This window comes from Phascolarctos cinereus, unplaced genomic scaffold (assembly GCF_003287225.1).
Source record: "Phascolarctos cinereus isolate Bilbo 61053 unplaced genomic scaffold, phaCin_HiC Scaffold_8;HRSCAF=390, whole genome shotgun sequence".
Classification (NCBI taxonomy): Eukaryota; Metazoa; Chordata; class Mammalia; order Diprotodontia; family Phascolarctidae; genus Phascolarctos; species Phascolarctos cinereus.
Window position 1 is genome coordinate 44,718,600 of NW_027556291.1, and position 72,089 is coordinate 44,790,688.

At 40.4% G+C, this 72,089-nt stretch overlaps 1 long non-coding RNA gene across 1 annotated transcript; it reads left to right on the forward strand.

Moving 5' to 3' along the window:
- The first annotated feature begins 9,310 nt into the window (after window positions 1-9,310).
- On the forward strand, window positions 9,311-26,814 carry LOC110196515 (uncharacterized). The gene is made up of 4 exons (XR_002321243.2): window positions 9,311-9,475; window positions 14,966-15,102; window positions 16,608-16,712; window positions 26,770-26,814. It is a non-coding gene; the product is annotated as an uncharacterized LOC110196515 (long non-coding RNA).
- The last annotated feature ends 45,275 nt before the right edge of the window (window positions 26,815-72,089 follow it).

A 72,089-nucleotide genomic window follows, 5' to 3' on the forward strand; every position in this document is an offset into this window, starting at 1 on the left:
AATCATTAATCCTCCATTATCTGGCTCAGGTGGCCAGTTCAGCGTCCTCTCCAGCTAACTGCTACCTTTCTTTTGCTGCACTGAATCAGGAAGTGAGGGAATCCTTACCATTCAGCAGGCCTAAAGAATGGGAAAGAGATGGGGAGGGGAGAGATTTTGACCCTGGGTCTTTGAGGATCACTTCTAGAGAAACTCTGGGCTGCCCTCTGTTACTCGTTCGTCAACTTCTCTGCAGCCAGTCCAGGCATTTCCTTCAAATCGGCCTGGAGAATTCTGCCCAGAGTGCCCTAAGTAATCACCTGGGGGTAATTGGCCCAGCCAAGCAGGGGTGAATTGCTGTAAATCTGGGGCTGCTGCAATTGTGTATTGTGAAATCCGTAGCCAGGTCTTTTGGCCCCGGGCATATTCCCAGTATTCTAAGCAAATCACACAATTGAACAGTTAAAAATCATTGGCGCAAACTGTACCACCGGTGGGAGTATAATTTCCAAATTAATCGGCGAACATGGAAGCAGGGATGTTGATGCCTGGCAAAAGGAAGTATGTCTTGTTGGGGGAAGTTATTTCGCCCACTGACTGCAGTGACTGCAATGCTAAAAAGCCTTCCCAGGACAACGTGCGAACCTGATCAATTGCAAGCAAGAGGGGGTCTGGGCTTTTTATTATTTATTTTTAAATGCCGCATTAAGGGAAAAAAAAAATCCGGGTGACCTCCAAAATGCAACGGGGAAATTACTAGGCAAAGAAAGTCTAACGAGTGAACAGCCGCATCTGTTAGAGGGGGCTGCGGACTTGGAGGAGGGGTTGGCCGGGGGGGGGGGGTGGCGCCTGCGGCGCCGCCGCAGAGCTTCCCCCCAAGCCTGGCGCTTTGCTGACATCTAGTGATTCCTCGGCCTGCACTACGTCGGAAAATGTCGGAAAGAGGCTGCCGCAATTTCCAGCCTCGTGTGCAGAAAGAGGGGGCGCACAGGGATGAGTATTTCTCTTTTTTGGGGGGAGGGGGCGGCCGAAACGTACCTGACGAGCCTCTCCCTATTCCGTAGGGATTTGTTATCTAAGGCAACAGCGGCAGTGCTGCCCAATGGGGAGGGGGGCCCTCTGAAGACCAGGCTCGGTGGGGGGAGTAGTCTCAGATACTTCCTTATTCTATCATCTACCAAGGTGGTCCTGAAAGCCCCTCCCCCGGGGCAACGAGGGAGAACTCACACTGATAACCAATTTACAGCTTAGGCAAGGGGAAGGCCTGGAAGGGGAGGCAGATTTAGGAACCCCTCCCATCCCTTCTCCGCCCCCCCATCCCTCCTCCTCCCTCCCCAAAGTGCCCAGGATGAAGCACCAGTTCAAAATAGGACTGTTGGCATACATAAAAAACAACCAACCACCACAACGAATTTTTTCAAAAACCACTTTCTGGTTCTGCCCATGATATTTCTCTTCTTTCCACACAAAACCTGGCATTATTAGAAACCGCTCTGTATTAACTAGGAAAACTGAGAACTCCTGACAGGCAGGAGTAGGTGGCTAGAAAGCCCTGCCCCAGAGTGTGGGAGACCTGGCTTCAGGGTGGTGCAGTGGAAAGAACAGTGGTTTTGGAGTCCAAGAATCTGAGTTCCAAACCGATTCGAACATGTAATGTTTGTGTAACCTTTGGCAAGTCATTTAACTGATCTGGGCCTCTCAGTTTCTTCATCTACAAAATGATGGGGGTAAACACTTATTGGCTGTGTGACCTGGGGCAAGTCATTTCCCTTCTTTGTGCCTCAGTTTCTTCATCTGTAAAATGAGAAAGGTGGACACTGGCTGTGTGATCCCAGGGTGGATTCAGTGACTTCTAAGATCCCTTTCAGTTCTAAATCTATGCTGCTATGACTAGATGACCTCTGAGGTCCCTGTGACTCTGATACATCCTGGCTATGTTACGCTGGTCAAGTCACTCAGCCTCTCAGTGTTGCCAGCAACACTCCTGAGAGGGGCCTGAACCAGATTTAAGTATAATTGAAAACTATTTAACAAAATAAATGGAAATACAATAAAATATAGATAACATTATATTTTAAAACTGAGTCAATATGTGGCCTTCAGGGATCCTTATGGATAGATTAGTGGCCCCTGCCTCTATTTGAGTTTGATACCAATGATCTAGGCCAGTGATTCTTAAACTGTGGGTTGAGACCCCATGTAGGGGTCTGAAGGGTGTCTTGAGTGGAAAAAGTTTAAGAAGCCCTGATCTAGGCAGCTCTCTGTGGCTGTAAGTTGGAGAGAAGGTGCCAACCTGCATTAGTGGAGGCAGTTCATTACCAGGAGCTCCCTGGGCCAATGAAATCACAGAATTGTAACCCTCCTTCCACCCTCCCCCCACCCCTACCAAGAGCCTTGAAGTTGGTTGGAACCATAGAAATCATTCAATCTCTTTATGGGGGTAGGAGTGGGAGTGGGGGCAGAAGAGGGTCCAGACCCAGGACTCCACCAGCATGAGGAACTCTTAGTATGAAAGTTCCTTGGTGGGGGGGGGGGGTGAATTCCCTTAGCAACTCCTCTGTAACTTAGTGGTAAAGAAAGTTGGGGAAGAGAGGGAAGGCACTGAGAGGTTAATCAAACAAAAAGCTTTTATTAAGTGCCTATTTCATGCCAGGCACTATGCTAAGCACTGGGGGTACAAAGAAAGGCAAGTGATAGCCCCTGCCCTCAAGGAGCTCACATTGGAATGGAGGAAACAACATGTAATTAGCTAGGCGCATCCAAGTTACATACAGAGTAAATGAAACGTAATCTCAGGGAGGAAGGCACTGACTGCTGGGAGGACCCAGCAGCAGGTGGGTTTTGAGCTGAGATTTTAAGAAAGCCAGGGAAACTAAGATCAGGGAGGTGAGGAGAGACAGCATTCCAAGCATCAGGCACAGCCAGGGCAAAGACACAGAGGTGGGAAATGGAGTGTCATATGCAAGGAGCGACAAGTGGGCCAGTGTCATTGGATTATAGAGTGTGTAGAAGGAACAAAGGGTTCTGGTTAGGAAGAACTTTAAGGGCTGGGGGACTTTCTATTTTTTTTCCTGGAGGTAATGGGGAGCCACTGAGGTTAACTGAGCAGGGAGTTGCCATGGTCAGACCTCTACTTTAGGAAAATCACTTTGGCGACTGAATGGAGAGGATGGATTGGAGTAGGGAGAAACTTGAGATAGGGACACCAGTTAGGAAGCTATTTTGATAGCCTAGGCAAGGGGCAATGAGGGCCCAAACTGGGTTGATGGCTGTGTGAGTAGGGAGAAGGGGAGATTCATAGACCGTAAGTAGGGGTCAGGTGTAAGACTTGATCTCAAGGCTTCCCAACTCTGATGTCAGTCTCCTATCTCCTACTCCTGTCATTTTAAAGAAGGGGAAACTGAGGCTCTGAGGGGACTTTTCCAAAGTCATATGGCTCATTTGCTCATTCTTCAGTTGCACCACAACTACCTTCATGTGAAAAGAATGAATGGTTATTTCTGGTTTCTAAGTCTCTTCCATAAGCTCATGATTCAGTTATATACACGGCTGGGGGAAAAAGTATTTAGAGGGGCTATTAGAGTAGATCCAGAGTCATCAAATTCCTTTGGGCAATGGGATGCTTTTGAGAGGCCCACCACCTGGATTTGCATACATTCTAATTGCCAGGACCGAGCAAGATTGTTCAAATGTTGAGGCTGTGTGTCCAAGGCAATATGTCCAGTCAGCTTACTGGATGTACTGTTTCCCCATCAAACTATTTTGATTGATATTTGGATAGGCATATCATGTTGTCATATCACATCAGTCCTGCCTTCCCCCAACACACACACCTTTAGGCCTCTCCCCTTCCCTGGGGGGAAAGGAGATACAAAAAGTGAAAGAGGCAGAAAAAACAGACCTTCATAGAGCTGTGCCAATTATGTGGTCATTGGGCAGATATTGAAACTACCTCAGAGGTTCTCCATAGCAAGCTGACTGTTGTCATTGTCCTTCACTACTGTCCTAGGCACCTAATTACTGGCCAAGGTATAGATGAAATTCTTTCATTGGTGAACAGTTGATTGATCCAGACCATTCCCTGTGGAGGGTGAGGGGTGGGGAGCTGGGTGTTGTGGCATTGCCGGCATGGTTGCTGCCCATTTAGCAGGCATGAAAGTTGTTCAGAACTGCAGCCCTAGGGAAATGGACCAGGAAGTCCATTGGTATGAGTTCTGTGTGTCTTCTTGATGGCTCATGATACTTGGTTAGGATCTTAGAATTCTAACGGAACGAATGTCTATATCCTGGCAGGGGTCACGATGCCTCTGGCCAAGGGTCTATTGGTCTGTGTGCATTTGTGAGCTAGGAAAGAGCTGGGAACCTGCTGGCCTCAATCCTGATGGTAAGAGGCAATGATGAACCTGGTATATGAGTCTGCTAATGGAACGCATGCCTAATAACTTGTGTCTGGGGCTACCCTGGGCCTATTGTCAAGCTCCAAACCCAGGGAAGTGAGCATTCCCTCACAGGCTATCTTCCATGGCTTTATCCAATTTATTCCTAAGAATGTCAGAATAAGACGGGCCAAGTTCAGAGCCCTGGATCACGCTATTAGCACCTCCCTCCAGGCTGCCATTGGCCTATTAATCAGAGCTCTTTCAGTGTTTGGTTGTTCAATTGGATATAAATAGACCTACCTGTGCTGTCATGCAACCTACATTTCTCCATCTGGACCACCAGAATGTGTAAATATTCAACTGAATACATGGTCTCATCAATTTGGATGTGCCCTTTAATGACAGAGAGCACAAACAGAGATCCAAGCCTGTGAGACCCTTCACCAAGACCTCTCACAGAGGGCCCATCCCACTGTTCTAGAGACACTTGAACTGTACCAGAACAGTAGCCAGCATTTATATCTGCAGCCTTATTTAAGGTTTGTAAAGCACTTGACTTACATTTTATCATTTGATCCTCATAACAACCGGGGTGGGGGTGGGGGAGGGTCAGGGAGGGGGGGAGTGTGCTATTATCATCCTCATTTTATAGGTGAGAAGACTGAGACACACTAGGTGGCACAGTGGATAGAATGCTGGGCCTAGACTCAGAGAGACCTGAGTTCAAATTTAACCTCTGGCATGTGCTAGCTGTGTGAGGTCACTTGGTCAAGTCACTTAACTTTTGTTGGCCTCAGTTTCTTTAACTATAAAATTGGGATAATAATAGCACCTACCTTTCAGGGTTGTTTTGAGGATTAAATGAGATAATGTTTGTAAAGCCCTTTATATAAGGCCTGGCACATAGCAAGTACTATGAAAATGCTACCTGTTATTATTGGTTAAATGACTTGTCCAGGGGGAAAGGGGGAATAAGCATTTATTAGGTGCCTTTATTTATTTTATTTATTAGGTGACTTGCCCGAGATCACACAGCTAGGAAATGCCTGAGGCTAAATTTGAGTTCAGGTCTTTCTGACCCCAAGTCTAGCACTCAGTGCATGAAGCTACCTGGCAGCCTCATCATAATCCTATATCCTCTAACATATATGCTTATGCTTATAGAGAAGGGAGACATGATACTGAAGAGAACAAAGATTTTTAAAAAAGGAAAAAAAACCAAGTATACATAGAGGAGATCGGTGCTAGAGGCAAAACAATTGTGAGGGGGTCTACATGAGAATATTATGAAAAATTTGTCAAATGATTTGCTATCATTAAGTTATACAACACATACTTTTTTCATTTTTTATTTTTGTTTTTGTAAATAGTATTTTTCTCCAATTACATGTAAAGATAATTTTCAATGTTTGGGTTTTTTTAAGATTTTGAGTTCCAATTTTTTCTCCTCCCTCTCTCCCATCCCCTCTCCCCAAGACAGCAAGCAGTCTGATATAGATCATGTAAATATGTTTACACATTAGTCGTGTTGTGAAAGAAGAAACAGAAAAGGGAAAAGCCACAAAACCCCAAAAAAGTGATAGTATGCTTCCATCTGCATTCAGACTCCATAGTTCTTTCTCTGGATGTGGATAGCATTTGTCCTCATGAGTCTTTTGAAATTGTCTTAGATCATTGTGTTGCCGAGAAGAGCTAAGTCAGTCACAGCTGATCATCACACAGTGTTGCTATTACTATATACAATGTTCTCCTGGTTCTGCTCGCTTCACTCAGCATCAGTTCATGTAAGTTTTTCCAGGTTTTTCTGAAAATCTGCTTGTTCATCATTTCTTATAGCACAATAATATTCCATTAGTCATAGACCACAACTTGTTCAGCCATTCCCCAATTGATGGGCATTCCCTCAATTTCCAACTCTTTGCCACCACAGAAAGAGCTGCTAGAAATATCTTTGTACATGTGGGTCCTTTTCCCTTTTTTATGATCTCTTTGGGATATAGACCTAGTAGTGGTATTGATAGATCAAAGGGTATGCACAGTTTGATTGTCCCTTGGCCATAGTTCCAAATTGTTCTCCAGAATGGTTGGATCAGTTCACAATTCCACCAACAATTGCATTAGTATCCTAATTTTCCCACACCTTTTCCAACATTTATCTTTATCATTTTACTTTTCTGTCATATTAGCCAATCTGATAGGTTATGAGGTGGTACTCAGAGTTGTTTTAATTCGCATTTCTCTAATCGATAGTGATTTAGAGCATTTTTTCATATGACTTATAGATAGCTTTAATTTCTTCATTTGAAAACTGCCTGTTCGGCTGACTTCAGAAAAACCTGGGAAGACTTATGTAGTCTGATGCTGAGTGAAGTAAGCAGAACCAAGAGGACTCTGTACACAATAACAGCCATGTTATGTGATGACTAATATTGTTAAACTGAACCCTTCTCAGCATCACAAGGATCTAAGACATCTCCAGAGGCCTCGGAATGGAAAATGCTGTCCACATCCAAAGAAAGAACTATGGAAGTTGAATCACTATCACTTATTTTTACCTTCTGTTGAGTTTTGTTTCATCTTTCTGATGGTTCCTCCTATTGGTTTTTAATTTTTCTTTACAACTTCACTAATGTGAAAATATGTTTAATAGGAATGTAAATGTAAAGCCTATATCAGATTGTGTGCCATCTTGGGGAGGGTGGGGGGGAGGAAGGGGGAGAAAAATTTTCAACTCAAAAGAATATGGAAGTGATTGTTGATAAATCAAAATAAATTAATAAAATTTAAAAAAAAAAGAAAACTGCCTGTTCATGTCCCTTTGACCATTTATCAATTGGGGACTGACTTGTATTCTCATAAATTTGAATCAGTTCTCTATATATTTGAGAAATGAGGCCTTCATCAGAGACACTGGATGTAAAGATTGTTTCCCAGCTTTCTATGCAGCATATACTTATGAGAGGCAGTGTGAAGTAGTGAATAGAGAGCTGACTTTCAAGTCAGGAAGCCCTAGGTTCAAGTCCCGTCCCTGACCTATACTGGCTGGGAGACCCTGAGCAAATCACATAACCTCTTGGTGCTCTAAGTAATTCTCTAAGACTGTGAGTTGCAGAGAAGGTACCAGCTTGCATTGGTAGAGGAGGTTTTTTACCCTGGAGTTCCCTATGCCAATTAAGTCACAGGCTATATGTCTAGCTACCATCTTTATAGTGCTTTAAAGTTTGCAAAAGCACTATACTGCCATATTATTTCATTTGATCCTCACAACAGCCCTGTGAAGAAAGTGCTCTTATTATGCTCATTTTCCAGGTGAGAAAACCAAGGCTGAGAGGGATTGTGAGCTAATTGTGTCTGAGGTAGGATTCAAATTCTAGTCTTCCTGGTTACAAGTCCAGCACTATGCCACCTAGCTGCCTTATTCCCTATCCCTATATTTAGGCTATTTCCTTGATCATCCATTTTAGTAAACCAATCAAAAAAGCAAGTGAAGTTAATACTTAATGTATGCACTTAATTACACATTGTCCCGTATCATTCTCTCACTCTTTTGTGTAGGTACATCTTGTCTACCCTGCTGGATAATAAGCTGCTGATATTCTTTTACATGCCTAGCACAAAGCGCTAGGCACATAATACCCACTTAAAAATCATCCATTGTCCTCTACTACCACCGTCATCATTATTTTCATCATCTTCTTCTTCATCATCCTCTAGTAGACTGTAATCTGCTGGAAAGAAGGGACTGTTTCATTTTTGTCTATGCTTTCCTAATTCCTAGTGTGGTACATGAGGTTTAATAACTTTTTGATTTGATTATCATCATGAAGAAAAAAATCATTGCCGTGTTGCCATTCTCTAGGCACTTACTTATAGCCTAGTTAGAAAGACAAGACATCTATCTGTTAATAGATAAGTAGCAATGCTTTTTTATTGGTGGAGGAGGGTCTGGACGTGGGGTTTCATTAGTGTATAGAGTTCTCCTTGTGGAGACTCCCTCAGTCCGTCTACTAACATTTATTGAGGACCTACTACATGCCAGACACTGTGCTAAGCACTGGGGATACAAAGAAGAGCAAAAGACAGTCCCTGCCCTAGTGGGGCTTGCAGTATAATATGGGAGACAACGTGTAAACACCCATTTGCAAACAAGATACGTACGAGATGAAGTGAGGGTAGTCCCAGGAGGAAGGTAATAACATTAAGGGGATCAGTAAAGGCTTCTTGCAGAAGGTGAGACTTTAGCTGAGACTTGAAGGAATCCAGGAAAGGCAGGAAGTGGAGATGAGGAGGAAGAGCATTCTGGGCTTGAGGGACAGCCAGTGAAAATGCTGGCTGGAGGAAGAGTGTCATGTGCAAGGAACAGTAAGGAAGCCATTGTCACTGCATCACAGAGTACATGGAGGGGAGGAAGGTGTAAGAAGACTAGAAAGGTAACAGGAAGGGGTCAGGCTATGAAGGACTTTAAAACCCACAGGATTTTCAATTTGATCCTGGGAGTGATAGGGAGCTACTAGCATTTATTTAATAGGGGAATGACATAGATCTGTGCTTTGGAAAGATCAATCTGATAGCTGAATGGAGGGTGGGCTGGAGTGGGGACAGATATGGGGCAGGCAGAGCCACCTGTAGGCTATTACAATAGTACAGGTGGGAGGTAATGAGGACCTGCATCAGGGCGGTAGCAATGTCGTCACTTGGTGTATCCTGTCAGAGGAGAGAAGGGGGCATATTTGAGAGATGTTATAAAGGTAGAATCACCAAGCTTTGGCAAAAGATTGTATATGGCAGGTGAGAGTGAGGAGTTGAAGATGACACGTAAGTTTCAAGCCTGGGTGACTGGAAGGATGGTGGTGCTCTCAATATTAATAGAGAAGTTAAGAAGAGGGGAGGATTTGGTGGGAGGTGGGGGTGGGAGAGAAGAGAATGAGCACAGTTTTAGATTGTGTTACATCTGACATGGCTATAGGATATGTTTGTGGATGAAGATTGCCAACTCATTTGTAATTTATATTCTCAGAAAGTCTCCTGGAGTACCAAGAAGCTTAATCAGCTTGCAGCGTGGTCACACAGCTGGAATATGTGAGAGGCAAACCTTGAACCCAGGTCCTGCCTGCAAAGTAAGCCCACTGTGCAATTCTGAACAATACAAGGTAAACTAATGGGTCCAAATGAGTGGCCCAGCTGCTATATATTACAAAGGATTCGAAGGAGAGACCATTATGAGCTAGGAAAGTCTTCAAAAGCTTCATGAAGGAGATGGTCTTTAAGGAGCTTGGTTTTTAAGGACAGGTAAGACTTCGACAATCCAAAAAGATGGGTCTCCTGCCTCCAGTCTGTCCCCTAAATAATCCATCCTGCACACTGGGTAATCTAGTCACTCAGTGGACAGCTCACGTGCAAAGTCAGGTTGAATTGAGGTGAACCTGCAATAGATTGGGTGGGTCCCTTGTGGCAATCTTTTGGGAGGACATGGATAGGGAAACCTTCCCTGCCTCCCCCAGCTGAAAGTGCTCTCTCCCTCCTCAAATTCGCCCTAGCGTTTTGCTTGGCCCACTCCTTTTCACTTCGTTGCCCTTCATTGGACCACGGTGTATCTAGTACCCAGGATTCACTTTCCCAGAGCAAAGCTTGCTCTGTCTTCCCCACAAGATTCTAGGGGCATCTCTCTAATGCTATCATCTCTAGACTCCAATATAATATGTTCCTCCCAAAGTTAGCCACCAGTGACCAATTTATTTAACCAATTAACAGCAATTGTTTTTGCAAAAGGATGTCTATTTCAAAGATTTAGCAAAACAAAAGTTGAAACATTTCTCACTTGTATGCTGGGAGTCTTCTCTCCTATACCATTTCCGTTTCTTGAGAAAGTGAACTCATGTTAATGAACTTTCTACATAGCATTGATCCCCACCACATTCACATTCACATTCACATTCATATTCACATCCATGTGGTCATCACTGCCAGAGGAGCCCTTGTCTCACTACCTGAGCTCTTGCCTCAACTAGGATAGGCTGGGTCCCAAAGACTCGCGGTCATCAGAGCCTCAACATTAGACCTACTGGCTGCATGGACTTGACTCCTAGGCTTCCAAGTGACTTTTTCTACTGATCTTTGGAAATTCACAAGGTTGTAGCTTCTAATATCCATCACCTAAAACAAAAGAACAAATACCTTGGCAAAGACAGGGATGGCCCAAGGTCTCTTCTCTTATACCTTGTGTCTCACCAGAATGCTTCAGGTCTGGAAGAAGACAGACCAAGAGCAGGGGCAAGGTGGATTAGTGCCTTTCAAATGCACCCCTAGTTCCAGCTATACAGCTGTAGCCAATCAAAGAGGTTCCTATTCATTACATAGTTACCAGACGAGAACCAGTTGCAGAATGTCTACAAATGCACCTAAGTCCATATGGGAATTGTATTAGCTGAGTATTCTGCGCATACACGTAAGGACTGGGTTTCTTGGCCAGTTCCCCGTTATGCACTCCAGGCTTCTTGTTGACTTGACAAAAAGTCCCATCGCAATAGTAATTTCTGTTCTAGGCTTTCCTCACATTATGTTGTAAGCTAGCTCCTCAAGAGCTAGGCTTGTTTCTTTTTTTTCTTTTTTTAAAATTTTATTTATTTATTATTTAGTTGCATTTTGAGTTCCAAGCTGTCTCCCTCCTGCCTTTCCTCCCAACCCCGCACTAGAGAAGGCCACCATTTGGCACAGCTATATGGATACAGATATATCTATCTATCTATGTATCACCATACAATATGTACTTCCACGTATCAGTTCTTCCTCTGGAGGTAGACAGCATCTTTCTTTATGAGTCCTTTGTACTTGATTTTCATATTCATATTACTTAGAATATCTTAGTCGTTCACAGTTACTCTTCAAACAGTATTGTTGTTACTATATACAATGTGCTCTTGGTTCTGCTCATTTCGCTATTCATTATTTCATACAAGTCTTTCTATGTTTTCCTAAAATCAACCTGCTCATCATTTCTTACAGCACAGTAGTATTCCATAACAACCATAAACCACAACTTGATTGGCCATGAGTATCCCCTCAATTTCCATTTCTTTGCCATCATAAAAAGAGCTGCTACGTTTTAGACACATAGGTTCTTTTCCTTTTACTCTGATCACCTTGGGAAATAGACCTAATAGAGGTATTGCTGGGTCAAAGGATATACACAGTTTTATAACTCTTTGGGCATAATTCCAGATTGCTCTTCAAAATAGTTGGATCACTTCATAGTTCCACCAACAGTGTATTCATGTCCTAATTTTTCCATATCCCCTCTAATATTTGTCATTTTCCCCTTCTATCATTTTAGCGAATAGGATAGGTGTTAGATGGTATCTCAAAGTTGTTTTAATTTGCATTTCTCTAATCCACAATGATTTAGGATTCTGGAGAGCAGTTTGGAACCATGCCCAAAGGGCTATAAAACTGTATATATCCTGATGTTGAGTGAAGTGAGCAGAACCAAATAGAACATTGTACACAGTAACAGCAACATTGTACAATAATCAATTATGATAGACTTAGCTTTTTTCAGCAATACAGTGATCCAAGATGATTCCAAAGGACATATGACAGAAAAGGCTACCCACATCCAGAGAAAGAACTATGGAGTCCGAATGCAGATCAAAGCATACTATTTTACCTTTTTTTTAAAAAATTTTTGTGGCTTTTCCCTTTTGTTCTGTTTCTTCTTTCACAGCATGACTAATGTGGAAATATGTTTAAATGATTTCACATGTATAACCTATATCAGATTACTTGCCATCTTGGGGAGTGGGGATGGGAGGGAGAGAGGGAAGTAGAAAAATTTTGAAACTCAAAATCTCATAAAAAATGAATGTTGAAAACTATCTTTACATGTAATTAGAAAAAATTAAATACTATTTACAAAAACAAAAACAACCCAATGATTTAGAGCATTTTTTCACTTGACTATATATAGCTTTGATTTCTTCTTCCAAAAACTGCCTGTTCATATCCTTTGCCCATTTATCAATTGTCTTATAAATATGACAAAAGTTTTCTATATATTTGAGATGAGGCCTTTATCCAAGAAATTATCTAAAAATTTTTTCATCCAACTTTCTGCTTTCCTTTTAATCTTGGCTATATTGGTTTTATTTGTACAATGTCTGTTTTTTTTAATATCAGTTGAAGTATAATAAATTCTATTCCAGCCCTTTATTTTTACTCTGTGTGTGTCTCTCATTCTTGAATGTGTTTCTTATAAACAACGCATTGTCAGGTTCTGGGTTTTGATCCATCCTGCCATCCACTTCCGTTTTATGGGAGAGTTCATCCCATTCACACTGAAAGTTATAATTACTAGTTGTGTGTTTCCCTCCATCCTGTTTTTTTCACTGTTTATTCTTCTCTCTCTTTCTCTTCTTACCCTATCCCTCCTCAGAAGTCTTACTTCTGACCACTGCCTCCCTAATCCGCACACCCTTCTAAGGTTCCCTCCTTTATCTTATCCCCTCCCCCTATTTCTGTGTAAGCTAAGAAGACTTTTATACTCTTCTAGATGTATGTTATTCCCTCTTTAACACAGTTCTGATGAGAATAAGGTTCTAGCACTACCAGCCCTTCACCCCCTTCTCCCCTCCACTGTAACAGTTTTCCATTCACACCTCTTTTGTATGAGATAATTTGCTCCATTTTACCTCTTCTTACGAACTTTTATTTTCTAGAATCATCCCATCATAATCAACTCAACTCCAAGCCTTCTCTTTATGTATACTCTTTCAAACTACCCTAGTAATGATAACATTCTCAAGAGTTATAAATAACATTTTCCCATCTAAGAAGTATACAGTTTAACCTTATTAAATCCCTTATAATTAGTCTTTCATGTTTACCTTCTTAGGTTTCTCCTGATTCTTATAGGTGAAATTTTCAGTTCAGTTCTGGTTTTTCCTCAAGAATAGCTGAAAGTCCTTTAATTCATTAAATATCCATTTTCCCTTGTGGTATTACACCCAACTTTGCTGGGTAGTTTATTCTTGGTTGCAAATCCAGCTCTTTTGCTCTTCAGAATATCATATCCTATGCCCTTCCATCTTTTAATGTGGAAGTTGCTAAATCTTCTGTTATCCTGATTGTAGTTTCATAGTATTTAAATTGTTTCTTTCTAGTTGCTTGTAATATTTTCTCCTTGATCTGGGAGCTTTGAAACTTAGCTATAATGTCCCTGTGAATTTTCATTTTGGGATCTCTTTCAGGCAGTGATCAGTAGATTTTTTTCATTTTCTATTTTTCCCTTTGGTTCTGAAACTTCAGGGTAATTTTCCTTAATAATTTCTTGAAATAGTCTTTTTTTTTTTATCATAACTTTCAGGTAGTCCAGTAATTTTTATATTGTCTTTTCCTGATCAGTTTTCCAGGTCAGTTATTTTCCTAATGAGATATTTCACATGCTCTTCTATTTTTCATTCTTTTGATTTGGTTTTATTATTTCTTGATGTCTTGTGAAGTCATTAGCTTCCCCTTGCACAATTCTAATTTTTAAGGAGTTATTTTTTTCTGTAAGTTTTTAGATCTCTTTTTCCGATCAGTTGACTTTCTTTTCATAAGTTTCTTGATTTTCTTGCATTATTCTTATTTTTTTTCCTAATTTTTCCTCGACCTCTCTAATCTGATTTTTTAAAGTTCTTTTTAAGCTCTTCCAAGAACTCTTTTTGGGCTTTGACCGTTTCACATTTTTCTTTGAAGCTTTACAAATAGCTGTTTTGACTTCATTGTCTTCTGAGTTTCAATCCTGAGCTTCTCTATCACCATAGTAACCACATGTGGTCAGGTTCTTTTTCTGTTGTTTAGTCATTTGTTTTTAATAGCTCATTTCTTGGCTATTGACTTTGTTGACTTTGGGTCAGGCTCTGCTGCTGTGGTGTGGGGGATAACTTCTCAGGCTTCAGGTCTTTCATGCTGTTGTTTTCTGAGCTCTGTCCAGGAGGCCTTTGACTTCTCAGTTCTTCCAAGGTCACATGTGGTCACTGCCGCTTTGGCTCATGCCTTAGTCTCTGAGTGACATAAATGTCAGCTTGCCCTCTGCCCCAGAACTGAAACCAGGGACTCTGCTCTCCCAGGGGTGACCACAGCCAGCAGGGCCCTGCCCCTCCTCCCCACAGTCACTGTCTGGGATGGTATCTGGTCAGCATGTCTGATCAGGGTAAGTGGGGCCTCCTCTCTACACCCAGGGCCGGTGAAGGGCCCTCACAGGTCTTCCCCTGATCAGGTGCCCAACCCCCACACAGTGCCTGGGGTGAAAGCTCTGGAGGCTGAGGCCCCCAGGGTTTGCTGTTTGTTCATTTGGAGGAATCTGCCCCAAGGAATCTGCACTTCAATCAAGTCAGATCAACTCTGACCTGGAGAGGTCAGAGCTTTCCTAATGTCCTCCCCAGTTATCTCAGGCTCCACTGCTTTACCCCAACTTTAAATTATTTCTGCCACACTAAAATTCATTTTGAGGTGTTATTGGAGGGGGGATTTGGGAGAGATAGGTAATTTCTGACTTATTCTGCCATCTTCCCACAATTCCTCCTAAATCTTGTCCCAGGATTGTTTCACATTTATCTTTGTTTCCACAGGAATCAGCACAAGGTGCGTGCTTAATAAACGTTTGCTGAGTTTATTAAATTGAAGGAGAAACATCGTGAGGGATGGGGCATAACTGATACTGTCATAAGGGATCTCGAAAGCATTGCTTAAGATTACAAAATCTTAGGTAAGACATTGAAGACCTTAGTACTAATATTTTCATCACTGATGTCTACTAAAGACAAGGGCTGCAGAAAAGAGGCAGATTGGGGAAATTAGAAGCTGGTTAAGAAGATGGTACGTGAGATGGAATTTGGATCTCTGGACCACAACCTCAAATATAGAATGAAATAGAATGGAATGCCCAGGGATGGGGTAAACCTATTGCCCCAGATAAAATACGCAGCCCCTTGACCTTTGCCCTCCTCTTAGAATCCCAGAATTTGGAATTTGGAAGGGACTTCAGGAGCCATCTAGCCCAGCCCTTAAAACAAAAACAGCCGCAAACTATAAAATACTTGATAAATGGTTGTCCAACATCTGTGTGACAACCTCCAAGGAAGAAGAACCCCACCTCCCCCATCTCTCTCTCTCTGTCTGTCTCTCTTTCTCTCTTGCTTTTTTTTTTTTTTGGTGAAGCAATCAGGGTTAAGTGACTTGCCCAGTGTCACACAGCTAGTTTAAGTGTTATGTGTCTGAGGCTGGATTTGAACTCAGGTTCTCCTGACTCCAAGGCCAGAGCTCTATCCACTGTGCCACTTATCTGCCTCCTACCTCCCATCTCTTGAGGCAGTCCATTCCACTTTGAAACAGATTATTAGCAAGTTTTCCCTCACATTAAAGCCTAAATTTACCTTGACAGCTTCTACCCACTGCTCTTCGTTCAGCCCCTGTAGTCAAATGGAACAGATCTAGACCCTCCTTAATGTGATATCCCTTCAAATACTGGAAGACAGCTATCATGCAAACCCTTAGTCTTCTCTTCTCCAGGTTAAACATTCCCAGTTTCTTCAATCAATCCTCACATATCATAGACTTAGGGCTCTTCAGCATCCTGGTTGCCCTCTTCTGGACACTCTTATGTTTTATCAATTCTTTCTTTAAATCATGACACCCAGAAATGAATGCAGTACTCCAGATGACATCTGAAGAAGGCAGAGTACAATGAGACTATTACTTCTCTCTTCCTAGAAGCTGTGACACTCTTAATGTAGCCTAAGATTGCATTAACTCTTTTTCCACTTGCCTGCTCCCACTGCTGACTCATATGAAGCTTGCAGTCCACAGTCCGCTAAAACCCCCTGACCTTTTTTCAGAAGTTGTGCTATCTTACACTTGTGTACTAGTTTCAAATACAGTTTATGTAACACCTTTCACATAAGGCTTGTCCCTATCCTCCTCCCTCCCAAACATATACCTCTTCCATTTACTACCATTCTCTTCCTCTTGAAATTACTTTATGTTACTTTGTAAATTCTTGTGAGTGAACAACCATCTTAGAACCTCACAACATACCATTTCCATCTAGCCAAGAAGCCCCAAGGTAGCCAGGGAGGTGGGGGTATCAACTGAAGAGACATGAACTCTCAGTCCCAGCCATACTTTCTATTCTGCCCTACCTGAGGACTCTTCTCTTGCCAATACCCTTGTGTCTTCAGCAATAAAGCCAATAATTCATATATTTTGCCACAGATGCAGATTTCCGAGTCATCTGGATCTTTATAGTCTTGGAACTTTGACTGCAGCACTTAGAAATTGGAGCAAGTATATGTAGAAAAGATCTGAGGCAACTCAACGGTGAGTTTGTATACCAGGATATGATAAAGAAATTTGTCAAATGCTTGGTTAAAAATAAGTTATATATTGATATATTATATATTGATACTACTATATATACTATATTCATACTATTTCTAGTAAAATTTACAAAAAAAGAAAGTTAATACTTATATACTAATATACTAATACTTAGTATATGCACTCAATTATATATTGCCCAATGTTGGTCTCTCATTGTTTCATGTATATAAGGCTTGTCTCCCCTGACTAGACTGTAAGTTACTTATATTCCTCCTCATGCTAGTTGAAATTACTGCCATGTACCTGTTGTATTGCAAACTCTCCCCTTTCCCAGGAAAAAGTAAGCTCCTTAGGACCAATGACCATGCTCACCCCAGGGTGATCCACCTGGACCATGCTCTTTGCATGCCTATGATAGAGATTATGTTTTCAAAACACATCTCCCCCAGTGATTATCCAGTGCTCTATACACAGTAGACATTTTTTTTCCCATAGCTTTTGATTTTGTCTTTGACTTTGAACGTAGACACCAAAAAAGAGCATTTCCATATACAGAGCAGAATACTAAAGAGGGTTACAGATGAAACTGTGAATCTATTTCATATCATTGCTTTTTATATTTGAAAAAGTATGCAATAAATCTCAAATGTTATTTTCAAAACCGTTCTGCTTATCTGTGCACCCTTTTAAACGTCCTTCTGTTCTATTGCTGACTACACCCTCCCTCCTACTCCAAAAAAAAAAAAACAGAAAAAAAGGGAAAAACTCCTTGTGACAAATAAGCATAGTCGAGCAAAATGAGTCCCCACAGAGGCCATGTCCAAAAATGTCTGGCTCTTTCTGCATTTCCTATCCATCACCTCTCTGTCAGAAGGTGGGTAACATGATTCAATCATGGAATCTTTAGAGACCTGGTTGGTCACTGTATTGATCAGAGTTCTGAAGTCATTCTTTACAGAGTTGTTGTACAATAAATTGTTCTGTTTCTGCACACTTCACTCTGTATCAGTTCGTAATACTCAGGATTCTCTAAAGTTGTCGCTTTCGTAATTTCTTATAATGCAGCAATATTGTATTACATTGTAAGGTTGAGGATCCATTGATTACTACACATACTTAATTAGGTAAGAATACTTTTTGGTGGAATCAATCAGAACCAATTGTGAATCAGAGCCATTATCTAAAACACTTGACCACTCCCTAAAGAAGCTAGGTTGCAATGGATAAAACACAGGGCTTGCAAGCAGGAAGTTCAGTCAGGTCCTACTCTTGGTGACCCAGTTTGGGTTTTCTTGGCAAAGATACTAGAGTGGTTTGCCATTTCTGTCTCTAGCTTATTTTATAGATGAGGAAACTGAGAACAAGGTGAAGTGAGTCGGCCAGAGTCACATAGCTAGTAAGTGGCTGAGGCCACATTTGAACTCAGATGTTTCTGACTTCAGACCCAGTGCTTTATCCACTGCGCCACCTAGCAGCCCTTGGAGTCAGGAAGACCTGAGTTCAAATGTGACCTCAGACACTTATTAGCTGTGTGACCCTAGACAAATCACTTCACTTTGCCTCGGTTTCTTTATCTGTAAAATGAGCTGGAGAAGGAAATGACAAACCACTCTAGCATATTTGCAAAAAAAAAAAAAACCCAACCAAATGGGGTAAAGAAGAGTGGGACCACTGAAATGACTGAACAACAAAGAAATTTGTATAAAAGGAAGGAATTATTTTAGAGCAAGACAGAAATTCTGAGGGTCTGAAAGCAGAGCTGTTAGAGGAAGCATGGTATTCCAGCACACAGTAAGGAGCAGAGGCAAGGCTGACCTGGGGTAGAAAAGCAAGATATTGAGTAGAGTCTTTTGACTCCACAGAAATCTCAGAGCAAAGAAGATCCAAGCAAAGGAAATCTAGAGAAAAGGTCAGCTCTTTCCCCATTTCCCCTCCCAAGGCCTGTAGTATACTGACAGACACTATAATATAATCTGCTGTTTCATTAACCAAACATTTCAAGTAAACTGAATTTTGTCTCTACCTCAAATGGACTAAGTAGAGAAGGATATAAATGTAAAGTTAGGTGGAGAGATTAACTTTTGCCTAAATATTAGGAATTTTCCTAACTAGGAGCTCAGCAATGGTGATTGAAGTCATAACTGTTCATCTAGAATTAAGCCCCTAAAGCCAAAGAGGAAGGAGCCATTATATTGCCCCTAAGCTATAATGAGCTATTTAGTGTAATAGTGTTACAAGTTGGGAATCTTGTCAGGGATAATTTATCTTTCTTTCCTTTTTTCTGTTTGGGAGTTTAAATACTGTGCTAAGTTTTTATTTTTTTTGTTGTTGTTTTGTTTAGCTTCCTTTTAAGCAGAATTTACTGAATTATTGTTCAAGCATTATATTTTGAGCATTATTCACTTTAAGAATTTTTATTATAAGAATTTTAGTTCTGATCTATGCCTAAGAGAATACCAGTTGTTTTATAATTGGCATAATCTGCTGGGAACTGTGGTTGACACTGTGGTAGACAGATAGATAGACAGATAGAGCATTTATTGAATGCTTATTTTGAGTTAGATTCTATACTAAATGTAGAGGATACCTATAAAGGCAAATAGGGTAGTCCCTGTCCTCAAAGAGCTTCCATTCTAATGAGGGAAGACAACACATAAAAGGGTACTGTAGGGGTGGGAAAAGAGGGGCACCCACATGGAAGCCTGGTGGCAAGATAACAGGAAGTGTTGTGATTGCCTGGTTCCCAGCTGGTTAAGGCAAAAAGTTCAGCTCCCAGAGCTGAGAGAAGCCAGGAGTGAAGTCCCAGTTTCTGATGGGGTAGAGATGGTCAGAGAGTTAATAATGAATTATTGCCATGGCAGGGAAATTGTATATTACTGTTTCTAATTTGTACTGTTAGAATTCATTAAATTACTTGGTAACTGTAATGTTGCTTTTTGGTGGTAGTATATGGATATGGTATTTGTAAAATATTGTCAATTTGTGAAAGTTAGTATTTATAAGGGGAGGGCTGCTAGGTGGCACTGCAGTGGATAGAGTACAGGGCCTGGAGTCAGGAAGACTCCTCTTCCTGAGTTCAAATCCAGCCTCAGACCCTAGCTATGTAACCCTGGGCAAGTCACTTAATCCTGTTGGCCTCAGTTTCCTCATCTGTAAAATGAGCTGAAGAAGGAAATGGCAAACCACTCCAGTATCTTTGCCAAGAAAATCCAAAATGGGGTCATGAAGAGTTGGACACTACTGAAATGACTGAACAACAACAATTCATAAGGGGCTACTGTTATATGTAGTAGAACCTGTTTAATGAGGAGGATGTGTAAACTTCATGAAGATCAGAATTAGAGAACTGGAGGATTGTAAAAAAAAAGTGTATTCAGAAGGGAGCTAGGTGATGCAGTGGAGAGAGCACTGGCCCTGAAGTCAGGAGGACCTGAGTTCAAATCCGACCTCAGGCCAAACTCTTGCCACTTACTAGCTGTGTGACCCTGGGCAAGTCACTTAACCCCAATTGCCTAAAAATAACAACAACAACAAAAACTTGAAAAAAAAAGTAAGCTATATAGTACTACTTGTAAACTAGTTCATAGTCTATTGGAGGGGCAGACAGATAATACACTTGCAGAGTTAATGAATGGAAATGATGACTCTGCACCGCAATTGATGATGAAAATAGATTTGGGGTTTCACCCTATATAGAACGATACCAAAAGACTTTTCCTGGAAGAAACATGCTTGAGCGGTGTTGAGTCTATACCCTATAGACCAAAGATGTTTCCCCTACCACCTGCCTAGATGTGCATGGAAGGTAAATTTCCCCAACTCAAATAGCATCGTGACTTCAAGGAGAAGACCCAAAGACAGTACTCAGTTCTCCTGAGAACTTTCCCTGGAGACAGATCATATAATGTACACATTACTAACAATAAAGATAAGCCCAGTCTAGGAACATTTTCCAGGAAGGTACTTAGCCTCTAGGCTGGAAAGGTAACAAAAGTGTTACAGGACTAGCCAGCCTCTGCCAGTGACATGATTAAGAGAAAGTCTCAAGGACCCTGTCTGACCACTTTGGAGATGAAACCCTGGACACACATATTTAGAATGCACACATAAACTTGAATTATTTTGCATCCCTGGTCAGACAGTAGTAATGACGATGATTAAGTTGGTGGGGGAAGGGGGGAGGAACAGCTTCCACCCTAGTTCCTATTCTGGGTTAACAAGCACTTTTTCCAGACTTGTCAGAAAAGTGGGTATCCAGAGGCATGCTGGAGCCAACTCAAACCAGCTGGAGTGCCGAATTGTTAAATTTTCAGTGTGAACATTTACACCTCAGAAATCAAACTACAAATCAGGGCTTGATTTATTGTTTTGGTGATTGTCTAGGCTTAAGAAAGTGTTAGTAATGCAAATTAAACTAAAAAAAGGTGTCTGCTATACTTTTTTTCCCCCCAGAGAGAGTTGTTAAACATTTACCAGCATACCCAGGTATTCCCTGAGGACATATGCTTGGCCAAAAAGACCTATGTAAGCCAGAGCTATGGGTTGCCCTGACCTAAAAGGGTCTATAAAGATTATTTTGGCCCTGAAACAAATTATCTGTGACAAACTGACAGATCATTTGAATATGTAAATGACTACTCAAGAAATGTCTGCTATGACAAATACTGGTCTGGGCACCTTGAATTGCCCTTCCAGTCTATTTAAGATACTAATTAAATACTGCAGATAACAGCCTAGTACTCAGTACCTGCACAGTGACCATCCACATAGTTTGTACAGAGACATGTCAAGGCGTCACAGTGAACAGCATGAGAGCTCCGGCCTTTCAACCTTTGATGTAGGTCCATAGATATTTGAGTTGGAGGATGCCCAAGTACCAGAGAAGAGGAATGGTAGTTGCAACGTGAAGCTTAGCAAGAGGCCAAACAAGTTCTCAGCCTATGAGTGGGATGTCACATGTGCCTAAAGAGGAACTCTTGGGGGCAGCTAGGTTACGCAGTGGATAGAGCAAAGGCCCTGGAGTCAGGAGGACCTGAGTTCAAATCCAACCTCAGACACATAACACTCACTGGCTGTGTGACCCTGGGCAAGTCACTTAACCCCAATTGCCCTCAGCAAAAAAAAAAAAAAAATTAATAAAAAATAAAATAAAGAGGAACTCTTAAGGTCCAGCCATTCCAGGAAAAGTGTTAGAAGAATTCCTTTGTGATGAATGACTTTAGAGAACATCTCAAGAACATGTTGGTGAATAGTATCTCCACAGATGGAGTGATGAACCCATATGGTAACCTATATGTGATGCCCATGGAACATATATATATATATATATATATATGTGTGTGTGTGTATATATATGTAGTGTGTGTGTATATGTATGTATGTATACATATGCACACACATATATATGTGTATATTGACTACTATATCATGAACAAAAAAACCAAAATAGAGCAACATGCTATTCTAAGAGGTCAAGAAAACCCTAAATGGAGTCATCAGGAGTTGGACATAACTGAAAAATGACTCAACAAAGGTAGCACAGTGGATAAAACACTGGGTCTGGAGTCAAGAAGACCTGAGTTCAAATCTAGCCTCAATATTTACTAGCTGTGTGACCCTGGACAAGTCAGTTCACCTCTGTCTGCCTCAGTTTCCTCAACTGTGATGGGGATAATAATAGCACCTACTCCCAGCATTGTTGTGAGGATCAAATGGTACCTAGTAGGTAGGTGCTTAATAAATTATTCCTCTTCCTTCCTTCCTAAGAGGCAATCCCGTGGCTTTCTGTATTGGACCTACTCACTGGTTACTACCAAATTCCTGAGGCAGAGGAAGACAAGGAGACAGCTTTCATCTGCCCTTGAATTTGACCAGTTTGAGCAAAGATCCTAGGGCATCACGGGGATTCTTCTACTTTCCAAAGACTGATAGAGGAAATAGTTGAAGACATGAATTACCTGCAAAAGTTGATATGCCTTGATGATATCATTGTCTTTAGGAAGACCTTGAAAGAACGGGAAGAAAGACTAATAAAAGTACTGGATTGGCTAGAAGAAAACAGCTTAAAACTTCACATTGACAAGAGCCACTTTTGTAGACCCACTGTGAATTATGTGGATCACATTGAGTCTCTTTTTAAAAAATGTTTTTATTCTGAACTTAAATATTTAAAAAAAAGCATTTCCATACATGCAGTAAAATACAAAAAGAAGATTCTGCAGGAAACTGTGAATATCCATTCCATATCACATTTTTTTCTTTTAAAAAGCATATAATAAATTCTATGCATTACTTTCAAACTGTCCTTGTCCATTTCCTTCTAAACTTCCCTCTCTTCTCTTCCATAATTATATTTTTCAATTAACAAAAATTTATATTCTCTCCCAGTAACCCCCAATGTAAAAGAAAAAAATCCTTTGTAATTAATAGGCATAGGAAAGCAAAACAAATTTCCACATTGTGTCCAGAAAATGTATATCTAATTCTGCATCTTGCATTTATCACTTCTCTTTCAGAGAGCAGATAAAATCATTAGTGTATTGGAGTCATGAATGGTAATTGTATTGTTCATAGTTCTTAAGTCTTTCAAAGTTGTCTTTACAAAGTTGTTACTATAGAAATTGTTTTCATAATTTGTCAAATACTGCCTGTTTTCTCAAGGTCCCTCCAGCATTTGTAATTTTCCTTTTTTTTAATCATCTTTGCTCATCTTATGGGTGTGAGATGAAGGCTCAGAGTTGCTTTAATTTACATTTCTCTAATTTTTAGTGATTTGGGGCATTTTAAAAAATATGGCTGTTAATAGCTTACATATCTTCCTTGAAAAACTACCTGTTGGGGAGGGGCAGCTAGGTGGCTCAGTGGATGGAGCACTGGCCCTGAAGTCAGGAGGACCTGAGTTCAAATCCAGCCTCACATCAAACACTTGACACTTACTAGCTTTGTGACCCTGGGCAAGTCACTTAACCTCAATTGCCTAAAAATAAAAAAAAAAATTAAAAAGAACTACTTGTTCATATACTTTGCCAGTTTACAAATTGACAATGGCTCTAATTCTTATAAAGTTGAATCAGTTCTTCATATATCTTGGAAATGAGACCTTTATCAGAAAAACTTGCTGCAAAGAAATTTTCCAGTTAACTGTTCCCTTTCTAATTTTAACTACATTGGTTTTCTTTGTGCAAAAACTTCTAAATTTTATGCGATCAAAATTGTCCATTTTTATCATGTGATATTCTCTGCCCCTTGTTTGATCTTGAACTCTTCCCCTATCCATGGATCTGAAAGGATTTTTTTCTTGCTCCTCTAATTTATTTATGATGTGCTCTTTTATGTCCAAGTCACGTATCCATTTGGAATTTATCTTGGTATATGGGGTGAGGGGTTTGTTGCTGTTGTTGAGTTATTTTTCAGCCCTGTCTGACTCTTTGTGACCCCATTTGGGGTTTTCTTGGCGAAGATCCTGGAGTCGTTTGCCATTTCCCTCTCCAGCTCATTTTACAGATGAGGACACTGAGGCAAACAGGGTTAAGTGACTTGCCCAGGGTGATACAGCTAATAAGTGTCTGAGGTTGGATTTGAACTTGGGAAGATGAGTTTTCCTGACTCCAGGCCAGACAGTCTATCCACTTCCCCATCTAGCTACCCTTGTGAGGTGTTAGTCTTAGCCTAGACTGCTTTCCAGGTTTCCCAGCACTTTTTGTCAAGTAGTGAGTTCTTAACCCCAGTAGCTGGAATATTCAATTTATTGAGCACTAAGCTACTGTGTTCATTTGCTTCCATATGTCATACACCTAATCTGTTTCATGGATGGACCTCTTTATTTTTTAACGAGAATAAAATTATTTTGATTATTACTGTTTTGTAGTATAGTTTGAGATCTGATACTGCTAGGCCCCCTTCCTACTTTTTAAAAAAATCATTTCAATGGAGATTCTTTACCTTTTGTTCCTCCAGATTAATTTCATTATTGTTGTTTCTAACTCTAAAATAATCTTTTGGTAAATTGATTGGTATAGCACTGAATAAATAAATTACTTTTAGTAGTATTGTTATTTTTGTTGTATTGGCTGAGACTTCCTATAAGCAATTAATATTTCTAGATTTATTTAGGTCTATTTCCATAAGTAATTTCTTATATTTGTAATCATAGAGTTTCTGTATATAGGCGGACTCCCAGTTATTTAATATATTCTGTAGTTAGTATAAATAGAATTTATTATTTCCTGCTGATTTTTATTAGCAGTATACAGAAATGCTGATGATTTATGTGGATTTATTTTTTATCCTGCAAATTTGATGAAGTTTTATTGTTTCAGTTATTTTTAGTTGACTCTCTGGGGATCTTTAAACAAACCATCATATTAAATGCAAAAGCAATAGTTTTGTTTACTCTTTACCAGTGCTTATTCACTTCATTTCTTTTTCTTGTCTTACTGCTATGGCTAACATTACTTGTGCTATATCAAATAGTAGAGTTGATAATGGAGAGACATCCTTGCTTTACCCCAGATATTATTAGAAAAGTCTCAGTTTATCCCCACTACATATTATGCTAACTCTTGGATTTAAGTAGATAATACTTATCATATTATGAAAAGGTCCATTTACATTTATTGCTAAGTTATTTTCTAAAGAGAAATAAATGAGTGTTGTATTTTATAAAAATAAAAACTCTGTATATGTTGCCATAATCATATGATTTTGTTGTCCTTGTTATTAATATAGTCTGTTTATAGTTTCCTAATATTGAATTAACCCTATATTCCTAGTATAAACTGATCAGGCCATAGTTTAGCATTTTTTTTTGATGTATTGCTGTAGCTCCTTTGCTAATATTTTCTTTAAAATGTTTGTATCAATGTTCATTAGGGATAGTGTTCTGTAGTTTTCTTTTGATTCTCATTGGTTTAGGTATCAAGACCATATTTGCATCCTAGAAAGGATTTAGTAGCATCCCTTTTCCTATTTTTGCAAACTGTTTATATAATATAGGAATAAATTGTACTTTGAATGTTCAATAGAATTAATTTGCAAATCCATCTAGTCCTGGGTTTTTCCCTCCCGTGGGAGCTTTATGGCCTGTTAAATTTCCTTTTCTGAGATTAAGTTAGTTAAATTCTCTATTTTTCTTTCTGTCAATTTGAGTATTTTATATATTTGTAAATATTCATCCATTTCATTTAAGTTGTCAGTTTTATTGGCATATAGTGCACAAAATAATTTCTAATAATTTCCTTTATTTTTTTGTGACTTCCCTTTTTTCATCTTTGATACTGATATTTTGGTTTCCTCTTTTTAAAAAAAATCCAGTTAGCTAAAGGTTTATCTAATTTATTAGGTTCTTTTTTTAATCTCCAAATTTTATTTAATCTAATAGGATTTTTTTTCATTTTTAGTTTTGTTAATCCCTTTTTTGATTTTAAGAAATTCTATTTTGCTGTTTACTTGGGATTTTTAAATTTGTTGGTTTTCATGTGGTTTTTAAAAATGGAATTCCAAGTTCACTGATCTATTCCTTCGTTTTTATTGGTGATAGTATTTAAAGATATAAACTCTCCCCTAAGAATTACTTTGACTGTACCCCGAAGCTTTTGATATTTTGTCTTATTGTTGTTGTAATCTTTAATGATTATTCATTTCACTAGCCCTGTATTGAATATAATTTTCACTGCATTAGGGTCATTAAGGATGTGTTTAATATTTCTGCTTTTGTTTGTGAGGTTTTTATGCCCTAAATGGCAACTTGTGTAAAGGTACCATGCACAGCTGAGCAATGTATATATTCCTTTCTATTCTCATTTAATTATTGTCAGAGGTATATCATATCTAACTCTCAAAAATTCCATTCAGGTCTTTTAATTCTTTCTTGTTTATTTTTTCACTAGCTTTGTCTAGCTCTGGAAGGGATACACTGAGGCCCCCAATTATTGTGTTTTACTGTATATTTTTCCCTGTAACTCAGCTTTCATTTTAAGTATTTATATGCTATGATTGTCTATGAAACCTTTATGCATAATGCAGTTTCTGTTTATCTCTTTTTTTTTCTTTTCAGTGAGGCAATCGAGGTTAAGTGACTTGTCCGAGGTCGCACAGCTAGTAAGTGTCATATGTCTGAGACTGGATTTGAACTGAGGTCCTCCTGACTCCAAGGCTGGAGCTCTATCCACTGTGCCATCTAGCTGCCCCTCTGTTTAATCTCTTTTTAATGAATTCTGGTTTTGCTGTTGCTTTGTCTGAAATCACAATTGCTTCTCTGTTTTTTGCTTTGTCTGAAATCACAATTGCTTCTCTGTTTAAAAATTTATTTGATGCTTAAAAAAAACTTTACTCTTGTCTACTATTTTAACTCTAGGTGAGTCTTTATTTTAGGTGTTTCTTGTAAATAACATGTTGTTGGATTCTGCTTTCTAATCCATTCTGTTATTGTCTTGTCTTACATTTTCTGGGTGAATTCATCCCATTTGCTCACATTTAGTTATTATGATTAACCATGTATTTCCAAATATTCTTTTCTTCTAATACTGTTTTTCCCTCTCTTTGCCCCTGGCCCTCTACTTACAAAGAAGAAGGTAGTGAGAGAGGAGTGTGCTCAGTACCAGTGGTCTATGTTTGATTGCAATCTGCTTCTAATTGTCTGTGCCTCTTCTCTTCTACTTACCCTAAACCAAAAGTCACAGGTTTTTCTCCTTTCCTTCATTTTAAACCCCTTTTCACAATTCATTATCCAAGGTTAGTTTCTTTTCCCTAGATTAATCCCTACCAGAATTGACCCTTTCTTTTATTCACCATACCCTACTGCCTCCTTATTGATTTGAAAATATTTCTACACCAAACATTTTGTGTATGTGTATGTGTATGTGTGTGTTTTCTACCTCCCACACTTTAACTTGGATGAAAGTGAAGTTTGAGGGATGCTCCCTACTCTTTCCCCTTTGTTAATATAGCCATCTACTTAGAGCATCCCAAATATGTGAGATAATAAATTCTCCCACATTTCCTCCTCCCATCTTCCCTAGTGTATTCCTTTTTCACCTTTCTTTTCCTTTCTTTCTTTCTCTCTCTCTTTCTTTCTTTCTTTCTTTCATTGTCAGAACACAATGAAATCACTCCTAGGCCCTCTTTCCTATTTGACTCCCTCTATGACTCCTGATCACATTAGAATTTCTAGTGGAAAACTTATAACCACTCCTATACAAGATGAAACCATCTTGGAATTGGAGGGTAGAGTTGTTAATTTTTTCCAGAGAAAGTTTTTTTTTCTCCTGCTAGAGCAGGAGTTTAAATCTTCTGGACTGAGAAGAATGTTAATTACCAGATTTGATTATGAACTGTGCCACCCAGACTTTTCTCAAGACTTTACACAGTACAAAGCACTGGTGAAGACATTCAAAAAACTTAACATAAAATGTCTTGGTGGCATCAAAGAGCTATCCAGGATTTGGGACCATGAATTTTGCCAAAACCAGTCCAGTATGTTGGCTGAGGATAGCAAATATTAAAAAGGGTAAGGGGAGGTGAGTATAAGGGTGGTTCTAATAGCTTTGGGCAGTTTTATTTATGATTATCCCAACTACTAAGGAATAATTATAGTACCTTGGGTAGTAAGAACTCTTCTTTGAAAGGGGCTGCCTATGAACCTACTTAAGTCGATCAAAGTCATTGTTAGAAAGGCTTGATCACTTCCTAGGGAATCTGAATAAAAGGAAGGAACAAATCTCAGAACCAGATAGATATTCTGAGGGTCTAGAAGCAGTGAAGGTGGAACAAGTATGGAGTCCCAATATACTTCTCAAGAGCAAAGTTTGGACTGAGCTGTAGCAAAGAAGGAAAATTATCAAGAAGGGGTCATAGCGCCCTATAGGCATCTTGGAGCATACATGGACTGAGGGATATACTGGGAAAAGGTCAGTTCCTTAGCCAACTTCCTTCCTTCCATCTCTCCCTCATTCTCTTCAGGAACAAGAAGTTTATATTCCTTGTGACTATTCCCTTTCTGGTGTAATCTACCCTCTTATTATCTCACTCACAATATCCACCCCTGATTTTTTCTCTTTCAAATTTGATATATTGCTGCAGTAAATTGTGTGTGGTCAATCCTCCTTTGTCCAGTTCAGATAAGAGTGAAATTCATCACCTTTCTACCACTATTTTATATTCTTTATCTGATACAAATTATTTAAAAAAAATCTAATTTCTTCCTGCTTCTTCCTCCTTTCTACACTAGTGCATTTTTCCTTTTATCCTTCTTTCTCTTCCCTCTTCATACACTCAAAATAGAACCAATCCACCCCCAGGAACTTTGATTTTCTTATTTATTCCCTTGATACCCGTTGAAGACATTAAACTTCTAAAGGGACACCTATTTGTCCTTTCCCTATTAAAATGTTAGCACTACATCATAATGCAGCCCTTTACAATTGCATAAATACAGTTACCTTTCTATGTTTCCCTGGACTCTTTTGATTTTCAAAGTTCCTACTCAGTTGTGGTCTTTTCATCAGAAATGCTTGAAAGTCCTCTATTCTATTAAAGATCCATTTTTCCTCCTGTAGGATTATACTCAGTTTTACATGATAAGTTATTCTTTATTGTAAATCTATATATTTCCCTTTTTGGAATATCATATTTGCCAGGCATGGTGGTGCATACCTGTTACCTGGAAGGCTGAGGCTGGTGGATTTCTTCATCTGAGGAGTTCCAAGCTTCAGTGGGCCATTCATAGATGATCAGGTGTCTATACTAAGGGGCATCAATATGGTAAGTCCTGGTGAGAGGGAGTGGGGATACTAGATTGCCTAAGGAGGGGAAAAGATCTCTATTATTCTAGACTAGAAGCTGTCCAGTCTTAAATGATACTGACTGTTGTTCCTTGGTACTTTCTGGATATCTACAGTATTATTTCTTTGAAATTGGGAACTCTGGGTTTTGTCTATGACATTCCTGGGACTTTTCCTTTGAGGCTGTTCTCAAGAGGTGATTGGTGGATTCTCTCACCATGTCTTATTCTTCTACATGGGGTGTATGGGTTATTCAGGGAGGACTAGCGTTTCTAGTATGAGGGCTTACTGAGCCCTTTATAGGACTGTTCATCTACCTTTGGTATCCACCTGTCACCCAACTGTCACCTGTGGCTCCAAGAAGCTGTAGTATGTGCAGTGGCCATACCCCAGGAAAACATCTCAGCAGGATGAGGCAAACCAGGTTGAAGGTGACTGACAGGTCTCAAACCTGTTGGTGAGTTAGGGGGTGTCTACCCCAAGCATACGAAGACTTCCCCTGGCAGAATGGGCAGATGAGAACAATTTGTTCCAGTAGCCATGAAAGTGGCTGATGCCATCACTGGGAGATACTTAGAACTTGGTCAGACATAGAAGATGCCAAGGCCATCCACTGCAACCTGAGCCACTGCCAGTCATCTTGACTTTTGTCTTACCACTGGACTTTGATGACTCTGGAAGAGAGAATGAGGCTGATGACTTTGTGCAGCTCTGCCTCACCTGCAACCAATTCACACGCCAGTTGAGACATCACCCATGATGTCATTGGTCCTGTGTGTCAGGCACTGTGTTAAGTTCTAGGGATAAAAAGAAAGGTAAAAGACAGTCTCTGCCCTCAAAGACCTCACAGTCTATTGGGGGAGACAGCATATAAAAAGAAGCTAAAAAGAGAAGAGGAGAGAGATGGCTGTGGCCAGCATAGGAAATCATCTGAAGAGGTATGAATCAACAAAGTTGATTTTATCTTGCAGATTGTTGAGTTTCAGGAAATCGTGAAATTTAGGAGAACAGCTGAATGGGAAATTACAGGACCTGACCTATATGAAAAAGATGCAGCCAAGGACACTGAGAAGGAGGGGTCAGACAGGTAGGAGGAAAAAGCAGGAGAGAGCAGAATCATGAAAACTTAAAGAGAAGAGGATATCCAGAAGAGAGTGATTGACAGTGTCAAAGACTGCAAGTCAAGAAGGATGAGCATTAAGAAGAGGCTATTAGTTTTGGTAATTAAGAGATCAATTGGTAATTTTGGAAGGATCAGTTTCAGTTGCATGGTGAGTCAAGCCAAGCTGCAAAAGCAATGTCATGGGCTCAAGGAGCTCACATTCTAATGAGTAACATGCAAAACACTGTACACATAATATATATGTAGTATAATGGAAATAATCTCAGAGGGAAAGCACTAACAGTGAAGGGAGGGGGGAAGGGGGGAATAGGAAGGGACTGAGAAAGTCCTCCAGCAGAAGGCAGGATTTAAATTGAATCTTGAAGCAAGCCAGGGCTGCTAATTTAAGGCAGAAATGAGGAGGGAAAGCATTTCCTTCAGAAGAGGCAGCCACTGAAAAGGCATAGAGTCCAGACAAGGAGTGTTGTGAGCAAGAAACAGCAAGCTGGCCAGGGTCTCTGGATTGTAGAATAAATGAAGGAGAATTAAGTGAGAAGACTAGAAATGTGGAGAGGAGCCAGGTCATGGAGGCCTTGAAATGCCAAACGGTGGAGTTCATATGTAAGGGTGGGGTGTTGATTGAGTAAATCAATGAAATCACTGTCCCACATAAAGAAAGTGATAAGATGCCCTAGTACCTTCACCAGGTGAAAACAATCAATCAATTTCAAACATAGTCTAACATTCTAATCAAACAACCAGTCATGGGCTCTAGTCTGAGTGAGAAAAGTTCTCATAACAGGAGTGATGTTCAGATAGCCTGAGCAAACTTGGTCATGCCCTAGGGGCCGTCTATAAAATATCAAGCTATCTGGGAAGCACAGTTATTTCATAGATTGAAACCACTTTGGTGTCTCAGGCAAAACTCCTAAAGAGGAACCACTTGGGAGAGAAGTAGAGGCCTCAGTTTTGGCCTTGACCTTTGTTTTCTCTCCAGGTTTTTGTGGAGGAGCACATTTAAGGTTTAAAAAGCCCATAGGACATTGGACTTCCCATCCTTCCTTCAAGACCAAGGGGAGGCAAAAATGAATAATGAACTGCACAATCAGGGACATGGGGGAAAATTCTACCATGGGGCAATATCCTCTGTCACTGGCAGGAAATGGCATTTCTAAGAATGAAGCACAAAAGAAAAAGGGGGCCAGGGACAAAATCTACAACACAGTTACACGGAAACTGTTTACAAAAAGGAACTCCAAATAAGTGCCTTATAAGCTTTAATTCCATGAAAAATACAGAAGACTAAAGAACTAGTTATAAGAATCATGGATCAAAGAACAAAATTCCAGAACAGACAGAACAGGAAGAGAAATAATGATGAGAATGAAGGAAATAAATCCTTTTTTAGAAAAAAAACAAGATCTAGAAAATGAAATTTAAAAAATGATTGAACCAAACAAATTGAAGAGGAGAGGAAGGGACATTGTATTTGACTACTTAATGAAAGGGGAAAAAGAGGGAAAGAATTAAATAACTAGATAAAAGCAAAAAAGAAAATAGAACCAATAAGCAAAACCTCCAAACTAGGGAAAGGAATAACAAATGGGAGGAATGGCTTGAGGTTGTAGAGAAGAGAGTGGGTTTCTTTAAAATGTATTGAGCTAAAATAACTGAAGAGAATACACACTGCTTTTATGAATGAAGAGGAACAAAAAAATTCTAATTCAGAAAAAAAACCCAGCATTAAAGACAAATAGAGGAAAATAAAAACCTAACTCGCATTAAACAATTCAATAAAACAAAAAAAGTGACAGTTTGGATAAGAAAACAAAACTCTGCAGTCTGTTGTTTACCAAAAAAATACACTTTAAAATACACATAATAAAAACAAAGGGCTGGTGAAAAAACTTACTAGGCATCAAGTGAATCCAGAAAAGTAGGAGTTGCAATCATGGCATCAGACCAATGAAAAACAAGCATTCAAAACATAAGAAGGGATAAACAAGGAAACCATATTATGCTGAAAGAATCCATAGACAGCAAAGCAATATAAATATTAAACTTAAAAGCTCCAAATGTCTTAGCATCTAAGTTCATAAGGGAAATATTAATCAAGAGACAGACAATAACATAACAATGACAAGAGATTCCACTGTCCCTTTCAGTTTTGGATAAAGCTAACAGAAAGGTAAACAGAAGGAACAATGTAGAACTGAACAAATTGCTGGAGAAACCAGAGCTAAAATAATTATGGCATTTTCTAAACAGGATATAACATACACACATATACACACATACATATGTATGTGTATATATGTATTATGTATCTAAATCTATAAATATCAGGACTACATGGAACTTTTATAAAAAATGACTATGTATTATGTCATAGAGATATTGTAAACAAATGTAAAAAGGCAGAAATAATAAATATTGTTTTTTATAGACCTTGACCATGGCAGCTAGGTGGCACAGTGGATAGAGTGCCAGGGCTTGGAGTAAGACTCTCTTCCTCAGTTCAGATCTGGCTTCAGATGCTTACTAGCTGTATGACTCTGGATGAGTCACTTCACCCTATTTGCCTCAGTTTCTTCATTTATAAAATGAGCTGGAGAAGGAAATGGCAAACCACTCTAGTATCTGCCAAGAAAACTCCAAATGGAGTCAAGGAGAGTCAAACGCTACTGAAAACGGCTGAACAATGATAGAAGGGGGAAAACCTCCTTGTCCTAATAAGGCACAGGAGAATTCTATCACTCTTTTTTTTTTTGTGGGAGGAACAATCGGGGTTAAGTAACTTGACCAGGGTCACACAGCTAGTAAGTATCTGAGGCTGGATTTGAACTCAGGTCCTCCTTACTCCAGGGCTGGTGCTCTGTCTATACACCAACTAGCTACCCCATATCAAACTTTTAAATTTTTTATTTATTTATTTTTAGTTTTCAACATTCACTTCCATAAGATTTTGAGTTCCGAATTTTCTCCTCATCTCTCCCCTCTCCCCACCCCAGGATGGCATGCAATTTGCCCATATAAAACTTTTAAAGAACAATTAGTATCCATACTAAATAAATTATTCTCAAAAATTGAGAAAGCAGGGGCAGATAGGTGGCACAGTGGATAGAGTACCAGCCCTGAAGTCAGGAGGACCTGAGTTCAAATTCGGCCTCAGACCAAACACTTGACACTTACTAGCTGTGTGACCCTAGGCAAGTCACTTAACCCCAATTGCCCCCCCAAAAAATTGAGAAAGCATCCTATCCGATTCCTTTTATGAGACAAATATAGTCCTAACACCTAAATCAGGGAAGACTATATAGTACAGGAGAGCTATAGACCAATATCATTCATTAATATATATTCAGAAAAATATATATATTCAGGAATTTTATTTAAAATTCTATAATATTATAGTGATTTATCCAAGAAATCATCCATTATGATTGTGTTAGATTAATACTAAGAAGGCAAGGATGAATCAACATTAGGAAAACAATCAATATAATCATATTGTAACAACCCATAGCAAAAGGCTAGCCAGCCACAAAACCCTCTGGGATTTGTAGTTCTTCCCAGCTTGGGAAGAGGAGAAACTAATGCGAAATCAACTGTCCAAGTCTGTGTGTGTGTGTGTGTGTGTGTGTGTGTGTGTGTGTAGGGGCAGAGAAGGGAGGTGGTACTTAGCTTTCCAAAGTAGTAGTTGGTCCTGGCCATACCTCTCTTTTGTAAGACCCCAAGAAATGACTTCCATCTGAATGTACAAGCTGGGAGGTATGTATGACTAGGTACATTTCATTTCAAGTTCCTGCTCACCCAGGAACAAGATTAAGGAGAGAAATAAGCCCATGGAGAGAAAACATGGAGCAGGGCCTACCCTACCTCAGTCTTATTTCCATTTATATTTTTCTCAAATTTATTCTGTTGAATATTACATTTACCAAATTGTATATTGTTTTAGTACACTTGTGATCAACCCTGCCCATATGTTGCTGGATGTTCCATGGTCTGCAGCATGAGGATGCAATGGGGGCCACACAGGAGAGAGGAACTTTTCCTACTCCGAGGCTCGGAGCTCAACCCCAAATCCATCGTTAGAGAGTTTTGTTCTTTAACAGGGGACCTAAGCATGATCCATGTCCTAACAAGTGCAGAATCACTAAGAATTCAGGCATACATTTACCTCATAGAGGCAAATCCAGGTTATAATATGAAAAACTAAAATACCAGAAACCACATAATGATCTCAATAGATGTGGAAAAAGCCTTTTAGAGGGGGCTTAGCCAAGATGGCAGAGTGAAAGCAGTGACTTGCTTGAGCTCTCCCCCAAAACTCCTCCAAATACTCATAAAAAATGGCTCTAAGCAAATTCTGAAGCAGCAGAACCCCCAAAAAGACAGAGTGAAACAAATTTCCAGCCCAAGACAACCTGGATGATTGATCAGAAAGGTATATCGCAATAGGCTGGAGAGGACCACAGTGTGGTACAGGCCGCAGGGAACTTGGAGCAGGCCTCAGAGGACTGAATCACCGGCCCCTGTGGCAGTTTCCAGACTCCTCAATCCACAAATGCCAAAGACAACTTAGAAGGTCCGTGGAAAAAGTCTGTTTCTGCAGTGCTGAGAGAGGAACTTGGGGTCTCAGCTCCATTCCCCAAGAGCTGGGGGGGGTCCTGCCTGGGGGGGCTGCTGCCTCCTGAGCTTCCAGCCCAGAGACTGAGGAGGAATCCAGTGGCTGATCAGAGAGGGATTGTAGGGATCTCTTTGCCAGTGCTGAGGCAGGAATCTCTTGCTTTGCCCGTGTTTAGATCTAGGTCACAGTTCTGGACAGGGGTCCTGGGGTGAGGAGGAGCGCTGGTAGAGCTTGTAGTGGCTGTGGAGAGAAACCCTTCCTCACAGTTATAGGACAGAAAGGAGTACTTGTGGTCACAGGCCAGGAAAGGAGTAAACACCTCGCCCCTTATCATACCACCTTGGAAGAACTGAAAATTTACAGGTCCCTACAAGTATCTCTGAAAACAGCTGTACAAACCCCTGAAGCTTGGAACAGTACATTCTCCACATTGGAAGCAGACTCTTACCTTAAGAAAGAGTTTAAAACTCAAGTAATTGGCCAGGATCATGAGCACGCAGCCAAAAAGAGTCAGACTATATTATCTTACTTTGGTGAAAGAAGATCAAAATATACAACCAGAAGAAGACAACAAAGTCAAAGCTCCTACATCCAAAGCCTCCAAGAAAAATATGAATCAGTCCCAGGCCTTGGAAGAGCTCAAAAGGGATTTTGAGAAGCAAGTAAGGGAAGTAGAGGAAAAACTGGGAAGAGAAATGAGAGTGATGCAAGAAAATCATGAAAAACAAGTCAACAGCTTGCTAAAGGAGACCCAAAAAAATACTGAAGAAAATAACACCTTAAAAAATAGCCTAACCCAAATGGCAAAAGAGGTCCAAAAAGCCAATGAGGAGAAGAATGCCCTAAAAAGCAAAATTGGCCAAATGGAAAAGGAAGTCCAAAAGATTACTGAAGAAAATACTTCCTTAAAAATTAGAATAGAGCAATTGGAAGCTAGTGACTTTATGAGAAATCAAGACACATAAAACAAATCCAAAAGAATGAAAAAATAGAAAACAATGTGAAATATCTCATTGGAAAAACAACTGACCTGGAAAATAGATCCAGGAGAGAGAATTTAAAAATTATTGGACTATCTGAAAGCCATGATCAAAAAAAGAGCCTAGACATCATCTTTCAAGAAATTATCAAGGAAAACTGCCCTGATATTAGAACCAGAGGGCAAAATAGAAATTGAAAGAATCCACAGATCTCCTCCTGAAAGAGATCCCCAAAGGAAAACTCCTAGGAATATTATAGCCAAATTCCAGAGTTCCCAGGTCAAGGAGAAAATATTACAAGCTGCCAGAAGAAACAATTCAAGTACTGTGGAAACACAATCAGGATAACACAAGATTTAGCAGCTTCTACATTAAAGGACCACAGGGCATGGAATATAATATTCTGGAGGGCAAAGGAGATAGGATTACAACCAAGAATCACCTACCCAGCAAAACTGAGTATAATCCTTCAGGGGAAAAAATGGTCATTCAGTGAAATAGAGGACTTTCAAGCATTCTTGATGAAAAGACCAGAGCTGAATAGAAAATTTGACTTTCAAATACAAGACTCAAGTGGAACATGAAGAGGTAAACAGGAAAGAGAAATCATAAGAGACTTATTAAGATTGAACTGTTTACATTCCTGCATGGAAAGATGATATTTATAACTCATGAGACCTTTGTCAGTATTAGGGTAGTTGGAGGAAAAAATTATATGTATGTGTATAGATAGAGAGATAGATAGATAGAGGGCACAGGGTGAGTTGAAGATTAAGGGGTCATATCTGGAGAATAAAATTAAGGGATGAGAGGATTATACTGGAGAAGAAGAAAGGAGAGGTAGAATGGGGTAAATTATCCACAAAAAAAAAACAGAAAAGAAAAGTCTCTTACAGTGGAGGGGAAACAGGGAAAGGTGAGAGGGAATGAGTGAATCTTATTCTCATAGGATTTGGCTTAAGGAGGGAATAACATACACATTCAATTGGGTATGGAAATCTGTCTTACCCTACAGGAAAATAGGGGGAGAAGGGGACAAGAGAGCAGGGGGATGATAGAGAGGAGGGCAGATTGGGAAAGGGGGTAATCAGAAGCAAATACTTCTGAGGAGGGACAGGGTCAAAAGAAAAGATAGAATAAATGGGAGGGCAGGATAGGATTAAGGGAAATAGAGTTAGTTTTTCACAACATGACTACTATGGAAGTGTTTTGCATAACTGCACATGTATAACCTATATTGAGTTGCTTGCCTTTTCAATGAGGGTGGGTGGGGAGGGAGGAAGGGAGAAAATTTGAAACCTAAAGTTTTAAAAACATGTTTAAAAAAAATGTTTCACATGCTACTGGGAAATAAGAAATACAGGAAATGGGGTACAGAAGTCTATCCTGCCCTACAGGAAAATAGAAGGGGAAGAAAATAAGAGAAGGAGAGAGAGATAGAAGAGAGGGCAGACTAGGGGAAGGGATATTCTGAATGCATGCCATCTTGGGGTGGAGGGAGGGGCATGATGGGGTGAAAATTAGGAACTCAAAATCATGTGGAAGTAAATATTGAAAACTAAAAATAAATACATTTATATTTTTTTAAAAAGCCTTTTAAAAGCACAACACTCATTTATACTAAAATCCTACAAAGTATAGGCATAGAGGGACCTTTTTTAATATCATAAAAGTATCCAAAAGCAAGCATCATATGTAATAGGGATATATTAGAACCATTTCCACTTGATATGAAACTAAAGCAAGGATGCCCATTCTCCCCACTATTGTTTGATATAGTTTTGGAAATAATAGCAATGGTATTAGGACAAACAAAAGAAATGAAAGATGTAAAGGTAGTCAAAGAGGAGATAAAAACTATCCCCATTTGGTGATGATGTGATGGTTTACTTGGGAAATCCTAGGGAACTGGCAAAAATGCCAATCGAGACAATAGCTTCAGAAAAGTTAAAGACTGCAAAATAAACCTACAAAAAGCAACAGGTTTTCTATATAATAATAATAAAATCCACGAGGCAATAAAGGAAAGGAAAATCCCTTTCCAAATTACTACAGAATGCATAAAATATTTGGGACTCAATCTGCCAAAGCACACAAAATACTTACAATAGATTCAGTTGTAAAGTGTTCCTTAAAGAAATAAAGCACAACTTAGATAGCTGGGCTCATGGCTTAGCCAGGTGAATATAACAAATATGACAATACCATCAATGTTAATTTAGAGTTTTAATGCTATAGCAATCAAGTTATGAAAGGGATACTTTATAGGACATGATAAAATAATTACAAAATTCATTTGGGAAAACAAGATTTAGAATAACAAGTGGAAGGGACCGGCAAATCTGGAGTGGAACATGGGGGTGGGAGGGTAGGATTGAGGTAGATGGGAGTGAAAGAGCAGATTTGAGGAGGAGGGTTTTCTCCCCAGCAGTGAGGAGTGGTGAGGTTTACTGTCACTGGCATGGAGAGATTAACAGGGTGGGTGGTAGTGGGTTAACCATTAGGGGATGAATCCAGACTGAGTATTAGAGGATTGGAGGTCCATAGGTGAAAGCAGGTGGCTACATGTCGGTTCTCTAGCTTTCAGCATAGCCCTCAGAGGCCTTATGGTAAGCAATCAGTGGTGTTAAGTCCTAGTGGATGAGAGTGTCCAGAAGCTGGCCTCACATGAGCTATGGAAGTAATTTTGACAGTATAAAAGTTTTACGTAATGGGAAGACATCATTATTAACTGGGAAATTTTGTCAGCACACACACACACACACACACACACACACACACACACACACACACACTTGAGAAAGGGACCACAACTTTTAAATACTGTAGAAGGATACAAGGGCTGGGTCAGATATTAATTATGCCTAATCATGCTCTGTTCAGAGGACTACTCTCTAAGTAGAGACAAAGAATATATTCCTGAGTGATTCTAGCAAAATCATAGATATTAGAGGTATTAACTAAAGCCCAATAGTTTCAAAAAGCAAAACTTATTACTCTGAAAACTTGATATGATAAGTAAAGAGACTGTTAAGACTGATGATCAACATCTAATTCCTGTTTCCTCTCTTGAATAGCAAATAGTATCTGTGGGGAAACTGAGACACCACAAGCCAGATTAGAACATTGTACCTGACCAGAAGATGGGCAGCAAGATGCCAAACTAGGTAGCAGCTGTTGGCCAAAGCAATAACCTATGACCTGTGCAGAGAGAGAAGATGATGCTAGAACTTTTGGCAGCAGGGAGACATCTCACATGCATTAGATTACTTCAGTAGGACCATAGCATTATAGCTTTTAGAGCTGGAGGGTTTTATTTGTTTTGTTTTGGCAAATGGGGTTAAGTGACTTGCCCAGGGTCACACAGCTAGTAAGTGTCAAGTGTTTAGTCTGAGGCAAGATTTGAACTCAGGTCCTCCTGACTTCAGGGTTGGTGCTCTGTCCGCTGTGCCACCTAGCTGCTCCTAGCTGGAGGGTTTTTAAGTGGCCCTGTAGTAAGCTTATAACCTTATTTTTTACAGATAGAGATGTAGGATGATGAAAGTCTGAGGCAGAGAAGGCACAAAACCTCAGTTGGCAGGCACCTCAGAGGCTACGCAGAACTCTTTCCCTACTTGTACCTGAGCAAGAATCCCTTCTACATCAAACTTGAGAAGGCATCTTCCAACCTGAGCTTGAAGATCTCTAAAGGTGAGAGAAGTGCCTTCTGAGGAAGTCTATGTTACTTCTGGATAGTTCTTATTGTTAGGAAGTGTTTTCTTATGTTAAGCCTAAATTTGCCTCTTTACAACTTTCTTTCTTTGTTTGTTTTTTAATTTTGTTTTTTCTCAATTACATGTAAAACAATTTTGAGCATTCTTATTTTAAATTTTGAGTTCCAAATTCTCTCCCTTCTTTCCCCTGGCATTGAGAAGGCGAGCAATTTGCTATAAATTATGCATGTGCAGTCATGCAAAATGTATTTCTGTATTAGCCATGTTACAAAAGAAAACAGACAAAAAAATAACAAAGAAAGTTTAAAAAGTATACTTTGATCTGAACTGACTGCATCAGTTCTTTTTCTGGAGATGGATAGCATTTTTCATTATGAGTCCTTTGGAATTGTCTTGGATCATTGAATTACTGAGAATAACTAAGTCATTCACAGTTGATCATCATACGATATACCTGTAACAGTGTACAATGTTCTCCTGGTTCTGCTCGCTTTACTTTGCAGCAGTTCATTTAAGTCTTCTCAGGTTTTCCTGAAACCATCCTGCTTGCCATTTCTTAGAGCACAATAGTATTCTGTCACAATCCTATACCACAACTTGTTCAGCCATTCCCCAATTGATGGGCATCCCCTCAATTTCCAATTCTTTGTCAGCACAAAAAGAGCTGCTATAAATGTTTTTGTACACGTAGATCCTTTTCTTTTTTCCTTGATCTCTTTGGGGTAGAGACCTGAGGCGGTATTGCTGGATTAAAGGGCATGCACAGTTTTATAGTCCTTTGGGCATAGTTGCAAATTGCTCTCCAGAATAGTTGGATCAAAAAAAATAATAATTCTAAAGGGGCAGCTAGGTGGCACAGTGGATAGAGCACTGGCCCTGGAGTCAGGAGGGCCTGAGTTCAAATCTGGCCTCAGACACGTAACACTTACTAGCTGTGTGACCCTGGGCAAGTCACTTAACCCCAATTGCCTCACCCGAAGGGGGGGGAACCAGAATAGTTGGATCAGTTCACAACTCCATCAGCAATGAATTAGTGTCTCAATTTCCCCCACATCCCCTCCAACATTTGTTATTTTCCTTTTCTGTCATATTAGTCAATGTGATAGGTGTGAGGTAATATCTCAGAGTCGATTTAATTTGCATTTCTCTAATCAATAGTGATTTAGAGCATTTTTCCACATGACTAAAGATAATTTTGATTTCTTCTTCTGAAAACTGCTTGTTCATATCCTTTGATCATTTATCAACTGGGGAATGACTCATATTCTTATAAACTTGGCTCAGTTCCATATATATTTGAGAAATTAGGCCTTTATTAGAGAAACTTGCTATAAAATTTTTTCCTAGCTTCATGCTTTCCTTTTAATCTCAGCTGTGTTAGTTTTGTTTGTGCAAAACCTTTTTAATTTAATGTAAATCAAAATTATCTATTTTACATCCTGACGTCCTCTCTATCTCTTGTTTGGTCATAAATTCTTCCCCCATCCGTAGATCTGACAGGTAAAATTTTCCATGCTTCCCTAATTTGCTTATAAAATCATCCTTTGTGTCTAAATTATGTACCAATTTTTACTGTATCTTGGAATACAGTGTGAGATGTTGGTCTATACCTACTTTTTGCCAAAGTGCTTTCTAGGTTTCCCAGCAATTTTTGTCCAATAATGAGTTCTTATTCTAAAAGCTTAGATCTTTGGGTTTATCAAACACTAGATTACTGTGGTCATTTACTATTGTGTATTGTATACCTAATCTATTCTACTGGTCCCCCACTCTATTTCTTAGCCAGTACCAGATTGTTTTGATGTATGGTACTGCTAGGCTACCTACATTCACATTTTTTTTCACGATTCCCTTGATATTCTTGACCTTTTGTTCTTCCACATGAATTTTGTTATTATCTTTTCTGGCTCTATGAAATAATTTTTGGTATTTTGATTGGTATGGCGCTGAATAAGTAAATTAATTTACATACAATTGTCATTTTTATTATATTGGCTTAGCCTACTCATGAGCAATTAATATTTCTCTACTTGTTTAGATCTGACTTTATTTGTGTGAAAAATGTTTTGTAATTGCGTTCATATAGTTCCTGGGTTTGTCTTGGCAGGTAGACTCCCAAGTATTTTATATTGTTTATAATTATACCATTATTTTAAAATGAAAATTTTCTTTCTGTCTCTTTCTGTTGGACTTTGTTATTAATATATAGAAATGTTGATCATTTACGTGGGTTTATTTTATATCTGTAACTTTGCTGAAGTTGTTAATTATTTCAGCTAGTCTTTTAGTTGATTCTCTTTGTTGTTTATTTGTTTCAGTTGTGCCCAATTCTTTGTGACCTTATTTTGTGTTTTTTTTTTAGCAAGGATATTAGAGTGGTTTGCCATTTCCTTCTCCAGCTTATTTTACAGAATTGAGGAAACAGGGTTAAGTCAGGGTCATGCAGCTAGTAAGTGTCTGAGGCTGGATTTGAACTGATGAAGGTGAGTCTTCCTGATTCCAAGGCCAGTGTTCTATCCACTGTGCCACCTAGCTGCCTCAGTTGTTTCCCTGGGATTCTCTAAGTATACCATCATATTGTCTATAAAAAGTGATAGTTTTGTTTCCTCATTGCCTATTCTTTTTTTCAAATTCTTTTTCTTCTCTTATTGCTATAGCTAACATTGCTAGTACAATATTGAATAATAGTAGTGATAATGGGCATCCTTGCTTCACCCCTGATCTTATTGGGAAGGCTTCTAGCTTATTCCCTTTACAGATAATGCTTGCTGATGGTTTTAGATAGATACTACTTCTCTTTACAACCTTCAGCCATAGCTCCTGGTTCCACTCTCTGGGGCCTAGCACAATTTGTCTAATCTCTTTTACTCATGGCAACCTTTTCAGATATCAGAAAAGAGCTACCCTGTCCCTCCTAAGTCTCTTTGCTAGGCTAAACATTCCCATTTCCTTTCCTCTATTCTCATATGGTATAAACTTGAGGCCCTTCACCTCTCAAGTTGTCCTCCAGATTTTGTCCATCTTATCAATGTCCTTCACAAGATGCGGCACACAGAACTGAACAAGATACTGAAATATAGCTTGGCCAGAGTAGAATACTGTGCCCATGTAATTCATCTTCAGTGTATGAACTAAACTCTACATTCTTACCTTCATGGACTTGGACATTGGAAAATGTTCACAGTGATAAGACTTTTGACTATGAACTGATCAATTGACAAGCACTTACTCTTTACTGTGTTGGAGGTGGTGGTAGAGAGGCACTGTGCTAGCTTCTGGGGAGACAAATACAAAAAGTGAGATCTCAAATAGTGTGCTTTTTCAATTTATTTTTTAAAAACTGATCTTAAACACTAAAACAAAAATAATATTTCCATTTAGACAGCAGAGCACAAAAAGATTCTGAAACACTGAACCTCCATTTCATACTGTTTGTTTTAAAAGTTTATAGTGAATTCTACTTGCTTGTTTTAAAACTCTTTTACATGTCCGCACTTCTTTTGTTTGTCTAAAAAATATCATGATGGCTAACCTCTCTGCTCCCCTGAAACTTTCTCTACCACCCCCATTTAATACCAGAGGTTGGGGAGAGGTGAAATTTATATAGCAAATAAACATAGTCAAAAAAAATTCACACAGTGACTGTATCCAAAAATGTCTGTCTCTTATAGTACCTTTAGTAGGTAGGTAGCATGCTTCATCTATGGAGACATGGTGACTGTTGCTTTAACCAGAGTTCTTTAGTCATTCAAAGTTGGTTTTTTGTTGTTACAATGTACTTCTCTCTGCCTCAGTTCATATTTCCTAAGATTCTCTAACCCTGACCTTTTTGTGGGCAGTTCATTTTTTTAAGATAAATTTTTATTGATATCTTTTCTTTTTATGTTGTCAAAAATTTTCCCAGTACCTATTTATAAATAAAAATTTTCCTACCCCCTCTTACATTCACCTTTCCATATAACAAATTTTATTTTAAAAAAATCAACAAAATTGCTCAATGTATCAAAAGTGTCTGAAAATATATACAGTATCACACACCTATGGGATCTCCCATTTCTGCAAAGGAATGGGGTGGCTGTGTCTTCTCATACCTTTTCTTTGGGGCCACGCTTGCTCTTTGTAATCCTGCAAGAGTCACTTTAAAAAAAAAGGTTTTTTTTTAACATCAGTATAATTTCTGCTAGTATCCCAAATATTCTCCCATTATCCTTCCTTCTTCCCCTCCTAGACCTCCCTTCCCCTATAACAAATATTATTTTTAAGGGCAAAAAAAATGAAAGCATAACTGATCAATATATAGAAAAAGTCTGAAAATGTGTGCAGTGTACGTTCATTATCCTCTGCAGAGGGATGAGATGGGGTGCCTTCTCATATCTTTCTTTCAAAATATGCTTGTTCTTTTATCATTTTGCAACATTCACTTTTGATTTGGGGGGATGGTTCTCTTCATTTGTGTTGTAATCATTGTGTGGATTGTTTTCTTGGCTTTGCTGTCCATCAGTTCATGTAGATCTTTCCATGCTTCTCTGTATTCATCACATTCATCATTTCTTACAGCATAGTCATATTCCATTACATTCATGTCCTACAATTTGTTTAGCCATTCCTCCATCAATGGGCATCTACTTTTTTTTCTAGTTCTTTGCTGCCATAAAAAGTGCTACTATAAATATTTTTATGTATATGGCAACTTTCTTCTTATCATTGACTTCTTTGGGGTGTATACCTAGTAGTGGAATCTTTGGGTCAAGATGCATGGACATTTTGGTCACTTTATTTGCATAAATCCAAATTGCTTTCCAAAACAGTTGTACTGATTCACAGCAGTACCAGTACCAGTATGCCTGTCTTCCCAGAGCCCCTTCAACATTGACTGTTGCCATCTATTTTTATTTTTACCAATTTGCAGGATGTGAGGTGAAATGTTGGGGTTGTATTAATTTGTGTTTCTCTTATTACTAGTGATCTGAAGCCTTCTTACCTGTGGCTTTTAATTTTTAATTTGCAATTCTTTTTTTGAGAAATGTTTGTTCATATCCTTTGACTCCTTCTCTATTGAGGAATGGCTTTTGGTTATATATAGGATATCCCAAAAGTCTTAGTGCAGTTTTAAGCTCTTAAGGCTGTACTTTATTATTTAATATTCAAGCTTCAATAGCTTAAAACTGCCCTAGGATTTTTGGAACACCCTGTGTGTATATACATATACACATAATATGTACATACATATAATATATATTATATAATATATGTATTAGTTGCCCATCTTGTCTACTAAAACCTTATTTAAGAAATTTGATACAAAGGGTTTTTTTTCCATTTGACCACTTCCCCTCCTTTTTCTTTTTTTTTTTTTTTGGCTAGGCAGTGGGGTTAAGTGACTTGCCCAGGGTCACACAGCTAGTGAGTGTTATGGGTCTGAGGCCAGATTTGAACTCAGGTCCTCCTGAATCCAGGGCTGGTGCTATATCCGCTGCCCCAACCACTTCCCTTCTTAATATAGATGCATTAATTTTGTTTGAACTGAAGCTTTTCAATTTCATGTAATCAAAATTGCCTATTTTATCTTTTGTAATTGCCTCTATCCCATGTCTGGCTGGGATATGCAACTCCTGCCCATAGCTGTGAAAGGCATATGATCTGCTTCTCCTTTCATTTTTTTAATATTATGATATTTAATATTAAGGTCACATAGCTACCATTTTGGATTTATTGTGGAATATGGTATAAGATGGGGTGGATAACCTGTGACCTTGAGGCCAGATGTGGCCTTCTAGATCCTTAAGTGTGGCCTTTTGACTGAATCCAAATTTTACAGAACAAAATTTGGATTCAGGCAAAAGGCCACACTTAAGGATCTAGAAGGCCACCCACCCCTGGTATAAGATATTGGTCTAACCCTAATTACTACTTCCCAGTTTTCCTAGCAGTTTTTCTTAAATAGAAGTCTTTCCTAAGAAATGTATGCTTTTGATTTATCAAACCAATGGATTATTGAGTTCCATTGTTGCTCATTCTCCTTGTTGCATTGATCCATTTCTCTTTTAACCTATATCAGGTAGTTTTGATGACAGCTATTTCATAATATAGTTCAAGGTCTGAAAGTGGTATTCCCTCTTTATCCCCATCCCTTGTTATCATTTCCCTTGATATTCTAGATCTTTTGTTTTTCCAAATGAATTTTATTATTTTATAAAGCTCTGTAAAGTATCCCTTTGATAATTTTGATTGAAATACTCCAATCCCTGGCTTCGACTTTGACCTTGATTCCTTGAATCTGTTGGACTCTGCAAGTACCAGTGGTGAACAGTGCTTAATCAGGTAAAATTCTTCACCCTTCCTTTCCATTACCAGCCATGAGTGTACACCCTAAGTCAACAGAGCCACTGGGGATGGGAGGGGTAGGGATCCTGTGGAGGAGCTGCCCGCTTGTCCCACTTGCTTTTTGCCCTCTTCCCTTTCTCTTCCCCAGCTCCCACACCAAGACTACCATGGTGAATGAAAGATGAAATGACTGAGGAAGCAAAGGTTCGATCTTCCAAGCATATTGATTTATTGAGCAATGTATGGCAATTGTGCTACAAACTGGAACCAGACCTCCTCAGCTTAGGCCTGGACCCCAAATATAGGGGGAAACAGACTTTTATACATTCAAAAGAATCAAATAAGGCCAATTAATTAAAAAGCAACAACCAAGATATGACATTAGGTAATCTGGTTTCTAATTGGAGGAAAGATTAGAGACTTTCCAAGTTGGGAGGGGGAGAGTGAACAGGTACAATTTCCTGAAATCAGAAAAAAGAGGTGTCCTACTCCCCCCAAGTGTCTGGAAACAAAGGAACATGGAAATAATCACTGATTGATCAGTGTGGAGCCAGTTTTCAGATAAGACATAGGAGTTGTTTGAGATGTATAATTGTGAGAAAATTCTTTTCATCAATCTTATATCTGACTGAGTTTCTGGTCAATATAACCTAACTCCTTAGCTAAGGGTCTTTAAGCAGCAGGTAGGGGTGGTCCAGCTTCCCAGCCATTCAGGGCTGTGTTCAAACAATACAATAAGTTTTCCTCCCAATTTCCTTGAATAAAGTTCTCTTACAAGACAGAAGTTGGACTAGACCCATAATTGAATAGAAAGGGAACTGAGCTAGATCCAGAATTGAATCACAAGATGAAGTCAGTGTGGTTCACTCAATTCCCACAATTACTGTCCTAATCCCCTCAATTCCCTCAATTTCCTTACTACTGCACACTGGCATTGGTCTCTGTGTAGCCATTGAGGCTTTTGTTTCTGGGAATGGGACCTATTATTCAAATTCCTCTCATTGAGCCTTTTGCAGCATACTCCATCTCCCTGTCTTCACTGTTCTCTGCTGCTAGTGAAAGTGCTTAAGGTGTAGGAGGGTACACTTTATGGACCATATTCTCTTGTCCCCCTCCCTCACTTACCCATAATGTTGTGTGTATATACCTACACTGACACTCCCCTCTCTGATTCCCAGGGTCTATGTACCTTTTCCCTCTGAGGTCTGAGTGCTGTACTAGCTCTGGGCATAGGGCTGGAGAGATCCTTGGCTTTGAACACCCATCCTTGGGTATCTGATCCCTCAGGACAGAGAAGAAATGTCAACCAGGATAAGAACTGGAGAAGAAATACTTGGCATATCCTGGTGAGAACAGGGTCTTTTTGTGTGACCCTGAGCAAGTCACTTAACCCCAATTGCCTTACCAAAAGAGAGAGAGAGAGAGAGAGAGAGAGAGAGAGAGAGAGAGAGAGAGAGAGAGAGAGAGAGAATAGGATCTTTCTGGTCTTTGCCAGCCATGAGTCCTTTTCAAGTGCACTTATACTTTATTGTATCTTCTGAGAAAAAGGGGTAGGAGCTCTGAGTTTCTGCTTTCCTAAGATATTAGATGCCGCCATTCCTAGTCCAATTTGAAAAGGCAAATGTTATCCTGAATGTTTCACATTCCTTCTCTTTTTTGTGCCTCCCCTCTTCCCCCAGCCTCCACTTTCCCACTAGGCTAAGCCTTTTACCCTCCTTGGTCTGTGACTGAGGGGAACCCCACCCCATGCACACATATATCTTTTATCATTCAGATCTCCAGTGGATACCCTGGAAAATGCATACACAGAGCTAGGAAGAGGATAGAGTGTGTCTCTGTTTAGCTGTTACATTGGCAGTTTTAAGACTTCTGATCCCTTCAACATCCTAAACCTTGATTCATGGCAATGGTTTGGGAGAGGGCTGGCAGCTTGTCCTAGTCCCTTATGCCTTGGCTGATGTCTAATAAACATCCTGAGCTAGAAAAAACAAAAACAACCTAATTTCTATAGCATTGACATTTTTATTATATTGGCTTGGCTCAGCCATGAGCACTGAATATTCCTGCAGCTACTTAAGTTCTTTATTTTTTTTTAGGGAGCTCTTTGAAATTCAATCTCTACAAATATTTTGTGTGTTTTGATAGATTAATCCCCAAATAATTTCTGTATTTTATAGTTATTTTGAATGGGATTTTCCTTTCTGTTATTGTCTCTTGGGTTTTATTATTGCATAGAAATGCTGTTTCCTCTTGTGGGTTTATTTTGTAGCCTACAATTTTCCTGAAGCTATTAATTTTCTCAATGAGTATCTTTGCTGATTCCCTAGGATTTTCTAAGTAAATCATCATGTCATCTTCAAATATGGATAATTCTTTCTCCTCTTTGTCTGGCTTTATGTAGTTCATTTCTTTCTCCTGTCTTCTGACCCAAGGTCCATTGGCATGGGACTCTCCCTTTATTGGTGGAGATGAAGGCACTCCCCTATGTGAGTGGCAGAGTGGAATTGGTGAGAGGCAAGTGCTTCAGCTCTCTATGAGTCCTCCTTTGCGGACTACTTCTCTCCCAATGAGAGAGCTCCTTCACTCTCCATTGTCTGGTATATATTTTCCTATGTATACCTTCTCTGATTTCTGTCTTGCTATTATTTGAATAAATGGGTTTCTTTACTATTTGCTATTTGTGTTCATTGTGAAACTGATATTAGCTGAGGGAAGGATCAAGCATTAGATATACAGCTTGGAGTTCCCTCTTCCCACCAAAATGACAAAGTTAGATGGAGCCAAATCATATCCCCTAGACAAAATATTGAAGGGAGCAGATAGATATACTTGTAGCCTCTTCTCCCCCCAGCCCTTCTCCAAGGAAGACTTTTATTCCTGCCAGGAGGGGAAGCAGAAGTTTGGGGTCAGAGTTCTCCTCAGAGAAAGGGGGTGCCAGGATCACCCCCAAAGGGAAACTCCCTGAAGTCTCTGGGTAGTAAGCTGGGAATAGGGCCATGATGGAGACCACCAGCTCCTCTCATGTCAGCTTCTTCTCAGAATCTTTTCCTTTAGCAACCTGAAGTGGGGTTGTCATCATCCATCTTCCTTCTTGAAGCTGAAGGCCAACTTGATGCTTGAAGAAAACTTGAAGCTTGTCCAAGGCAGGGGCAGGGGTGGGGAGGAACCTGTCCCTCAAAAGTCCCAAAAATGGATTCCTGCTTGTAGAGTCAAGAGAAGACTTGATGAGAACTGATGTGCTTGCCTCTTACCAACTGGGCCTGCCTCTCATGCAGGACAGGGCCTTCAACTTCACCAATAAGAAGAGGGTCCCCAAAAAAATGTTTTTAAAAATTTAAAAAAAGAGGAGGGTCCCATACTAATGGCTTTGGGATGGGTGTCACTAAAGCATTTATGGAACTATATCAAATAATATCGGGGATAGTGGGCGTCTTTGCTTTACTCTTGTATTTATTAAGAAAGTTTTCTGTGCATCTCCATTGCAATCCCCATTGTATTTTTATTTATTTTGTTAACATTTCCAAATTACATTTTAATCTAGTTTGGGCCACATTGAGTTTGGGGCAACTTACAGCTTGTAGGCCTGAAGTTTGACATCTCTGATGTACAAGTTAAATTGGAGATAATCAGCAGAGGGTAGGCACTAGCATTAAGGTGGACCAGGAAAAGCTTCTTATAAAAGGGGAGTTTTGGCTGAGATTTGAAGGAAGCCACGGAAGGCAGGAGGCAGAGATGAGGAGGGAGAGAGTTCACAGTCAGTGAAAATGCTCCGAATCAGGAGATAGAATGTCTTGTGCAACAGCAAGTCGGCCAGTTTTAGTAGGTTGAAGATGAGGATGAGTAAAATATAAGAAGACCAAAAAGGTTGGAAGGGGCCAGGTTATATAAATGTAAATAGAGGATTTTATGCTTAATCCTAGAGATTCATCAGGAGTCACTAGAGTATATTGAATAGAGGTGGTGGTGACATGGTCAGATCTGGTACCTTAGGAAAATCACTTTGACAGCAGGATGGAGAATTGCCTGGAGAGGGGAGAGATTTGAGGCAGGGAAACCAAGTAGTAGCTATTTCAGTAGCTCAGGTGTAAGATGATGAGGGCCTGCACCAGGGTGGTAGCAGTGTCAGAGGAAAGAAAGGGGCATATGTAAGAGATGTAGAACAGACAGGACTTGGCAACTAATTGGATATGGAGGCTGATGAGAGAGAATGAGGAGTCAAGGATGAACTATATTGCAAGCCTGAAGGACTGAGAAGATAGTGGTGCCCTCCACAGTTATAGGAAAGTTAAGAGGAGGAGAGAGATTTTTTTTTTGGAGGGGAAGATAAGTTTAGTTTTGAACATCATTAGTTTGAGATGTCTGCAAGACATCAACTTCAAGATGCCTAATAGGCAGCTGAAGATGTGAGTCTGCAAATTAGGAGAGAGGTTAGTTAGGGCTAGATAAGTAGATTTGTGAATCTTCAGCATAGAGATGATAATTGAATCCATGAGAGCTGGTGAGATCACCTAATGAAATAGTATAGAGGGAAAAGAGAAGAGGGCCCAGGACAGAAGCTTGGGGGACACCCACAGTTAGTGGGAATGACCTGGATGAAGATCTAGCAAAAGAGATCAAGAAGGAATGCTCAGCTAGGTAGGAGGAGAACCAGGATAAACTAGTGTAATGAAAACCTAGAGAGAAGAGAGTATCAAGGAGAAGAGAGTGAGTGACAGCATCAAAGAGGTCATAAAGGATGAGGATTGAGAAAAGGACATTGGATTTGGTAATTCAGAGATCACTGGTACCTTTGAGAGCAGTTTCAGTCCAATGATGAGGTCAAATGCCAAATTGTAGAGTGTTAAGAAGAGAATGAGAAGGAAGGAAGTACAGGCATGTGTAGACAGACTTCTCAAAGGAGTTGACCCACAAAAGGAGGAGAGATATGGAATGATAGCTAGCAGGGATGAATGGATCAAGTGTTTTTTTTGAGGATGGAAGAGACATGGACATGTTTATATACAGTAGAGACGTAGCCAGTAGACAAGAAGAGAGTGAAGGTAAGTGAGAGAGTGGGGATGATGGAAGGGGCAACCTGCTGGAGAAGACAGGATGAAATGGGAGAACTTGTGCATATAGAGGGGTCAGCCTTGGTAAGGAGAAAGGGCCACCTACCTATTCATATGAGACAGGGGTAAAGGTGGAGATAGTGGCAGAGGGCTTTTGAGTGATGTGAGATGGGGGGGAGGGGAGAAGAGGGAGCTCCAGGTGAATGACCTCAATTTTTTCAGTGAAATAAGAGGCAAGGTTCTCAGCTGAGAGGGGAGGGGGAGCCATGGGCTGTTTGAGGAGTGAAAGGTTTGGAAAATCCTGTGGTAAGATAGTGAGTCAATTAGAAAGGTGTAAAAGGATTGCCTTGTTGCCATGAGCGCCCAGATGAGATTATGTAAACATAAATTTGTAGTGGAACCGGTCAGCATGGGTTGGTGATTTTCTCTAGCTCTGTTCAGAAGCACATTAGTAAGAGCAAAGCAACAGATAGTAGGAGTAATCCAAGGCCAAGGTCTGGCAGGGCAAGGTCAACAATAGAATAAAGGGGCAAGGCACTTTGAGAAGAGGATGGTGTGGAGTGGAACTGGTTCACCAAGGTATCAAGATGGGGAAGACCTCATGAGTCATGGCCTGGGAAAGAACAGCGTGGTGGAGGGATTGCAGGTCATGTGAAGGATCCAGAACAGAGTTTGGGGTTGAAAGGCAGAGGGAGAGGTGGAATGGCAAAAGATTATTCATTTAAATTCTGAATTTTTGCTAAAGAATCAAGAGCACAAAGGCTTGATGTTCATAATTGTCAGTTGTCTGTTTCAGCATTGTTTCTCTATTGATGTGAATTTTTGTTTTTGCTTTGTCTGATAGCATGATTGCAACTGTTGCTTTTTTAGATTTACATGATGCATGAGAAATTTTGCTCCAGCCCCTCATTTTTATTCTGTGTATGTCTTTGATTTTTCTATGTGTTTCTTGTGATTGTCAAGGGAGGGGGGTGTTTTCTGATTTGTCACTCTCATTTGATTTAATTAATCCATTTACATTTAAAGTCATGAGAGTTGGGCTTACATTTTCTTCCATTTCTTTTGAATATTGTTTTTTTTTCCTGAATTAGGATTTTTTTATTCCTTTTCCTCTTTAAAGACAGGACTTTGTCTTTTCAGTTATTTTTGTTTAGTACACCATAACGCAACTATTTTCCACAGGCCGCTTTCCCCTCAGAAAGTAATTCAGTCAACTGGTATTGAGTAAGCTCCTACTATGTACCTGGCACTGTGCTAAGCACTGGAGATACAAAGAAAGGCAAAAAACAGTCCTTGCCCTCAAAGAATTCACAGTCTCATGTAGGGACTACATGGAAACAACTCTGTGCAAACAAGCCATACACAGGATCCATGGGAGATAATCTTCAAGGGAAGGCACTAAGATTAAGGAGAACTGGGAAGGGCCTCTTGCAGAAGATGGGATTTTGGCTGAGACTTAAAGGAAGCCAGGGAAAGCAGGAGGAGAAGATTGGGGATGGCCAGGGAAAATTCATGGAGTGTCACGCGCAAGAAACAGGAAGGAGGCCAGCATCACAGGATTGCAGAGAATGTAGAGGGGAATGAAATGTAAGAAGATTGGAAAGGTAGAAAGGGAACAGGTTATGAAAGGCTTGAAGAGCCAAACTGAGGACTTTCTGTTGGATACTGTAAGTAACAGAGAGCCACTGGAATTTATTGAATGGAGGGGTGACTTAATCAGACCTGCGTTTTGGGAAGATCATTTTGAAAGCTCAGTAGAGCATGGCCTGGAGTGCAGAGAGACTCGGAGCCTGGGAGACCATCCTGTGGGCTAGTTCTGTAGCCCCAGTGTGAGATGATTAGGCCCTGGCCTGGACAGAAGAGAGAAGGGGCATATGGGAAAGCTGTTGCCAAGGTAAAATACACAGGCCTTGCCAACAGATTGGATGTGAGTCAGGGGCGGGAGGGGTGGGGCAGTGAGAGAGAGGGAAGAAAGAGTCAAGGATGACAACATCTAGGTTGGGAGCCTGGGTGACTGGGAGGATGGTGCTCCTCGTAACAGTAATAGGGAAGTTAGGAAGGGGGAAGTTTTGGAGAGGAAGATAATGAGCTCAGTTTTATACTTATTGAATTTCTGTTGTCTTCAGTACATCCAGTAAACACCCCTTTCAGCCATTTGTCACCACATTCATGACTTTTGGGGCTTTACCTAACTTATTCATTCTGTTTTCTTTCTTCCGTTTATCTAATTCTTCTGCTCCTTTTTCTCCCACTTAAATAGTTAAGTAAAATGTCCCTTCTCCTTCCCCTCACCTTCCTTTATTTGTTAGGGATTTTTTTTGCCTTTTTTCTAAAAAGGATGTCATTACCTTATTCTCTTCACTTTCTGTTTATTGTAGACTTTTATTCATTGATTCATAGTCTTTAGACTTATTTATTGTCTTTAGTCTTTTTTGTTCTTCATGAAATCAAAGCCTCTAAAATACCAATTTTGCATTCTTTATTCTAAACCATTTCTATGATATTGCCTTGTAGATTTTGCCCCCTCGCTCCTTTTCCTGTTGTACTTCACTCTTAGAAGTATCAATTCTTACAAGAGATAGAGAGGGTAGAAGTATTGCCCCCATATTAGAAGTTTGCCTGGATCCCTGATTATGTGATCCATTTCTATCCTCTGCCCGCACCACCCCCCTCCCATGATAATTTTCTTTCCGATTGGACATGAAATCTCCTCTCTGGGTCCATGCCTTGCCTCACCTTTCTAATTGTTGTTTTCCCACAGAATCTCTGATATCCCTGTATCTCTTCTCCTGAGGTGGGATGCTGTTCACGTAGGCCTAACACTCTCAGAGGTAATGGCCTCTCCAAGCATCAAGTTTTTTACCCCATAGTTGTCTTTCCCATTCTGGTTTTTCCCCTTTTTTTCGGGGGGTAATTGATTTTGTTATTTGTGCTTTCCTTGGTCGCTGTTTTTAATTTACCTTTCTTGTGTTTCTGTCAGCTGGAGCATTTGCAAAGCGTAAAATCTGCTTGAGAATACTTACAACCCTAACTTTGGAGGGCAGATCTTGAGTTGATATTTACAAGAAGGGAGGAAAGTGTAAGAATTCATTCTTGGGCTCTGGATGAAGGAGATGGAAGAGGGGTAGGACAGAAGAGTAGAATCAAACTGCAAACCAAAGAGGAAACATGGGAAACAAAGGGAAGAAAAATATGAGAGAATAGAGTAAAGGGAATACCCGCAATTAATGAAAAGAACTCTGAATGTGAGTGAGATGAATTCAAACATAAAATGGAAGAAGATAGCACAATGGATTAGAAAATAGAATCCAACAATATGTTTTTAAAAACACACAATCATAATAATAGCTAACATTTATATAGGACTTACTATGTGCCTTGCACTGTGCTAAGAGCTTTACAATCATTATCTTATTTGATCCTCACAACAATCCTAGGAGGGAGGTGCTATAATTTTCCCCGTGTTACAGATGAGAAAACTGAGGCAAATTGCAGTTAAGTGACTTGCACAGGGCTATATAGCTAGGAAGCATCTGAGTCTGGATTTGAGTCTTCCTGACCCCAGGCCCAGCACTCAATCCACTGCACTACCTAGCTGTCCCTAAAGATTCACAAAGAGCTCAAATAAGGCGCTGGAACAAGATTTATTATGCTTGAAGTGAATTTTAAAAAGCAACAGTAGTAATTATGATCTCAGACAAGGCAATAGCAGAACAGACTTGATTAAAAGAGATAAGTAGGGAAATTATGTTAGTCTAAAAGGTACCATAGGCAATGCTTTAATATAAATACTTAACATACATGCTCCTAATGACATAGTGTTTAAATACTCAAAGGAAAAGATAAATGGATTACAGGGAGAATTATACAGTAAAAATTATCATAGTTGGGGGCTGTGGTGTATCCCTTTCACACCTATACAAATTTAACAACAACAAAAAACAAGAAAAAAGTGAAGGAGGACCTGAGTAGAATTTTAGAAATATTAGATATGCTAGACCTCTGGCAATTTTTTTAATGGGAATAGAAAGGAATTCACATGTCTTTTAGCTATGCATGGCATCCTTATACAAGTTGACAATGTGTTAGGTCATAAAAACCTTACAAACAAAGAAAAGCACAAATATTAAGCATATCATTTGCTGACCATAATATTATAAAATATTTTCAATAAAGACTTCTTGAAAAAAGTAATTAAAAATTAATTGGAGACTAAATAACAATTCTAAAGAATTGGTGAGTCAAAAAGCAAATCACAGAAACAATAAATAATTTCATTAAAGATAATGAATACGATGAGACTACATGCCAAAATCTTTGGGATGCATGCAGCCAAAGCAATTCTCAGGGGAAAATTTACATCTCTAAACTCTTTCATCAGCAAAAGAGAGAAAAGACAGATCATTGAATGGGCATTAAAAAAATAATAAACAAAAGCCCTTTAAAACCAATAAAATTTTTAGACCTCAATTGAACACCAAAATGGTAATTGTGAAAATCAAAGTGATTAACAAAATTATAAACAGGGGGAGAAAAATCCAACCCATTAGGAACTAATTTTTTTGAAAACAAAACAAAACAAAACAATGAACTACATAAACCATTAGCTAATTTGATTCCAAAGATGAAAGAGAAAACCAAATTAACAGTATCAAAAATGAAAGAAAGGAAAATTCATAACAAATGAAGAAGAAACCAAGGAAATTAGTAGAAACATTTTGTCCAATTATATGCTAATTAATCTGACAACCTAAATAAAATGGATAAATATTTAAAAATATAAAATTCCCAGATAAATAACCCAATCTAAGTAAAAAAATTGAACAAGCCATAAATGAGCTCCCAAAGGAAAAAACCCTGGGACCAGATGGATTTACAAGTGAATTCTATCAAACCTTCAAAGAAAGATTAATTCAATTATTACATGAACTGTTTGGAAGAAAAAAAAAAGGAAAAGGAGTCCTACCAAATTCTTTCTATGATGCAATTATTGTCTTGACACTTAAACCAGGGAAAGTCAAAACATAGGGGGGGGGAAGCTATAAAATAATAACCCAAATGAATGTCAGTATATTTTAAATATTAGCAAAGAGACTCCAGCAATATAGCACAAAGATTCTACAGTATGACCAAGGTGGATTTCTACCAGGAATATTCAATATTAGGAAAATTATTAATATAATAGACTATATTAATAATAAAAATGACAAAAACTATATGATTATATCAATAGATGCTGAAAATTTTTCTATTAAATGATACTTGATTCCTGTTAAAAACACAAGAAAAATATTATTTATATCCCTAGCACTTAGCACAGCGCTTGACAATAGTAGGTGCTTAATAAATGTTTATTTAATTGAATAAATGTAGTCTTTCTTAATATGGCAATTAATGGTCTTCTCTCTCCTAAGTATGCCTTTGAAGAGGCTGTTCCCCAAGCCTGAACTCTGCCCCCTCACCTCAGCCTCTTGGCTTCTTTGTCTCAAAAGGCATCTTCTTCAGGAAGGCTTATCATCCCTCCTTATCATCCCACTAATCTCTCCCTACCTTCTGAGATTACCTTCCACCTGCTCTGAATCTGTATATAGTTGTTTGCATACTCTCTCCCTCAACCTCCACCCATAATATTAGGTCCTTCAGATCAGGGACAATGTTTTTGCCTTTCTTTGCATCCCCAGTGGTTATCACAGTGCCTGGTTAGAACTAATAGAGGTTTGTTGACTGACCAAACTAGGGCAATGGCTGTGTGAGAGAAGGGGATGCTGTGTATTAAAGAGATTTGAGAGATGCTGTGTGTTAAAAAAAAAAAAAGTAGCACCTCTGTAGATGTGTTAGGGTAAGTGGTCATTTGAAAATGCCACAAAGGCTGTGAACTGGAGTGATTGAAGAATGGTCATACCCTCCACAGGGAGAGAGAAGTTTGAAAGAGGGATAGGTTTAAGGAAAAAATAATAATTCCTGACTTGGATGTGTTGAGTTCAAGAGACCTACAGAACAACCAGGTCAAACTGTTCAATAGACAGACTGTAATGTGAGACTGGCGCTCAAGAGAGAGACTTAGGTCAGATATATAGATCTGGGAATCATCTGCATAGAGAGGATCATTGAACCCATGGGAGCTGATGAGCTCACTGAGGGAGAAAGAGTCAAAGAAGAAAAGGGATAGAGCCTTAGATGATGCCCATGATTAGTGGGAATGACCTGGATGAAGATGCATCAAAGGATACAAAGTAAGAGTAGTCAGTGGGGCAGCTAGGTGGCGTAGTAGATAAAGAACAGGTCCTGAAGTCAGGAGGAGCTGAGTTCAAATCTGACCTCAGACCAAACACTTGACACTTACTAGCTGTGTGACCCTGGGCAAGTCACTTAACCCCAATTGCCTCGCCAAAAAAAAAAGAGTAGTCAGGCAGATAGGAAGATAGGCGATGTTGCCCAAGAGTCATGTTCACATAGCTTGAGCAAAAAATATCAAGCTCTCTACTAAAGTTATTCCACAGGTTGGAACAACTGCAGTGTCCCAGTGACAACCTCTAAAGAGGGAAATAGAGGCCTTAGTTTTGGGCTTGCCCTAAATCTCTCTCCGTCCCCTCCCACACCCCTTGAGTGGAAGAGACCTTCCAAGTTTCAAAAGACCCAAATTTTCCACTTCCATCTTCTCATTTGCTTCCTAGCATTGTCCCCCCAGGACAGTATCAACATCAGGGGTTAGGGACAGACTGGATGCAGCAGACTCATAAAGAGCTCAGCTAAGAGGCCACACCATGCTTAAGGGAAACTTCCCGAGCATCTCACAAAGGGGAGAAAAAGGCCTGTGAGTTCCCTTTCTGTCACGTATTCTCTAAGTTTGAGCCCACTTTGTATGTACTAATGGGAGAGTGTGCCACAGACTTTTGTACCAACTGTTCTTCCTGTACCACATTGGGTAATGCCCCTTTCTAAAAGCTGCTTAAAGTTGGCTGAATAAATTGATTCTCAGTGGATAATGTCAGAAGGAAACACACTAGAATGGGGACTCTAGCAGATACTACTAGAAAAATAATCGCCTAACTCCTCAAACCTAACCTTAGAGCCTTGAGGGGACATAGGGCCCACCCTCTACAGACCTGCAAGTGCGAGTTGGTATAGTTACCTTAGAGCATGTAGCACAGTGCATATATTTGATCCTCGAGGTAATAGGAAGCCACTATAGTTTATTGAGTGGGGGACAGGAACATAATCAGACCTGCAACTTAAAATCACTTTGGCAGTTGGATGATGGTTCGTAGTGAGGGGAGGAGGAGACTTGAGGCAGGGAGACCAAAGCAGAAAGGCATGAGGTGATGAGGGCCCATATGATGGTGGTGCTGGTGGCTGTGTGAATTCAGAAAAGGAAACATATAGGAGAGAGGTTATGAAGGTAGAATGAAGAAGACTTGGCAAAAGATTGGCTTTATGGGGCAAGTACAAGGGAGGAATTGAAGATGATCCTAGGGCCATGAGGCTGGGTAACTAAGGAAATGGTAGTATCCTTGACAGTTCAGGAGAGCAGAGGCTTTTAGGGAAAGATGATGAGTTCTGCTTTGGACATGTCAAACTTAAGATACCAACAGGACATTCAGTTTGAGAGGTGCACAAGGGAGTTGGTGATTCTAGACATCAGTAATTTCAGAAACAATATTTCAGAGGATTTAGAAGAAGAAGTAGAGGTGCTAAGTCCAGTTGTTTTTTTTCAAGAAGCTTAGCTTAGAAGAGGAAGAGAGATAGATAGGATGATAGCTAGATGGGATGCTGGGATCTAGGAAGAGTTTTTTAAATGATAGGGAAACCCAGGAATGTTTGTAGGCAGCGGGGAAGGAGACAACAGACAGGGAGAGATTGAATAGGAGTGTGTGGGAATGGGGAGCAAACTGCTGGAGAAGATGGCATGGGATGGGATCAAAGGGATTGGCCTTGGCAAGGAGAAGGGCTACCTCTTCACCAGAGAATGGAGTGAAGGAGAAGATAGTGGGGGTGATGTCAGAGGGATGTGAATTTAGAAGGAGATCTCAGTGAATAGCCTACATTTTTTGAGTGAAGTAGGAAGTGTGATACTGATTTTGGAAGGGAGAGAGAGGGGAGTTGTGTAAGTCGGAGGAGAGAAGAAAAGATGTGAAACAAGCTCTGTGGCAAGTGATACAGAGAATCCATTGATGGGCTATCATAAGTTTTGCCTTGCTGCACTGAAAGCCCAGCTGAAATTACATAGAATAAATTGGTAGAGAACCTAAGTCAGCATGGTTTCGTGATTTCCTTTAGCTCCTTTGGGCAGCATGTGAATAAGAGTCTAGGAGGCCAGTGGTGGGAAGAATCCAGATTTGGGGTTTGGAACAAGGCATGATCAACAAGGACAAAAGAACAAATGATTCAAGAGTATAGTGTGGAGATGAATAGGATGACCATTGGTGGAGACTGGGAAAGTAGGAGGGTGTAGCCAAAGCAGAGATAATATCCTTGGAAACTACTGAGGGAGAGGAGAGATTGGAGGTCACAGTGAGAACAAAGAATGGGCTGAAAATACATAAGCCAATGGGAAAGATGTAATAAAAGATATGATTGGAAAAAGTGTTTTTTGGAATTTTTGAACATGGAAGTCTCCATGTGCAACTGAAATGCAGTAGAGTAGGTCATAGGAATTAAGTAGAATGAGGAACTGAGAAATTTGTGTATTTGAAGGAGCATTGGCATGCATATTTAAGTCTCCTAGTAAGAACACAGGAGTTGGGGCATGAAAGAGTCTCTGAGGTAGGCACTGAAGTCATTGAGATAGAAAGAAGAATGTCCTAGGGATTGGTAGGTACCAGCCTCAAGGATCTAGAGTGGGTGATAAATTTGGATAGTGTGAACCTCACAGGAGGAGAAGTTGCTGAGGGAATGATGATGGAGTAGAGGGGGAGAGTCTGGAAGTGCAAAGGGTATTCTGACTGCCCCACTGAGACCACTGAGTTAAGGGGTATGAGTAAAAGTATAACTAGTACTGAAAAGGATAGCCAGGGACTAAGAGTCATCTGGAGGGAATCCAGCCTCAGGGAAAGCCAGGAGGTGGAAGGAGATAGAAAGGAAGAGGTTTAAAATGAAAGGAAGTTGGCTAATTATGGAGCAGGATTTCCAGAGGAGACAGTGGAGGAGGTAGGCAGATCTGGAGTGGGAAATAGGGTTGGGGGGTGGTTCTAGTTGAAGTGCATGGGAGTGAGTGTGGGGTTGAGGAAGAGGAGGGTTGTTTTTCCCAGCAGTTGAGGGGTTCAGTATCATTAGCACGGGGAGAATAAGGAGGAGTGGGAGTAGGCTAATCGATGGGCAATGAGTCCAGGCTGGGGTGTTAGAGGATGGGAGGGAGATACACTGATAAAGGCAGCACTCTAAGTCTTAGTACAGCCTTGATAGCAAGAAATCAATGTTACTCTGTCTTGGGGTGGTGGAGGTAGTGAGGTGTCCAGAAGCCTGCCTAAGGCAGGATGGGAAAGTAATTTCAAAAGAATCATTTGTTATACACTGGTATGGTATCGTTATCAACTGGCAACATTTGTCAGTCTCCAGGCTCCCTTCCCTCCTCCTCACTGTGCTCTGCCGGCTCTTGCCAAACGGACCAACAAAACCTTTTAAGTACATTGGAAGAACATCGGACCTGGGTCAGATATTGGTTATGCCTGATCACACTCTTTTCAGGAAGCCTCAACCACTTTCCTTATATTCAAGGCTAAATGTGCTTCTTTGTAACTTTTAACCACAGCTCCTCTGGGGCCTAGCAGAACATGTCTATTCTCTCTTACATGTGACAGCCTTTTCAAATACCAAAAGGGAGCTACCCTGTCCCTCCTAAGTTTTCTCTTGGCTGATCAGTTCCTTCCATCAAGCCTCATATGGTGAGAACTTGAGACCCTTCCCCATTCTGGTTGTTGTTCTCCAGATTTTCTCCACCTTATGGTGTCTGGTATGGGGGCAGGGCACTCTGCTAGGCTCTGGGGAAAAAACGGCAAAAGTGAGCTCTTGAACACTGTGCCTCTCTCTCTTTTAATTTTTATTCTAAAATTAATCACCAAAACAAAAAGGGTGTTTCCGTATATGCAGTGGAACATCAAAAGAGTTCTATATGAAACATTCTATATGAAATGGTATATCTCCATTTTATACCATTTTCTTTAAAAAAAGAAAAACCCATATGATGAATTTCAGAATTTGTTTTAAAACTGTCCTATTTGCCCATGCTCCCTTCTAAAGTTTATTCTTCTTTGTACATTTAAAAAATGCTTTTTTTTGCATTATCATTGCTAATGCCAGCCACTCTTCCTGATTTCTCACCCTGAGATGGGGGTAAAAAAAAAAACTTGTAACAAGTAAGCAGTCATATTAAACACATAGTGATTCTATCCAAGAATGTCTGTTTCTTCCTGACATTGAGGCCATCACTTCTCTGTCAGCAGATTGGTAACATCCTTGCTTCATCCTAGCTCACACAGAGATAAGATTGACCACTGGGGAGGCATCTCTAAGGTCAGAGGCTGCTGAGAAGTGGGAAGTCCACTGTCCGAGCATAGCCAGGAGAGAAGAGAACGTGGCAGCCCTGAAGCAGGTCTTTGGATGGAAGCTCAGGGGTGAAACTCACCAATCAGAGGAAGTTGAAGGTATGAGGGGAAAAAAGGGAGAAGTGAGGAAAATTAATTCCTGGGGGGAAAAAATCTGAAAATATATGCAATGGTCCACATTTGTGGACCTCCCACCTCTGCAAAGGAGTGGGGGGGGTAAGGGAGTGGGATGGGGAATAGTGTCTTATATTTCTTCTTTGAGACTGTTCTTTTTTTTTTAAAAAAAATACATTTTTTATTGATATCTCTGGTATTTTATGTCACCAGAATTATTCCCAGTATGCCTCCCCTACCCACTCCCAGAGAGTTATCCAATATTACAAATACTATTTAAAAAAATAAAAAGGAAGAAGAGAAAACTAAATCAGCAAAATAGTCTGAAAATATATCCAGTGTTCCATACCTGTGGACCTCTTACCTCAGCCAGAAAGTAGGATGGGGGTGTCTTTTCCTATCTCCTTTTTGGGGTTCTGCTTGTATTTTGTCATTTTGCAACATTTCCTTTCTATTGTTTTGTGGTCAGTGTGTAGACTATTTTCTTGGCTCTGCTTACTTCATTCTGCATTAGTCCATGTAGATCTTTCCATGTTTCTCTATTATTTTCCTATTCATCATTTCTTATAGCACAGTAATATCCCCTACATTCATGTACCATATCTACTTTGTTCTAGTTCTTTGCTACCACACACACCCCACACCCCCACACCCACAAAATGCTTCTATAAATAGTTTGGTGTATATTGGGGAATTCTTATTAATTACTTCCTTGGAGTATGTGCTTAGTAGAGGAATCTCTGGGTCAAAGGGTATGGATGTTTTAGTTACTTTATTTGTAAATTGCCTTTCAAGATGATTATACTGATTCACAGCTCCATCAACCATGCACTAGTATTCCTATCTTCCTACAGCTCTTCCAACACTGACTGTCCTTAACTTTTGTCATCCTTCCCAGTTTGCTAGAAACAACTTCATGATTGTTTTGGTTTACATTTATCTTATTATTAGTCATTCGGAGCAGTCTTTCATATGACTGTTAATAGTTTTCCAATTCTTCTTTTGAGAGCTATTTGTTCATTCTACAATAATTCTTTATAGTGATCAGTATCTTCTTCAGTTTCCTCATTTCTCTAGCTTTAGTTCCTGAACTGTGGCTTTTGCTAGGTTCAGTCTCTCCCCTTACTGACCTTTTGGGTGTAGGAGTGCCCAGGCGCATATCATTTCCCATGCTGATTTTTACCTCCCAGGTTAGCACCCCCCTAGATTTTTGAGGTTCAATGTTCTGGATCTTTAGGGCCCTCTGTAGTGCCTAAAGTCAAGAATGCTAGAGATCTCTGAACCAAGGGCCTATGGTACCCTCTCTGAGCTCTGTCTGGCTCACTCTTAGCTCTGGCTCTCTCATGGCTTCCAAGGTTTCTGCTGTGGATTTCCTACCTCCCTAGGCCTTTTTCGGTATAGCCCTCTGCTCTTGCTGTCTCCACTCACAGAGCCTTGAAGGCTGCATTGGTTTTTGGCCTGAATGGTATCCCTGGGAGGCTGCAGGCTTATTTGCCTACATTCCGTTGTGCCTCTCTTCTTTCATCTTAAATGTATAAATTAAACCACCCTTACCCCCACCCCCAGGGATCTGGACCGTGAGGAATGCTCAAAATGATGGGGCTTCCACAATCAATTAGCAAACCTGTTTAAGGTGCCTGCAATAATGCCAGGCACTATGCTTTATGTTGGGAGCACAAATATAAAAGTGAGACAACCTCTGCCCTCCTATGTTTCACAGAGAAGTAAATATAGGCTATGGGATAAGGATAGAGATAGGGCTTGAATCTGTTATTTCACCATTATAAGGAGGGAGGGAAGGAAGGAAGGAAGGAAGGAAGGAAGGAAGGAAGGAAGGAAGGAAGGAAGGAAGGAAGGAAGGAAGGGAGTCGAGGGAGGGAAGAAAGGAAGGAGGAAGGGAGGAAGAGAGAGAGGAAGGAAGTAAGGAAGGGAGGAAGAAAGGAAAAAAGAGAGGGAGGGAGGGAGGAAGGAAGGAAAGAAGGAAATAAGTACCTGTCAGCATCTACTATATGCCTGGCACTATGCTAAGCCCATCAGAAATATCATCTCATTTGATCCTCACAACAACCCTCAGAAGTAGAAGCTAGTATTATCCCCATTTTACAGTTGAGAAAACTGAGGCAGCCAGAGGTTAAATGACTTGCCCAGGGTCACACAGCTAGCAAGCATCTGAGGCTAGATTTGAGCTCAGGTCTTCCTGACTCCAGGGTCGGTGTTCTGTCCACTGTGCCACCCAGCTGCCTCTATAGGGGACTTCTGGGTAAGGTAGTTCTTTTTACCAATCAGGTTGGCACCTTCTCTATAATTTAAGTCTTAGAGTGTTGGCCAGGGTACTAGAATATATATATATATGTGTGTGTGTGTGTGTGTGTGTGTATACATATATATACTAGTATATATGTATGTATATGTGTATGTATACACACCCACATATATACACATACATATATATATATATATATATATATATATACAAATATATAATATATACACACACATATACAATGATACGTGTATGTGAGTTATAACAACTGAGAGCACAAGGGATGACCTTGTCCAGGAGGTCCTTTGCTCTCTGTTTGCTTTTATGATACCTAATAATTTCATGTCGATAACTAAGTACCTTCTGAATCCAGCCTGAACATCCAGGCTCCCAAGTCCTGGAGTAGATGCTTTGTCTAGGCTTCTTAGTTGGGGCTTGAGTGACAGGATTATGACACCCCATAAAGATAACCTGGCCCTTTGGTGACACAAGGGTAACAGAGACAACTGGTACAGTTAAAAATTCATGAAGTGACAGTTATCTCTAAAAATAGGCATTTCGTGTTTAAGAGTAGGGACTTCATTATTTACCTGTGAATGTTAATGATAGCCATTAAACAAACTTCTGAGAGGAAAGCCAGCCTGGCTGATAAGCACTGGCTGCAGGAAAACAGAAACAAAGGCATACACACACACACACACACCCCGTTTTGTAAGCATTTAAAATGTTCACTAAACTCTTCCTTGGAAACTAAGAGAAATTTGACTCTGGTATGATACCATATCAGTCAGTCAGTCAATAAACATTTACTGACTACTATGTGCCACACTGTGCTAAGTGCTGCAGATATAAAAAGAGGCAAAAGATAATTCCTGCCCTTAAGGAGCTCGCTGTCTAATGGAGCGAACAAATCTGTACAAACAAGCTATCTGCATGATAAATAGGAAATAAATGAGAGGGAAGACATTGGAATGAAGAAGGTTTGGGAAAGGCTTCCTGGAGAAGATTGGTTTTTAGCTGGGACTTAAAGGAAGCCAGGGAAGTCAAGTAGTAGAGATGAGGAGGGAGATCATTGCAGACATAGGGGACAGGTAGACAAATTGCCAGGAGCAAAAACATGGAAGATCTGCTTGTGGAACAGCAAAGAGGCCAATTTCACTAGGTCAAAGAATACATGGCGGAGAGTAAGGTGTAAGACTGGAAAGGTAGGAAAGGGCTAGGTTCTAAAGGGCACTGAATGGCAAACAGAGGATTTCGTATTTGATCCTAGTGGTGATAGGGAGCTTCTGGAGTTTACTGAATAGGGAAATGACATCATTGGGACTTGTGTGGATAGATTGGAGTGGAGAGAGACTGAAGGCAGGCAGACCCACCAGCATTCCATTTCACTGGTCCAGGTGTGAGGGGAGGAGGGCCTGCCCCCCGGGTGCTGGTAGTGTCAGAGGAGAGAAGGGGGCATATTCAAGAGATATTGCAAAGATTACCTTGGCAATAGATTGGAAATGGGGGGTGAGAGACAGTGAAGTGTTGAGGATGACATTTAGATTTTGAGGCTGAGGGACCAGGAGGATGGTGTTGCCCTCTCTAATAAAAAGGAAAGTATGATGTGGGGAAGTTTAGAAGGAAAGATGATGAGTTCTGTTTTGGACATGTGGCATTTAAGATATCTACTGGCCAGCCAGTTTGAAATGTCTGAATGGAAGTTGGGGATGCGAAATTGGAGATCAGCAGAGAAGTTAGCTAGGGGAGGCCAGGTGGGGCAGTGGATAAAGTTCTGGGCCTGCAGTCAGGAAGAGTCATGAGGTCAAATCTGACCTCAGACTGTGTGACCCTGGGCAGGTCATTTCACCCTGTTTGCCTCAGGTTCCTCATCTGTAAAATGAGCTGGAGAAAAAAAAATGGCAAAACGCTCAGTATCTTTGCCAAGAAAACCCCAAATAGAGTCACATAGAGTTGGACACCACTGAAAAACAACTGAACAACAACAGAAAGGTTAGGGCAGGAGTAGATTTAAGAATTGTCAGCATAGAGATGGTAATTAAATCCATGGAAGCTGATGAGATTACCAAGTGAAATAGTATAGAGGGAAAAGAGAAAAGGGCCCAGGACAGAGCCCTGAGGGGCACTTTGGGTTAGAGGGAGTGATCTAGAAAAGGAGACAGAGAAGGAGCAGTCAAATAGATTGGAGGCAAACCGGGCAAGAATGGTGTCCTGAAAGTCTAAAGAGAAGAGTATATCAAGAAGGAGAGAGTGATCAACAGTGTTAAAGGCTGCAGAGAGGTCAAAGAGAATGAGGTTTGAGAAAAGGCCATTCATTAAGAGAACATTAGTAACTTTGGAAAGAACAATTTCAGTGGAATGATAAGGTCAGAAGCCAAATTCTAAGAGAGTGAGAGGGAAGAAAGTGGAAGCGCCCATTGTAGATGGCCTTTTTGAGGAGTTTAACTATACAGGGCAGAAGAGATATAGAAAGAGAGTTAGCAGGCCTGGAAGGATCAAATCAAGGTTTTTTGAAGATGGGGAAGACATGGGCATGTTTGTAGGTAGTAGGGAAGGAGCCAGTGAACAGGGAAAGATTGAAAATAATCAATAGAGTGGGGATGATAGAAGAAGCAATCTATTGGAGGAGATAGGATGGAATAGGATTGCTTGGGCAGGTACAATGGTTATCCTAGGTAAGGAACAAGGCCACCTCTTCATATGAGACAGGAGTGAAGGAGGAAACAGTGGCAGAAAACATCTGAATGAGATGAGATGAGAAAGTGGGGAGAAGGGATTCATAGTGAATGGCCACAATTTTTTCCTGCAAAATAAGAGGCAAGGTTCTCAGCTGAGAGGGGAGGGGAGCCATGGGAGGTTTGAGGAGGGATGAAAAGGTTTGGAAGAGCTGTTATGGAAGGTGGGATAGTGAGTTGACAAGGAAGGAATAGTAGGATTTCCTAGTAGCAATGAGGGCCCATTTGAGGTTGTGTAACATAAATTTGTAATAGATCCACTGAGAATGGTTGTGTGATTTTCTCCACCTTTGTTCAGCACTAAGTGTGAAGGATTGAAGGTGGCAGATGGTGGGAGTGATCTAAGGCTGAGGCTCAGAAGGGTATAATCAGTAGTAGTTGTCCTTTGTTCTCAAAGAGGACCAAAATGACATCACTATGTTGGGGTCAAGGTACATTGTGTCCCACTGTGGCTGCTCAGACCAATAAAAGCGTGGAAGGCTCTACCACAGGTCGGGCACAAATAATCCATGTGAACATTTGGAGTGGAGATGGCTCTGAATTTGTACATCTCATGTTTCGTTTGAGCTACTGCAATTCTGCTTCAATCATAGAGCACAGAGCCTTCTTTGATGCAAGCATACCATACTGGACGGTCCTGTGTCAGTGTCTCCCATGACTCAATGTCTCCACAGTTCTTCAGAGAGACCTTGTGAGTGTCCTTATATCACTTCTTCTGACCTTTGTGTGAGCACTTGCCTTGTGTGAGTTCTCTGTAAAATAGTTTTTTTAGGCAAACATATATTTGGCATTCAAACAATATGGCCAGCCCATCAGAGTTGCCCTCTCTGCAGTAGAGTTTGAATGCTTGGCAGTTCATCTTGAGAAAGGACCTCAGTATCCTATTCCTTATCTTGCCAGGTGATCTTCAGAATCTTCCTAAGACAATTCAAAAGGAAGCGATTCAGTTTCCGGACATGGAGCTGGTAGACTGTCCAGGTTTCACAGGCATGCAACAACGAGGTCAGCACAACAACTCTGTAGACTTTCAGTTTGGTAGGCAGCCTGAAAGCTCTTCTCTCCCACACTTTCCTTTGGAGACTTCCAAACACAGAGCTAGCTCTGTCAACATCATCATCTATGTATATATCCCTGAAAAGTATACTCACAAGGTAAGTGAAATTATCCACAGCATTCAAATTTTCTACATTTGCTGTAACCGATAGTTCCATGTGTGGATGGTACAGTGCTGGCTGGTGGAGAGCCTGTTTTCTTGGTGTTAATTGTTAGGCCAAAATTAGCACAAGTGGCAGAGAATCAATCCATACTCTGTTGCATCTCACCCTCAGAGGCAGCATTGAGTGTACAATCATCTATGAACAAAAAGTCCCACACCAACTCTCCCTCTACTTTAGTCTTGGTTGGTAGCCTTTTCGAGTTAAATAATTTGCCATCAGGGTGGTAACTGACCTTGATGCCATTTTCATCCTTATTGAAAGCATCCAAACAACATCTTTGAAAACATCATGTTAAAAAGCATGCTTCACGTAACAGCCTTGCTTCACTCCATTGGTGACTGGGAAAGCATGAGAGCATCATCCATTATCTAGCACTGGTACAAACATGCCATTGTGGAACTGGTATATAATACTGATGAAATTCTCTGGGCAACCAAATTTTGCCATAATCTTCCACAAGACCTCACCACTGATAGTATCAATCAGCGATGTGATGAAAAGGGGCTAAGGACTCAAGGGAAGAGGACAGTGGAATTTAACTGGTTTACCAAAGGAGTCAAGATGGGAAAAGAGCACAGATGTGATAGCCTGGGAGAAAACTGAGGGGTTGAGGGATTGAAGGTCACAGTGTAGGTAAAGAGCAGGATTTGGTAAGGGAAGGCAGAGGGAGAGATGGAAAGCCAATAGGTTATAATCAGATAAGAGGATTTTGGAATTCTTGACTGTGGAGGTGGCACATTTGTGGATGATGGCAAAATCATGGTATGATAAGCTTTGTGTGTGGCTGAAGTAGGTCAGAGGAGGAGGAGGTCATGGGAAGTGACTAGGTCGAAGAACTGAGCACAATTGCAAATCTTGTCTTCTAGCCTAGGAGTAAAAGGGATAGGTAAAAAGAAGTAGGCAGGGCAGAGATAGGAAAACACAACCCTCATACATTAAGTTCATTTAAAGGGAATTTTAATGTCTATTGTGCCGAAAGCATAGGCTTAAGGAGAAAGTTTAGATTTCATTTCTTTAGAATATAAGTTGAAGTAGGTATTGTTTCATTCTTTGTCTGTATTCCCTGAGCCTAGCATAGTGCCTGGCATAGTAAGAGCTCAATAAATACTTGTGGACTGATAGATAAGGGAGGGTCACTCTTCTCCAGGTGTCTTCTGATTAGAAAAAAGCCAAACAATACAGTATATATATATATATATATATATGGGACATCTGATGATAATATTTGCTAGCCTGACTTGCTTTAATCGGTCAGGTTCTTTTTTTTTAAATAAAAGCACACTAACCCCTTTCATGTGTATCTTTCTTTAAAGTCTATAAAGTGATTTCACATGTTATCTCATTTGACCCTTACAACAAGGAACATAGATATTTATTTATTCATTCATTCACCAAATATTTACTGAGTATTCACTATGTAAGTATCGGTTAAGATGGATAAATATGATAGCATCACTGTCCCTTCCCTTAAAGTCTTATAAGTGAGATGGAACATTGACAAAGCACTAGAACAAAAGATAGAAAGTGAAAATTTGATATGAGAAACAACATGGCAGGAGTTCTGACCCAGAGCTTAATACATAGTGGGGCAAAAGGGGAACCTTCATGGATGAGGTGGCATGATGGTGGGTAGAAATTGGAGAAGAAAAAAATGGGTGTGTGTATGCAGGTGTGTGGTCTCCCTGAATGGGAGCTCTTGAGCCAAGGTAAGGAGGCTAGAAAGAGTAGGGATTATTTGCAGATCAGTGGGGAGTCCCAATTGGCCAGAGCAGACAAAGCGATCTTCTTCATTTTACAGAGGAGGAAACGGATGTTCACAGAGCTTGTGGTTTGTCTGAGGTCACATGGGTAGGCAGGGACTCAAAAACCCACTCCCTAGTCCTCTTTTCACTATCTCTTCCCTGTATGGCCCATGTGAAATCAGAGCAGTAAGAAGAATCATGAAAGTTTGATTGACCCATTATGGCTCCTAAGAAAGGCTAGATAGAGCAAGCCTATGGCAGACACTTCATGTAGGAGAAAGAACATTGGATTTTGAATCGGAGGATCTGGGTTCTCCTCTGCCTTGGGTCTCATGTCCTCCTATGGTAAGAGAGGAAGTTGGATTAGGTGGCCTCTGAGGTCCCTGGCAGGTCTCTCACAGTTTGAAGGTTGCAGCTTGCTTTCTTCTTTCTGGTTGTCATCACAGCCCAATTCCTTTTCTTGGCTTCATTTTTATTCAATAGATATTTAATAGCACCACATTGTATGAGGCAAAGGGCTTCTTCTACAAATGCAGAGCAACTGTTTTGTAATTTATAGTCTTAAGAGAGTTGCCTTGGGGCTCTGAGAAGTTAAGGGACTTGCCTAGGTTTATAAAACCAGTACAATACATAGTCCAAGTTAGGAACCCCTGACTGCAAGTCGGGGAGACCTAAATCTGTGTATGACTTAATAGTCAGACATACTTGACTTGCAGTCAGGGCTCTTTATCCATCAAGTCAGGGGTTTCTAACTTGGAATATGTATACTTCTGGGGGGGGGAGAGAAGCTTATCAAAGGGGTTCAAGAAATATTTGGTAAATAAGCATATTATTCAATTGAAGTTTAGTCTCATTTCTTACATGCATGTGATCAACACTAGAATTTGTTTCCTTTTGTACTTAATAGGAGGTTCACGGAGAGACAACAGTGTATGGGGATGGAAGAAGTTTGGGAAACCCTGCACTAAATCATGCTGCTTCTCATTATTTTTATGCATACAAAATATTAGAGGAAAGAGAAGAGAGAGTATATGCCTGTAACTGGGGGTTGGGGGGGGGACGACAGAAAAAGCCTCATGAAGGAGGCAGCACCTGAGCTATCCTTTAAGAGATGGTACTGATTTTTAAAAGATGGAGGAAAGACATTCCAAGGCTAGAGGACAGTTTATGCAAAAGACAGAGCTTACAGCTCTGCATCTATGATCCTATGACCTGGGTTCAAATCCACTCTGTTGCTTACTAGCTTTGTGACCCTGGGCAAGTGACTCATGGTCACCGGGCTTTCTAGGTGGCTTCCAAGGCCCCTTCCCACTCTCTCTGATGGCTAGATTTGAGGCAGGAGAGAGCAGTCAGGAGGCCATCCAGGTGAGAGGTGAGAAGGGCAGCCCTTTGGGAAGGCTCCAGTTAACGGTTCTCTTTCCATTAGTTGTCCTGGAGGAGAGGTGGCTAAGTTTTCATAGAACAATCGCCATTTAACGGGCGCTGGATGGCAAGAACTCGGGAGATTCAGCCCCAGGGTCTACCGCCTGGCCGGGACCATGACCGTGACCCCAAAGTCAGACAGACCCCGCCCAACAGGGCGTCGCCCTGACTTCCCGTCGACCCGCCCCGCCGAAGGAGGCGGAACTTCCCCTCCCGGAAGTGATCCCGGAGCATCAGGGGAACTGGGACCCCTCTGTCTGTGTGTCAGGGAAACCCTTCCGGGCGTGGGGGAGGACTGGCCAGGCTAGGGCAGGGCCGGCGGGAGCCAGGACGGAGCTGAGGGAGGTGGGCTCGGTCCGACCGACTGACCGTTCGAGCCGCCGAGCCGGGGTACGGGCCGTCGCTGCCGCCGCCGGTCGGCCCCCTCCCCCATCCCCTCCCCCTGCCCGCCCCCTCCCTCCCTCCTTCCCTGCCTTCCTCTCTCACTCTTTCTCACCCTGCCCCTCCGCCAGCGACCGGGCAGACGTCCGCCAGACCTGGTCGGACCCGACTGGACCCGAGGCGGTGGCGGCGCTGACGGGGCGGACGAGGAGCGTGTTCCCCAAGGTAAGCAGCCGCGGCCCTTCTCTACCTCCCACCTCCATACCCCTCTCGGCAGGCCCTGGGGGGAGCGGGGGCGGGCGCGGGCAGGGCCCCGGGGAGAGGGGGAGGGGGGAGGCGGCCTAACCCGGGTCCATCTCCCCTCTCGCAGGCCGGGGCCGGAC